Genomic DNA, 72,089 nt, shown 5'->3' on the forward strand with positions numbered 1-72,089 from the left:
AGTTAGGCTGCTTATTTGAGACCTTCCCTATTTTTTCTTGTAAGCATTTTTAGCTGCATATCTCCCCCTTAGCAGCACTTTTACTGTGTCTCATAAGCTTTGGTATGTTGTTTTCATTTTCATTGCCTCTAAGTATTTTCTAATTTCCCTTGTGACTTAGTCTTTGATTTATTGCATTACTGACTTTTTTTGTGTTTAGTTGATTTTTTGGTAGTGAAATGCTTAAATTCTTTTCTCATTTCCTTTGTGTATATTCTCTAGCTATTATTTTTGTGGTTATCATGGAGATTACATTTAACCTGCTACAGTTAAAACACTCTAATTTGAATTCATATCAGCTTAACTTCAATAAATTCTGCTCCTTTACAGCTTCATCCCCACCTCTTTCCATTGTGAATGTCACAAAATTCCATCTTTATACATTGTGCGCCTTAAAAATTACTAATAATTCTTTTAAATGCATTAGTCAAGTTTCTTAAAATATGTAGAAACAAGATTTGGTAGGTGAAAACCAAAGTTACAATAATACTAATTTTTAGATTAATAATTGTGGTTTTTTTTCTTTAAATGTATTAATCCCTTAAATCCTGCAGAAAACAAAAAGAGCAGTTACAGAGCATTCTTACAATAACACTAGCTTTTGTAAGCTGATGTATTTACCTTTACTGATAGTTTTAGTTTCTCCGTAAAGCTTCTAGTTACTTCCTAGTGTTCTTTCATTGCACCTTGCAAAACTTTCTTATCGTTCCCTACAGGGCAGGTCTTGTGGTGACAAACTCTCTCAGCTTTTGTTTTTCTGGGAATGACTTAATTTCCTCCTCACTTTTGAAGGACCATTTTGCTGGATATAAGATTCTTGTTTGACAGGTTTTTTTTTTTCTTTTAGTACTTTAAATATATCTGCTCACTGTCTTCTGGCCTCCAAAATTTCTGATGAGAAATCTGTTGACTTTCTTATTGAATATCTCTTATATGTAATTAAAATCTTCTTTTTTTGCTGCTTTCAAGATTCTCAGTTTGTCTTTGGCTGGAAAATTTGATGATAATGTGTCTCAGTGTGGATTTCTTTGAGTCTGTCTTACTCAGAGTTTAGTGAACTCCTCAGATGTTTATGTTCATGGCTTTCCAAAATTTAGGAAGTTTTCAGTTATTATATCTTCAAATATTCTCTCTGGCCCTTTTTCCTCCCCTCCTTCTGGGACTCTCACAGTGCATATGTTTGTCCATTTGATGTGGTTTCATGGGTCCTTAGGTGTTGTTCACTTTTTTCAATCTTTTTTCTTTCTATTTCTGAGACTCGATATTTTCCATTATTCTATATTTCAGTTGCTGATTCATCTTCCTGCTGAAATCTGATTTTGAATCATGCTAGTAAATTTTTCATTTCAGTTATTGTACTTCTCAAGTCCAGAATTTCTTTTTTTGTTTCCTTTTAGATTTTGATTTCCATTTTGCTCATAGAACATTTTCTTGACTTTCTCCATATCTTCTATTAGTTCTTTGAACATCTTTATGACTGCTGTTTTAATATCCTTGTCCAGGATACCTGCCATTAGGCTTTTCTCAGGGCCCCTTTTGAATGGGTCATACTTTTCTGTTTCTTTGTAGGCCTTGTGATTTTTTAATGAAAACTGGGGGTTTGAGTCTAATAATATGGTATCTCTGGAAATCAGAATATTCCCTGTCCTCAGAGTTTGCTTTATTGGTTTTTTTCCCCTGCTTCTTTTGATTGTTATAGCTGTCAGTATGGAAAGGCTCAGCCTGGAGTGTAAACTTAAGGTCTTCTCATATCTTTTCCAAACCTTTCCTTAGGCATGTGTGATCACTTTCTAATTTTTCCAATAAACACAGTTATTTTTGAATGTCCTAGTCTTTGATGGCTGGCTCTTAAATGGAAGAAAGGAGAAAAATGGAAAGAGGATAAGGACATTATCCTTTTAAGCCTTCTGGAATGCACTTCAACCAAATGGGGAGGGACTTGCCACAATGCAGGGAGGTGCAAAAAATGATGGCCACCCTCCTTTGTCTGCACCTCTGTGATAAGAAGCAGTAATCAAGATTCAGAGTATAGATCCCCAATTTGTGGAAGACAGGATTTTTTTTAACCTACCCTAGCTCCCACAGGTTAGTTGTGAGCTGCTTTAGGGACATGTACACAGCTACCTAGCATGGGCTTGAGGTGGGTGATGGGTAAAGGCTACTGAGCTAATTGCTGAAATTGTTTGAAATTAACAGCAATTAACCATCTAAATCTTCCCCTGGGCATTGCAAGCCTTCAGTAGACTCCAGAATTCCAACATAGTTACACAGGCCAGATTCATCTAGGTTGGGAGATGTATTTACTATTTTCCCAGGATCCTCTGAGGTTGAGAGAGTTTTGAGGTTCATTTTAGAAAAATCTAGATTGTCTTGAAGAGACTGTTGCTAGAAATGTAAATGATCAACTTGCTTCTGGTGAAGTCTCAGATGGAAATGAGAAACATATTATTGGAAATTGGAGGAGAGGTGATCTTTGGTATAAAATATCAGAGAACCTGACTTGGATGAATCATGTTCTGCTGCTTTGTGAAAATTAGAACTTGCAGGTGATGAACTTGGATATTAAGCTGAAGAGATTTTTAAGCAAAGTGTTGAAAGTTTGACCTGGTTTCTCCTTGCTGCTTATAGGAAAATGTGAGAGAAAAGGAATATACTGCAGAAGGAATTGTTAGCCAAAAATGAATGAGATTTTGAAGATCTGGAAAATCATCAGCCTATCCTTATTATAAAAAATGAGAATGCATGCTCTGGAGAGAACAGTCATATGACTGGACAACCACTGGCTAAAGAGATTATATGTGTGACTTGTAGATTCAGTCAACCATCTCAGTAGAAATTAGGTTTTAGCTCAAATATCACCTCCTCAGAGATGGCTTCCTGGACCACTAGGTATTTTTCACCTTATTTTACAGATAGGAAGAGAAAGATTCAGGAAATTAAACAATATGTCTAAGGCCGTGTTGCTGGAAAGTGCACTGGAACTCAGGATGAGAAGGCAGGGTTCTAGCCCCCTGGCTCCAGGCTTTCTCTACTTGGATACACTGAGTAGAAATAAAAGAATTAGTTTCACTCAATCTGAGAAAGGAAGGTTTACTTAAGCTTCTTCTCATCTTTCTCCCTCACTAGGGAAGGCTGCCCGACTCTGAGCCAAGCCAGTGGGATGCTGTTTGCATTCCTCCTCCATCCATCTTGGTTTGATTATGATGCGACGAGCAGTTGGCTCTTGAAAGATTACAACTCAGCTTGGGCAAGTGAGATGGAGAGCACAGTGGAGCATTCTGAGTGGCAGCCAGACATTAAAAGAAGAAGAAAGAAAAAAACCAAAACAGCCTCTGAAATGGAGGTGGCCAGCACCATTCTCACTTTGTCATGAAGGCAGACACAACCCCAAACTCCAAAAATGGCTTAGACACAACCTGTTGGGCCACCTGAAAATCATCTTTCTCCCCAGGACACTGGCTGGTTTCCTTGTGCTTCTAACAGTGAAGCAGAGCACTCTCTCAACAACCTTCCAATCACTCTGTCAAGCCTGGACCAATCACTACACCAGCACAGGCTTGAGACCACTCTTCTGTTCCTCCTCTTCCACCTTTTGATTCCCCCTCTTTTGTAAAATACCATCCAAATCCCACCTCCTCCAGAAAAATTTCCCAATGTTTTGGCCTGCCATTGGTGTTCTGATGCGATCTGTTTTCACACCCCATTTCCTGGTGTCATTGGCTTCACTATATGCCTGGTGGGCTTCTGCATTGCCCAGTGCTAGAAACTGGCAGATTGTAGCAGGTCTTGAAGACACAGAGGGACAGAAGACAAATAGGCAAATCTGTTGGGATTTTGGAGACAAGAATAAGAATGCACAAGTAAAAGAGCATTCTTCACTGGAAGGAAGATCTCTGGCTCTGGATAAAGGGCTCAAACTGGGGAGCCTGCCTACTTTGATGTCCTAGATCCTATGTCAGTTCAGAGCTTGTCAGAAGTAGGATAGCCACTGGAAGGTTTTATCCAGCACTTTCTCCCATCACGAGTCACTGGTCTAGAATCAGCAGCCAGAAATGATGGAATTGTTCAGTATCATGCATTCAGGGGCACTGATCTCTGCAATCACCTTTTGGCACAAGTTTTGGCTCATTTCTGGCCTTAGTGGATGGAAGAAAAATGAAAGTCCTTTCCAAACACTGGTGAGACAAATTTAGTCCCACTGTGAAAGCACCTCCCAAGTTGCTCTGGCTCGGCTGCCCTGCCTGACTGCCCTGGGGGATCACAAAGAGACATGGCCCCAGTGCTAAGACTACTGAGCACATCCAAGACAGAGGCTGCCATGAAAGAATTCACTCATTCATTTACTCATTCATTCATTCATTTCTTTTCATTTTTTTTTTAGCATCTTAATTTTATTTTATTTTTTTCAGTGTTCCAAGATTCATTGCTTATGCACTACACCCAGTAGTGTTCCATTCAATACATGCCCTTCTTAATACTTACCACCAGGCTCACCCATCCTACCCTCCCCATCCCTCCCAAACCCTCAGTTTGTTTCTCAGAGTCCACAGTCTCTCATGCTTCATCTGCCCCTCCAATTTCCCCCAATTCACTTTTCCTTTCCTCTCTTAATGTCCTCCATGTTATTCCTTATGCTTCACAAGTAAGTGAAACCTTATGATAATTGACTCTCACTGCTTGACTTATTTCACTCAGCATAATCTCCTCCAGTTCCATCCGTGTTGATACAAAAGTTGTATTGATCCTTTCTGATGGAGGCATAATATTCCATTGTATATATGGACCACATCTTCTTTATCCATTTGTCTGTTGAAGGGCATCTTGGCTCTTTCCATAGTTTGGCGACTGTGGCCATTGCTGCTATGAACATTGAAGTACATATGGCTCTTCTGTTCACTACATCTCTATCTTTGGGGTAAATACCCAGTAGCACAATTACAGGGTATAGGGTCACTCTGTTTTGAATTTCTTAAGGAATCTTCATTCTGTGGCTGCACCAACTTGCATTCCCACCAACAGTGTAAGAGGGTTCCCCTTTCTCCACATCCTCTCCAATGCTTGTTGTTTTCTGTCTTGTTAATTTTTGCCATTCTTACTGGTGTATTGTGGTATCTTGATGTGGTTTTGATTTGAGTTTCCCTGATGGCTAAAGATGATAACAATTTTTCATGTGTCTGTTAGCCATTTTTATGTGTTCTTTGGAAAAGTGTCTATTCATGTCTTCTGTCCATTTTTTGACATGATTATCTGTTCTTTGGGTGTTGAGTTTGAGTTCTTTATAGAACTTGGCTATCAGCTCTTGGTCTGTAGTGTAGCTTGTGAATATCATCTCCCATTCTGTGGGTTGCCTCTTTGTTTTGTTGACTGTTTCCTTTGCTGTGCAGAAGCTTTTGATCTTGATGAAGTCCCAAAAGTTCATTTTCGCTTTTATTTCCTTTGCCTTTGGAGATGTGTCTTGAAAGAAGTTGCTGTGGCCAATGTCGAAGAGGTTACTGCCTATGTTCCTCTAGGATTTTGATAGATTCCTGCTTCTCGTTGAGGTCTTTCATCCATTTTTTTCCCCCAATTTATTTATTTTCAGAAAAACAGTATTCATTATTTTTTCACCACACCCAGTGATCCATGCAAGCTGTGCCCTCTATAATACCCACCACCTGGTACCCCAACCTCCCACCCCCCCGCCACTTCAAACCCCTCAGATTGTTTTTCAGAGTCCATAGTCTCTCATGGTTCACCTCCCCTTCCAATTTACCCAAATTCCCTACTACTCTCTAACGCCCCTTGTCCTCCATGCTATTGGTTATGCTCCACAAATGAGTGAAACCATATGATAATTGACTCTCTCTGCTTGACTGATTTCACTCAGCATAATCTCTTCCAGTCCCGTCCATGTTGCTACAAAAGTTGGATATTCGTCCTTTCTGATGGAGGCATAATACTCCATAGTGTATATGGACCACATCTTCCTTATCCACTCATCCGTTGAAGGGCATCTTGGTTCTTTCCATAGTTCTTTCATCCATTTTGAGTTTATCTTTGTATATGGTGTGGGAGAATAGTTGAGTTTCATTCTTCTATACATAGCTGCCCACTCTTCCAGCACCATTTATTGAAGAGACTGTCATTTTTCCACTGGATGTTTTTTCCTGATTTGTTGAAGATTATTTGACCATAGAGTTGAAGGTCCATATCTGGACTCTCTATTCTGTTCCATTGGTCTATGTGTCTGTTTTTATGCCAGTACCATGCTGTCTTGGTGATCACAGCTTTGTATTAAAATTTGAAGTCAGGCAATGTGATGCTCCCAGCTTTCTTTTCTTTTTCAACATTTCCTTAACAATTTGGGGTCTTTTCTGGTTCCAAACAAATTTTAGGATTGTTTGCTCCAGCACTTTGAAAAATGCCAATGGAATTTTGATTGGGGTGGCATTAAAAGTGGAGATTGCTCTGGGAAGTATAGACATTTTAACAATGTTTATTCTTCTGATCCATGAGCATGCAATGCTTTTCCATCTCATTCTTTTTTAAGGGCCTGTTGGGCTTGACATTGATATGGGCCTAACCAAAAAAGATTTTCTTTATGCTTTTATGGGACTTACTGATGAGTGGAGGAGATAGACAGTGATGAAATGTGCACACTTATCAGTGTTTTATTGGGAACTGGAAAATCCTTGTGAAGAATAGGATAGAGTCCTCTAACTGCTCACTAACAAAATTTTGATCCATTCTGGGAGGAAAGAGAATGTTTGGAGGCTTTCCTTAGACAGTGAGGTTCAGGCTGACCATTGAAGTTAAGAGGGGCTGAGTGGGATAAGAGATAAGGGAAAGTATAGAGAAGAAGGATAAAGAATGTGCAAAGGCTCTGTGGCAGGAAAGAATTGGCTCTTTCCATAAACTGAAGGAAGACTGATGTGGCTGAAACAGAGAGAGAGGAGTGATGGTACAATGGAGTTTGACTCTGTAAGACTTGTCAATGGTGATTTCCTGGACCCTGGAATTACATCCTGGGTAGGCAGACTGTGGGCCTCCCATGTAACCACAATCTCCATCACGGCAAATTAATACCCAGTGGTGGTCATACTTGACTTACAACATTAGCCTCAGCCCTGGTAAAACACAGGAATCATTACAAGATGGAAGTCAAGATTGATTACAAGATGGAAATACCTTAGTATGCACCTCACCCACATTCTCATTGAGAGAATGAGCATAGAACAGATCTTTTCTCAGCAGAGATGGATCTGGATGGGACTCCTTGTTTCATGTATTTTGTTTCTTCGAAAGGATTTTAAGTTGAGGTCTGGAATTTTTGCATCCTCTACCAAAAGCATAGGAGCATGCTGGGTATCAGTAAGTACTTAGATGATACCCTCATAGAGAGGTATGGACCACCTCCATACCTAGTCCTCATCACTTCTTGTATAGACCTTGGTAGTATCTTCAGGCTGTGTGATGGGGGCCTGAATGCATCTAAGGATACAGAAGGCCCAGATCTAGAAGGTCATGAAGGCAGTTCCACTGTACCCACCCGGCATCTATCAGCTGCCTCCATGAACTTCTGCTGTTGCTCTCATTAAATTGCCCATGGTGTGTTTTCGTTTGGGGGCTGGTGTTTCTCTCCAGTAGGCTCAGGCACCCTCATCCACTCTGCACAGCATCTCAACTGTTTTAGGAACCCCAAAGCAGAGTGTTATTTTTGCCCTCCATTAGTTTCTGTTTTCTCTGTAATAGTTCTCATGTCAGTAACATGGAAATCACCATGGATTCTTCTTTTTCCCCCACTCAACTCCGTAACCACTCCAGCAACAAGTTCTGCCAGTTCTGCTGCCTAAATACATTGTGCATCTGACCCCTTCTCTCCATCCCCAAAGCCATAGGGTGGACTGCAGCAAGCCTCCTCCCGGGTTCCAGGCTGTAACCCCAGCTTGAATCCACTCTCAGCATGTGATATCATTCCCCTGCTTAAAATTTCTATAGCTCCTTATTTCATTTGGGATAATCTCTAAATTACTGTGGTTGCTCCAATTCCTATCCTTGACTCACCCCATCCTCCTTCCAAGCACAGTACACTTCAACCACGCTGGCCATTGGAAAACTTCCCTTGCCTTACCTTTTTCCTTCCTCCTTCCCTCCCTCTCTCCCTCCCACTCTTTCTTTCTCTCACTTTTCACTTAACATGAGTTCTACCCTCTTCATAGACTTTTAAGCACACCATATGATATTGATATATAAGAACAAGGTTTTATGGCAGATTTTTAGAACTTACCCATCTTGCATAAACTGAAACTTTATACTCATTCTTGTCTCATGATTTTCATCCATGCAATTTCCTCTTTCTGCAATTGTTTTCCCTCCACTCTTAACCTGGAGATCCTTACACAGCCTTTATATCTTGGCTTGTATGGCAATTCTTCAAGGAAACCTCTCACTGACCTCCACCCACCTGATCCCCTGGCTTGTCCTGCACAGCCCTGACCACAAGATGTGAGATGCATTCATTTTCACTTTTTACTTGCTGCTTCCCCCACTAGACTCTAAGCTGCTCCATGGAAGTCTGCTTTTTTCACCAATGTGTCTCCAGCACTGTGCTTTGCACATAGCAAACACTTAATACCTATTTGTTGAATAAATGAATAATTCTTTCGATCGATAACTCATGAATCCCATGCCTGATGTACTTGCACCCTCTGCCTCTGGTGGCTTTTTTCTTCACAGTCTTTTGGGCAGATGCACAGCCTCCCCCATAATTCCCACACTTACCTGTGTTCTTTTCCATGTCCCTGATGACCCATCTCTCTCTAGAAACAAGACAATTTATTTTTCTAATAAATGTTTCCCAAGAGGGTAGTGTGCAAAGTAAAACCATTGCTGAGGGGAAAGAACCCAGGCTGGGAGGATCAAGCCCTCACTTAGCAGCTTGACAACTCATTTTATCTCTCAGAGCCTTATTTTCCCTACTTATCAATAAAAATATTTTCATTTTTAATCACTACATTCATTCTTCTATTCACTTTTGAAAAAGCAAATGCATGCACATGGTTTAAAAAGGCACAAAAGTGTATACAGCATAAAAAGCAAATCTCCCAGAATAAGTAGCAGTAGCCTCCTATCAAGAGTGGGAGGCTGGTGGGTGGGGGCTGAGCTAGATCGGTGACTGCCATTAAGGAGGGCACTTGTTACAATGAGCACTGGATGCTGTATGTAAGTGATGAATCACTGAATTCTCCTGCTAAAACCAATACTGCACTGTATGTTACCTAACTAGAATTTAAATTAAAATAAGAATTAAAAAAAAGGCTTGATGGTTGGCAGAAAATTAAGGTCTTTGGAGTACTTTTATTTTTTATTTTTATTTTTTTTACTTTTTAAAAATTTATTTATTTATTTATTTGACAGAGAGACAGCGAGAGAGGGAACACAAGCAGGGGGTATGGGAGAGAAAGAAGCAGGGTCCCTGCTGAGCAGGGAGCCCTGTCCTATGCAGCCCTCGATCCCAGGACCCTGGGGTCATGACCTAATCCGAAGGCAGACGCTTAACGACTGAGCCACCCAGGTGCCCCTCTCAAGTACTTTTAAAATCTTCACAAGTAATATAAATTCCTTATAGGAAATACAGCCGTGTAATAATAGATCAAAACCACCTAGAGAACGCCACTGTTCAAATTTTCCTGCATATTTTCTAAGAATTTTTAGTATATTTTTATTTTTCAGAAACAGCTTCTAAAATATTTAATGAGCATATATAATATACCAAACCCCGCAGTAGCTGGTTTCATACACATGATCTCCTTTAATCCTCATTACATTCCGTTAACAGAGCTTGCTGCTGCCCCATCCTGTGTTATCACCGGAGTGAACCCCAGCCTGGGGACATTCGGTCATCTAAGGACAGCAAGGGGCTGTGCCAGAATCCACACAGCTGTGCTCCATTGCAGAACCACCGGGCCTCCCAAGCTGTCCTGAAGATTGTCCAGGGCTCCTTCTGGCCCCAGCTGAGGCCTTAAACTGCTCTGCCCTGAACTTGTGGCCAGGAGGTTGGAGGGAATCACCAGGGGAAATAACCCTCCCTTCCTTGTGTTCTGTGTGTGTGTTGGGTTGGGTTTGGGGAGCAAGGACCCCCCCTTATTCGGGGGTTCTGGTAGAGGCTACGCAGTGCTTTGGTGAGAGTTCTATTTTTAATCACTTTCTTGGGGGTCAGGACCTAGGCACTTAGCACAGAAGCCAAGCTCACACCCCAGGCTGTACATTAAGATTTAATGGGCCTTCCTTATTTACACCTAAATGAGGTTTTTAATGGTTTAATTAGCAAAATATATCAGTTTGCTTCTTTAAACCCTGCCTCTCTGAGGTATCACTTTTTAGCCAGTGTTTAATAAAAGATGAAAACCTTCATTTCTCCCAGATAAAGAGGACTGTGACTGCCTCCGCCTTATTAGGTCAGACTTGGGGGTGCCTTGGAAAAGTCAAAATCAAAAAGTCAGCCAATAACCATGTTTCCAACCTGGCCAATGACAGCATGGTTATCCAGGAGTTTTTGTTATCAGTTTTTCCACGCTCACTTGAATCCAGATCAAATGGCTAAAATGAAGGCCTTGTAGATGACACCACAGTTCATGAGGGGCTTTTTCTTTAATTTGGGAAATCCTGTAGAAATGCAGACAAAGGGTAAACGCAGAGAATATTAGCCTTGCCATTCAGAACTGCCTGTGCTCACCCTGCTCGGATGTACCATACAACAGTGCTCCAGGCAGTGGACAGGAAATAACTTCTTATTTTCTGGACATATCCAGAATATTGGGGAAATTTTACTTCTAGTGACTTTAGGCATTGCAATACCTAATTACAATACCTGTTACAATGTTGCAAAAAATTGCAACAACAGAAGTCTCAGACAAAAATTTTCCACAATTGTATTACCTGATCAAATCAGTTTTTTTCCTTGTTACATTACGACTCTTGTCCACGTGGTTACTTGATTTGTAAATATTTGCAGTGATATTGTAGATAATATTTTGTATCTTATATTTTTACTTATTATGATAAATTTTTCTAGTTTGTAATGAACATTTTCGTTTTCTTTCTTATACCTTCTCTTATCTCCTTCCCCTCCCCTCCTTCCCCTCCATAAGGGAGGTAATCATTGCTAACTGCCCAGTGTCTGTGCTTCCAGGTTTTTCTCCAAGCCTTTACAGATAATTACAGACATATATACTCTTACTTGGGCTTTTTCTTTTTTGGGTTTTTCCCCCAAGTGGGATTTTTACCATACAGATTTCTCTGCAGCTTGCTTTTCCCTCCACTTAATACATTTTAGACAATAGATATGGTTGTGACTTTAATGTTTAATTTTTTTGTCTTTTTTACATTTAAATTGTCAATCCATCTGGAGTTTCTTGTGGTAAATAGTGCCAGACAGAGGTCTCACTTTGTTTTTTTCCAGGCGTATAGTCCATCATGCTAATCATACCAGCAGCCTTTATTAATCAGAACATTCTAATCATTCCCTCAGCTGTCTAATCCTGCTTGGGTATTTCTAAACAAAGTGCTTCACTTAGACCAGAGGTGAGAGTGCTCCCTGGTTTGCAGGCTCATCAGCCTCTGGAGTCCCAAACCCTGCGAGAGCACCTGGTCTGGCACCTGGATCTTGCAGACGACCACACTGAAGCAGAGAGGCCAGGAGAGCAGAGAGGTCAAAGTGGTATCGTAAGAGGAACCCAGGGCTTGGGGTCGGCCAGATCCGAGCATAAATTCCAGTTCTGAGGATTCTTAGCTCTGGCACTTTGGGTAAATTACTTAAGCTCCTGGAGACCCAATTTTCTCACCTGAGAAATGAATATTCTAATACCTCCCTGGCATGAGGACTAGAGGAGACATGTACACAATGCCTGACACACAGACAGCTCTTAATAAATGACCATAATTTTTAGAGCAGCCGCAGGACATATACCAGCTATTTTGATTTTTAGTCTAGTTGTCTTTCCTTTGGACCATGTTCCCCAAAATGTCATACAAGTGATTTCAGGAGGCATAGAGATGAATATTTTTATTTTCATGCAATTTATTTAATGCAGTTGTTTGGCAGTGACCTTCTATTAATGGTGAGTGATACTGTCTTTTCATTTACTGGAGTATTATAAAGTTCATCTTCAAAAATAAGTGCATGGAGGTCAAAAGGTTGTTGATTTACAAAAATTATTAAGTGCATATAAACAGAGGTGGTACAGGAATACGGCAAATATTGTGCAGATGGCTTGTAAATGGCTGAGTATTTTGCATACAGCACTTCTCCATGCCTTCCTTTGTGATCAGGCAATGCCTTCTCCAGAGAGGGGGAATCCAGTCTCAGCTGTGTAGGTAAGCACATCAGCACCTCCTGTCTGGCTGCTTCTCCCTGGGGTCCGCCCTGCTCATCCTCACAAAATAGCAGACCTCCAGTGGCTTTTGTTCTCCTTGTTGAAAAGGAACAAAGAGCTCTCAGCTCCTCAGCCCTTGCTGTGCGTGTGTGTGTCTGTTCATGCGCACGCGCACGTGTGCAGAAGTGAATACCACAAATGTGTGTGTGTGTGTGTGTGTGTGTCCTGAGTAAGCCAGAAATTCCTTGAGGGCAGAGACCATCCCCTTGTCTATCTTTGTAGTGAGTTGGGTGCACAGTTGATTCTCAGTTTATACTTAGAGACCCATAAAGGGCTTTTTTCCTTTAAGCATCCTTTGGCTGTTTTGGGGAAAACTTAGTATTTTACAGACTTCTGTCAACATTTATAGAGTTTTTACAATGGGAATGATAGAAATGTGGCATGCATGGCTTTGTCCTCCCTCCCTCCATCACTACCCCACAGCCATGGCAGACATTGCAAGTTGATGACAGAAGCTTTTCTGACTGGGTCAGCCTCAGAACCTTTCCTAAAGCCTCCTTGAATTAGTGGAGCTGACATGTGAGATGAAACCTTTTGGCCATCCCTGACCTACAGTGTGCTAGGGCAGGATGTGGGGACCACAGCATAGTTTTTGGCTTTGCTTACATGTCTAGGACTCATAAGGGCCTTGAAGGACACCCGCTTCTCTCATGACACTGTTCGAGGGGCATATTCAGTCCAGGACAGGAGGGGGTCTTAGAGAGGCAGCAGAGAGGCAAAGCTACATGCCAGGCTGTTGGCTTTCTCCCCATTTCATCACTCTGTGGGAGTCCAAAAGTGCCTCTGTCTGAGTGTAGTCAACAGCAGGGGAAGAGGTGTGTCTGTCTTGCTGGCTGGGACACTGTCCCTACCCAGCACGGTGTAAGCACTGTGTCAGCAAAACCCACCAGACTGTTAATCTTGAGATAACAAATGGCAAATGATGAGGTGGGCGTCCAAGAACCCTTGAAACACCTCCGTGGCCGTTGTGATGTGGTTGACAATTTTTTGACTTTGGGGAGGAGCTAAGGCGGGCATCTGGGGTGGCAGTGGGTTGGGGAGGAATCTGCATTCATGGGGAGAAGCCCCACCTCTTTTCAATTATGTTTCGTTTGAGAGCCATTTACTCAGCATGAACAGTACCAAGTCTTGTCCTGGGCATTGTTGGGGGTGGACCCACATTCAATCATTCTGCAAAATTCTACTAAGCAGCTACTATGTACCAAATAGTGTGTTGGCCACTTGTGATACAGAGAGGGACAAAGGAGCCAAGGACCTACTCTATGGGACTTACATTCTCTTGGTAGAGAAATGCAGATGCATACTGTACCTGGCCAGAACGATGAGGTTGTATTTCAACAATAAACTGAAGATCTCAGTGACTTAACATGACAGAAATTTATTTCTTGGTCACTCAAGCTTACTGCAGGTCCAGGTGAGGTCTGGAGGACCGCTGTCCCAGCTGTGTTGGTTGCTCTGATACTGTGGCATCTCCATGTCAACACAAGCTCCCTGACGGTCACAGCAGAGGAAGAGAAATCACAGAGAACTGGGCTTGACCTCCTAATTGCTGTTACTTGGAAGTGACACGTGTCACTGTCACTTGCATTTCCTTGGCAAAAGTGAGTCACATACACACTCCTAACACCAGGAGCTGGGAAGTCTGATCCTTCCATGTTTCAGGATGATGGAGGACCAGAAACACTGGTGAGCAGCAGAGGTGAATACCACAAATGAGTATTTACAGGGTAAAGGAAAAGAACAGAATTCTGTAACAAAATACCACAAGCTGGGGTGACTCAGACAACACATATTCTTTTTCACAGTTCTCAAGGCTGGAAATCCAAGATCAAGGTGTTAGAAAGTTTGATTTCATCTAGGGTTTCTCTCATTGGTTAGCTTCTCACTGTGTCTTCACATGGTTTTGTTTTATTTTTTATTTTCATTTTTTTCTCTGCCCATGGTTCTCTGGTGTTTCTTTTCTTGTAAGGACACCAGTCAGGTTGAATCAGGGCCCACCCTAAAGGCCTCATTTGAACTTAATCAGTTTTTTTTTTCACTTAATATTGTATTTCTTTTTTGTTTCCAATTTATTTATTTTCAGAAAAACAGTATTCATTATTTTTTCACCACACCCAGTGCTCCATGCAAGCTGTGCCCTCTATAATACCCACCACCTGGTACCCCAACCTCCCACCCCCCCGCCACTTCAAACCCCTCAGATTGTTTTTCAGAGTCCATAGTCTCTCATGGTTCATCTCTCCTTCCAATTTACCCAAAAACACATACCCTCCCCAATGTCCATAACCCTACCCCCCTTCTCCCAACCCCCCTCCCCCCAGCAACCCACAGTTTGTTTCGTGAGATTAAGAGTCACTCATGGTTTGTCTCCCTCCCTATCCCATCTTGTTTCATGGATTCTTCTCCTAACCACTTAAGCCCCCATGTTGCATCACCACTTCCTCATATCAGGGAGATCATATTTAATCAGTTCTTTGAAGGCTCTGTCTTCAAATACAGTGGCAGTCACCCTCAAATACAAAATTTAGGAAACACAGTTCAGCACATAACATATTCTAACCAAGGGACTAAATTTTTTATTTTTTTAAATTTTTTGTTATTTTATTTTATTTTATTTTATTTTTTTCGAGGGACTGAATCTTGATAAGAAGCTTAGGAACATGAGGTATGATGGAGAGCTCGAGGGTGAGAAGGAGTTGGCAAAATGAAGAGTTGGGAAAGAGTATTCAGGGAAAAGGAATAGCAAGTGCAAAGGCCCTGTGACCTGCAGCTGATGCAAGGAGACCTCACAGACGAAAGCAGAAGATGATCCTAGCATAAAATTATTTAACTTTCTTGGTGCATGAAAATGGAGCAGAGAGAGTGGTGCTGAAGGTCAGGCAGTGAGGACGCTTGGTTGAGAAGGTGCTTAAGCTGGATCTCGAAGAAGGAAGCATCGTCTGGCGAGTCAGTTGAGGTGGAATCTTCCCAGGCAGAAGGACCGTCAACAAGAGAGAAATGGTCTGAAAAGTTTGAGTCCCCACAGCAGGCATGGGCTCCCTGGAGGGAAAATTACAACGGGAGAGGAAGGCAGACCAGGCTGCAGGTGTGAGCAGCCCCTGAATTTTGGTATGGATGGTGGGATGGCCACTGTTGGATACCACATGCTCTGACCTCCTTCCAGGAGCTGGGACACTTACCCAGCCCACAGGGGCAATGGAATGAGAGTCACATCGGGGAGGGAAAAGCTGAGGAGAGATTAATGGTAGTAGGCAGTGGGGGAAAGACAAGGAAGCCTTCTTTGACTTGTTGGTTTGGGCTGAGCAATGGGTATGAGTACAGGTCAACCAGTAGAGATGGGAGCTCCCTGTGGGTGTGCAGTGTGAGCACATGGGATTCTTGGAACATGGCCCCCTTGAATGCAGCACCTGTTAGAGAGAACTCTGCAAGGGGATCACGGTATTTGCCTGAGAGCCAGGCTCAGCGGAAAGCAAAATCAGACTTGGATCTGGGGTCCTGAGCCCCAAAGAGGAGTCAAAACAAAAGATTATCATACATTTCCTGCTTCTCTATTCTGCTCTGAGACAGGGCTAACTTGTAGCTAAACTCTGGTGTTTGTGAAATTTCCTTTTTCAAGGCTCCTTCCATCCAATGTACATCTCTCCTATTTTGAGGCCAGGACCAGCGCTAACATATACTGAAGATCTACTGTCATCCAGATATTATGTTAAATGTATCAAGGAGGGCACATATTGCATGGAACACTGAGTGTGGTGCATAAACAATGAATCTTGGGACACTGAAAAATTAAAATTCAGTTTAAAAATGTATTGCACGTATCAACCCATTTGCTGCTTGTGAAAACCCTAAGAAGGTAGGGATTCTAATTCTCTTTATATATATTTTACATGTGATGAACCTGAGGCACAGAGAGGTTAAGTTTCCTGCCCAAGAACACCCAGCTAGTGAATGTCAGGACCGAGATATGAGCCCACATGGTCTGGCTCTAGATTCTCTGGAGCTATTTTGGAGCTGTAGTCTACTGCTGGGGTTAAGGACGAGTCTGGCCTGGCAGTTCTTGGGGGTGCAAAGAAGCCCACACAATGCATTGTTGTGTCTCCTGCTGCTTCAGAGTCAGCAAAGGACTAGTCTTAACTGCTGTGCTGTGATACATTGAGCTCCCTTGCTGCAAAGGGTGCACTGCTTCTTTGCTCAGATGAAAATAAGATTCCGGTAGCAAGGCCAATGTGTGTGCGTGTGTGTTTCCCTACACCAGGAAATTCTCCAACACCAGCTGAGGCTCCTGTGATTCAATCCCATTCTACCTGGAGGTGGCCTCAGATCCCGCAGGCCAAGGGCCCAGTTCCACAAGACCTCCCTTCTCTCCAAATGCCAAGTCCAAGTCCAGGTTATCACCTGCTTCTGACCAACTGGCTATAAGTCAGAGGTGCCACACCCTCTCCTTGGGTTGGATTAATTTGCTCGAGTGGTTCCCAGAACTCAGAGGAACATTTTACTTACTAGATTACCAGTTTATTATAAAAGGGTATAACTCAGGAGCAGCCAGATGGAAGCGACCCACAGGGTAAAGTTTGCGGGAATTCCCCACCCTCTCCAGGCACAACCACTCTCCCTGAACATCCACGTGTTCGCCAGCCTGGAAGCTCTCCAAACCCCATCCATGTGGGGTTTTTATGGAAGCTACATTACACAGGCATGGTTCATTAAATCATTGACCACTGCTGAATGAACTCCATCTCCAGCCCCTCTTCCCTCAGTCCGCTCAGTGGGGCGGGACTAAAGGTTCCAACCTGCTAATCACGCGGTTGGTCCACTGGCAACAGGCCCCCAGTCTTCCATGCTTCCAAAAGTCACCTCATTAACATAAGGAAAGACACCTTTACTGCTCTCCATGCCTAGGAAATTCCAAGGGTTTTAGGAGCTCTGTGCCAGAAACTGGGACAGAAATATTTCTTACTATAAATCACAGTATACAAATGTGCTCCCTGGGAAAGGGCTTTCATTTTCCCTTCGTTATGGGCAGTTAATATTTAAGACCAAGATCTGCCCCCTGCTCCCGGGTTCCTGTTACACTGAGGCCAGCCCTGGGCAGCTTTCCCTGGGTCTGCACCTTGGCCTTGCTGGGGGGTGGAGGGTGCCCAGAGGTATGGTGCTGTGAAGGGCTTTGATGGGACGGTAACAGGGTGCCTCTACAGCCCAGTGTCCACGGAGGAATAGCACCCTGAACCCAGACCCTGAAGAACTTATGTAGAGAATAAAACTGCAAGTCAGCATGAAAGTTGGGTTCAGGGCACACAACAGACAGCTTTTAGTAGAGGGTATGAGGCCTGCATTTGACAAATATGCCTTGGGCGTCTGCTGCACGCCTCGGGGCACTGTACTATGCCCTGGGGGACGCAGCAGTTTCCAAGACAGCGATTGCGCTCCAGTACGGAAGACAGGGGGTTAATAATTGAATAAAAAGGAAGACAGGGGGTTAATAATTGAATAAAAACAGATTATGAGAAAGGGTTCGAAGGGAATGAAGCAGATGGAAGCCATGACCGGCTGCGTGGAAGGAGCTGCTTTAGAGATGGTGGTCAGAGGTGGCTTCTCTGGGGACAGATATGAGAAGACAGCTCTAGAATGTTCCAGGCAGAGCAAGGTCAATGTCTCTGAAGCCCAACCAGGCCAGGTGTGTGGTGTCAGGAGGCGTGGCAGGAGCAGGAGGGGCTGCGGATGGCAAGGGGAGGTGGGGTTCAGACCTCATGAGACGTGGGGTGACAGGGCTGGGCGGGTTCACTGGGAGCCACTGCAGGTCGGAGGAGCATGGTCAGTTCTGCGTGGTGATTATAAGGGGAGAGTGGAGGGGGTGGGGCAGTGAGGGTAGTGCTGCAATCACCCAGGGAGGCTTGCGATGATGAATGTCTATTGGGAGCTGGACTTTCATTTGCAATCCCCCTGATCAAGGGTGCATTGCAGCACCCTATGCCTCGGCTGCCTCCTGGAAATCGCGAACCAGGGCACTAGGCAGCGGCGAGTGGTCAGTGCTATGGCAGGGGCCAGGGGCACTGGGTAGAGTTGTGGAGCCTCCCAGGGGAGCTCCCAGGACTGGATGTTTCTACGAGGTCAGCAAGGTGGGGTGTCTGTTGGTATCTCTGTAGCTACAGGTGATACGCTGGGTTGAGATTAAGGAAAGGCATCTCTTCAGACAAGTGGCAGACCCCCACATGTGCTGCCATAGACACAGATTCCTGGACCCCTCTGCTGCACCGGGGGAGATGTTGGCATCAGCATGCCCAGCCAGTTGGCAAAGGGCCCCCTTCCAGTTCCTAACACTGGCCATTTCCCACCTGTGAGAAGTGGAAAAAACAGTTGGGTTGAGCAGCAGGAGACAGAGAGATGCTTGTTACCTGCTCTCTTGTAATACGGCTTTCAACCTTTTACTTAGTAAATTGAAGAGGGGGTGTACAGGGTGGAAATATTCTCAGTATTATTATTATCTTCTTATTATTGCACAATTAATATTTTTAAATGCTGTTTGCAACCATGCTAAGCCACTTTGCATAAACTATCTCCTAGTCTTACAACAACCTATAAGGTACATACTATCATGCCCCCTACCGCTATTTTAGCTGTGGAATCAGAGTCCAGGGTCATACCACTTGTCAGTATACAAACCAGTCTCCAACCTGAGGCAGACTGGCTGCAGGACTCACAGGCTTAGTCACCCAAGGGTTTTAGCCCAAGCAGGAGAGGGGCCTTGCTGGGGGTGGGCTGGGGGCCCTTTGGGCATGCTATCTGGAGACATTGCTGCAGCTGAATTGGCATGAGATTAGTGGAAAACAACAGAGGTTGAGATGATCCTGGAATGTGGAGAGCCATGGAAGATTCTATCAGAGAACAGCACAAAACAGTCAGGAGCCCAGGACTGTCAAGCCACAGCAGGTGCCGTGGGGTGCTGCTGGGGACATCAGTGGTCTGTGCCCGCTCAGCATGAGTCCTCCTTCTTCACCTTTCACGTAGGTACCTGACTCCTTTCCACTCTTATCCATTATGACTCTGTCCCCAGCTCAAGGGTGGGCACCACGAGGGTGACAGTCAGGACTTTTTTGGAACCACCAAGAAAGAAGTGTTTTTTATTTATTTATTTTTTTCAGTTGGGGTTCTAAGCTGGTAGGCTGTGAGCCTGAAGCTGTTGTTGGCTGCGTTGTCTAAGAATGGAGCCAGTTCTCTTTCCAAGATAGGGAAAGGCACAGGAAAAAAAAAAAAAAGCAAAGCTGAGAAACAGGGAGAGACAGATTCTGACAAGACTGAGCACTTCTGGGTGTTTGGGTTATGGTGAAATGGCACAATAATGTGACTTCTCCATCACGCCTACCCTTCCTCCTGGCCTCTCCAGTCAAGAGTTGTGTGTGTGTGTGTCTCTATATGTGTGTGTCTATGGATGTGTCCACATGTATCTCTGTGTGTTTATGTCTATGTATGTGTCTGCGTGTGTGTCTGTGTCCATGGGTGGATCTGTATGTGTGTGTGTGTCTGTTTCCATGTAGGCAATTCTGTGTGTGTGTTTTGTGTGTGTGTGTGTGTTTGTGTGTGTGTGTGCATATGTAAAAAGTGATGCAGATGGCGGTGGTGCCAGATGGGCTTGTGCTGCACCGGGAGGCTCTGGGCTCCCGGTTCTAGAGCTGTGGGAAGGCTCGAGTTATGGCAGAAGTGACAATGTTGGGTTATGCTCCTTTTTTTTTTTGACCCTTTCTCCCCCCCCTTTTTCATAGTGGTTAAGTCCAAGGCTCAGGGCCCCATCTGCTGTGTGGTCTCAATGAGCAGTAAAGGGATTCTTTACCTGGAACCATGGGACTGGTATAAACATCCCTGGGCCAACATCTCCACATACCCCTCAGTGTTTTTACTTCCTTTATGTCTTTTTAAGAAAAACAATTCTCAGCCTCCTTTAATGATCTAGATCAGTGGTTGCTAAGTGAGGGTCTCCTAGTGAAACTGAACCCAAAGTTATGTCTTGTTTGGTCTGAAGAATTATTAAAAATGAGTTTCCAACTTTGAAGAATCAGGGAATTCCATCTCCAAAAAATATTCCTATTTCTTGGCTCTCTTGGAAAAAAAAAAAAAGAAAGGGTCTGAGAAGACCAGACTTGTATCACCAAATGGCAATGGCTAGCTAGAGCTGAGGTGTGGGATGTGTGTTCTCTTGGTTTTACCATGGAACCCCGTGTCATCACTGGCTTTGTGAACTCACACCTGGAACTGGCCTGCATCTCTCAGTGATCTTCTGTCTGGTCCCTGGAGGTCTCTGATTTGGGGCCCTGGCTCTAGATAGAGGGAACCCCAAATATCAGAGCTGAAAAGTATCCCAGCTGTAACCATATTCATGCAGAGAATTGAAAATAGTGGTGGGGGACCCTGAGTTCCTGAGCACCTTCCCAGGGAATGATCAAAATCACTGTCATCAGTCAAGTGACTGTTACGGGCTCGGCATACCATCTATGCCATGTCAGTGAATTATTATGTCTCACTCTCTGTGTGTGGCAGGTATCATAGAGGAGAAGTTATACAACCTATACAAGGTCATAGGGAAGGCAGCAGAAATGGGATTTGGGTCTTGGTCTTTCTGATTCCATTTCTGTCAGATGGCAGGTTATTTGGGAGGCTTCTGCCTTAACACTTCTGTGGGTCTTGATCTCTCTGAAGCGTTTCTCCACTTTTCCTCCTTCTCTTCCTTTGACTGGGACAGGACCACACTCCTTTGCTCTGGAAATATCCCTGAGATGAGCCTAAATGCTTTTGCAACTCTTGGCAATTTTCAGGATTGTCCAGTCCAACTCCAGATTGAGGGTGGGCAAAGGAAAGTAGCTATGGCAACCACTGCCAGCAAGGACAGGTGCAATTTAACCTCAATTAATGGTCTCTCTACACACAATTATAATTTAGTGTGAGAAGTCAAAGTAGCAAAGAAGCTGTATTAAGATTCCTAGTGGGTTGACAGTAATTACCAACTAATCATTATGGGAATGAATGGGGTTGGTCATTAGGGAAGGGTTTTATTAATTTTTTTTAAATCTTTGGGAATTAAGATCAAGGTCTCATATCTATCAATAAAATCCCTGAGAGCCATAGATCCACAAGACATTGGAGCAGGGACCCTGGAGATTAGCTGATTCTAACCCCTGCCCAAAAGAGAGATCAATAAACCACCCCAGCAAGACTCAAAGATGGTCACTCATCTCTGCTCGCCCGCTCCCAGTGCTGGGAGGCACAGAACTTGAGTTGTAGATGAATCCATTATTTCTAGATAGCTCTTTGGTGTTAAGAGCATGGGCTCTGGAATCACACTCTCTGGATTGCAACCCTGGCTCCACCTCAGGCTTGAGCTTGTTCCCTAATTTCTTAGTGTTTTGGTTTCTCATCTGTTGAGTAGGAGTATTATGGTACTTATATGTCATGTTGTTGTAAGGACTCCAAAGGTAATATATGCAAAGCGACCGACCAGCGGGAGCGCCCAGTGAACGTTACATGTAAAATAATGTTTTTATTATTATTGCTGTCATTACTCTTAAGGTGAGCTCTGTCTCACTGTGTGATGCTTGGAATCACATAGGCATTTCTGTGAAAGTTGGCAATGATTCCTGGGGCCCTCACCTCCACGCCATCTTCTACCAGAGCAGCCTCAGTTTTATCTGTGTTATATTTTCGGCTTCTACGTTTCTTCAATTTCGAAGGAAGTTTCTGTAGCTAAATCCCTAACCTTGTTTGACTTGGTTTTATAGATGAGGACTCTGAAGAGCAGAGAGGGAAAGGCAAGGTGGGTTTGGCAATAACCATATAGGATGCCCCATTAAATTTGAATGTTAGAGACGCAAATAAGGTTTTGTGTTAGTATGTCCCAGATATTGCATGTGGGATATATTTATTTACCTGTAATTCCACTTCCATGGTTTATCTGGCAACCTTATGCCCAGGTCATATGACAAGGAGGTTCTAGAGATTGGGACCAGGACCAAGGTCTTTGGAGTCTCACTTTGCTCTTGTCATTGGATTGGGGGTTTCAAACACATGGTCTGTGGCTTCCGGTTCCTTCTTCCTGTGCCCGGGGCAGCCTGAGTTTAGGAATCCTGGAGTTCCTTCCTCCTGAGCCTTATCTCGGTCTTAGGACTGCTTGCAGGTAGTCACAACTATTTGGTCAAGCCTTCCAGGCGAGGTCCATTTGCTGTCCTGGCACCTGATGATGCTGTTAAGCCCTCAGGCCTCCCATAGCATTCATCAGTCTGCACCTCTCCAGTCTTGTCCCGTGGTTGTACATACGTCTGACCCTTTCCCCAGTGAGCCCTATCCCTGAGTCCCAGGACAGACATCTACAGAACTTTGACAAATGAGCCAGACCAGGTCCCAGTGGACTTATGGACGAGAAAGCATTTCTGACGCCCCCCCCCCCCCAAAGAGCAAAGCACATGAAACTGGGAAGAACCAGGTTCAGACCTGGGCTGGTCAAGGGGAGACCTTTCCCTGTTTGAGGTCAATTTGGGGGTCCTTATTCCAAAGGTACAAACACATCTGCCTGTGTGTCCAGGCAGGTATGCAGGTAAAGTAGGCCAGATGGTGGCCAAGACAAATAGCCAGCAAGTGCCCCCAGTCTTTCAGCCCCCCTGGGCATGTAAGCCTGGGATTGTTAGATCTTTCCATTTGTCTAAAGAAGCCCAGATACAGATTTTTTTTTTAAATCTCTTGTTTTGTAAATAATGATTTCATATTTTCCCAAGGAGCTCACACAGGCTAGCAAAACACTGCAGTGTTCAGCCATGGGGGGAAAAGGCAGGCCGTGACAATTTTTTAGCATTCCCATGGAGAATTCAGGGGCCATCCAGCTCTAAGTCATCCCAGGCTGGTCCACCTGGAGGCCTCACTCACCAATCCCTGTGCAGGGACAACGGGGTAAGGTGGCCCCCACTTCACTCAGAGAGACAAAACAGAGAGATTAATAAAGATTCCAGCCTTGCTGATCTATCATCTTCTGGCACCAAATTACACACGTATCCCATTATCATTACAGAGCTTTTGGGTTAATTGCAAATCAGGGAGTTAAGATTATTAATGTGAGAGGAAGCTTATGGGGGTGAGGGGAGGGCTCAGATCCAGCTGGCTTCTGTCCTGCCCTGGCTTCAGGGCCCTCTCGCCACCTGCTGACCTCCTACTCTCTCCCACATGGGTGATGTTCCTGTGCTCCCCCCTGTCGGCTTGTGCACGTGCCTCGGAACCATTTCCTGAGAACTCTTTGTAGCAGGAGCTTTAAAACCAAATGTGCTCATTACACCTGATGGCGTACAATCCATGCAGAGGAAATTAGTAATGATTAGGGCGTCATTAGAGGGAGATGTCTCTCTTCACCCAAAATATTGACGGCAAAAAATCCAGCCGTGCAGATAACAAATGGGTGAGACTCAGACACACAAAGCACCGTTGTGATGATCGATGTTGTCCCGAATATACCCTAGACATCTCCAAAACAGAACAGTTAGCAGCTGTTCCAGATCTTTTCGGCTGTTGCAAAAAGGTATTTGGATGCTCCGAGATATTCTTTCCGTCCAGTGTTTAAATGAATGCCTTAGGACATGACCGTGGAGTGGAATATGGGAGTGAAGTGGGTTTTTATCTCGCAGAGGTCACAACTGCTGGCCTAAGAGGCCTTCAGATACAATTCATTTAGGCTGCAAAATGCTTCTGGAAAAATAATCAGAATAGACTGCTTATTTATAAACATCCAGATTCCTAGCTTCTCTAGCAAAACTGGACTATGGAATAACACAGGGCCCGTATCTCTGCATGGCAGTAGTTGGAGTTGAGTGTTGGCTGATCCACTGAATGTATGTACCGCCAGTTTACCATAGTCTCCACCACTCCCTATTGCCCCAACGTTATGATGGAGCAGCTGGTCCCATTTGTCCTAACAGTTACAATATCACCACCTAGCCCTCTTCCCTCACTGAATGACGAACTCTGGGCATTTCAGTTTATAATCATATTTGTGTTTATCCTTTATCTTAAGACAATCAGATTCATGTTTCTTGAAAACAGATTGGATGGTGTTGCCCATTTCCTTCCCTCCATCACAAAGTGCCTGTAGGATGAAGGCCACACACCCATTCAAAACCCTCTGTGACCTTCCCACTTCACCTCTTACAGGGCTCCATGCACTTGGATCTCCACCTAGACAGGACTGCCTCCCCCATGAAGCCACACATGATCCCTTACCTGTTAGAGCTTTGCTGCTATAACTCCTCCAGCCTGGAAAGCTTTCATCCACCATCACTTCCGGGGAACTGTTACTCCATCCTTCCAGACCACCTCCCACTTTCCTTTCTCGTCCTTAAATCAGAATGGTTATCCAGAGTAACCTGCATGTCCCTCCTCACTGCTTCTCAATTATCCACAGGCCTAGTTGCAGGCCTCCCTCTCCCACTGTATCATGAGTATCCGGAGGGCAGTTTCTTCCCTCCCCATTGTTGCTATCTCCATAGATCCAGCTGGCTTTGTTCTTAGCAAGTACTTGAGAGAGCTCTATTGAATTGATTCCCTGGGCCCCAGATGAATTTCTTTTTCTTCACGCAGGGTGTGATCTCTAATTGAGTTACCAGACTTTGCTAATGTTCTAGAAGAGCATTAATTTGTGCCAAGCTCTTTAATTAGGCCTAGTGGTCCTATCCAGCGTCTGCCAGGCTTCAGAGGTTATGGTCTCTTCCTTCTTGTTCTAATCTGGCTATTTTCTTTCAGATGGCTTCTTTCCAAGGTCCCCATCCTGCTGAGGTATCTTCTATTTTCTCAGATCAATCGATTAATACAAGATGTGCTTACCAGCAATAGTTTATGAGAGGGGAACAGATTTCACCCAAATTGACCACTCAGAACATACTGAGCAACAGCTACGTTGGACATTGCAAGTGTTCAGGAAAGGACTCGTACACTGGTTTCTCCACACAGGAGAGTGAACATATGCTAAGTGTATAGCACGTAAAATTTCACAAACCACATACACCTGTGTAACAGTGCCCAATCGAGAATCAGAACATGACAGCACCCGGGAATCCCCTTGGGCTCCTTCCTCCTCTGTGAACCCTTCCCTAAGAGTAACCATAAGACTGATTTTTAATAGGATAGAATAGTCTTCCCTGTTTTGGTAACTTTATATAAATGGAATCATAAGGTATGCCGTGTTTTGTTTCTTTTACTCAATACTCTGCTTGTAAGATTCATCTAGTTTCTTCTATGTAATCCTATCTCATTACATTACACTACTATTCAACTATGTGAATATACCACCATTTATTTATTCATTCTGCTGATAATGGACATTTGTTTTGTCCCCCCAGTTTTTGACTGTTATGAACATTCTAGTCCATGTCCTATAGTAAACACACATATGCATTTCTGCTGTGTGTATTTCTAGGAGTGGAATTGCTGGGTCATGAATTAGCATATATTCAGCTTTGGTACATACTGCCAAAAAGTTTTCCAAAGTGGTTGTTACTCATTAATTTTTAAGATTTATTCCTTCTTTAATTAATTCACTCAGTAATGACTTAACACCTGCTTTGTGTAAGCCATTGTGCTAATTGCTGGAGAAAATATAAAGATGGATAAGAACTAGTCATGACATTCACCTATTTTAAAACTGTCAGAGGATATTCATTGCCCGTAGGAAAAAATCTAAATACATTAGCTTGGCACACAAAACACTCACTGATTCAGAGTCAAGTTATTTCATCAGGGTTGGTCAGGTCATGCGAAGGAAGGCAGAGAGATGGGTGAGGAGTATGGAGGAGTAAAGCTCACTTATCCCATCTCCATGGGGCAGTAATTGTGACTTTCACCTGATTACTGGCAAGAAGGAATTTGGACCTATGATGCCACAGCTAGTGTTTTAGGAGAAACTGGGTATCTGGGGTTGATATATAATTGTTAATTTTTAAAAGTTGAAAACTAAAAATATTAAAATGCTATGCTGGTCAAACAAAATACAGGTATAAGCAGGGTTTGGGTACAGATTACCAGTTTGCAAACAATGCACCAAACTTTGTTCTGGAACTTTTCCTCTACTCCTGATAAGCCCAAGCTCATGCCCCCTCCAAGCCCAGAACAAAAACGAGGCCTTCTTTTTTCACATCTCTGGGACTTGTATGTTTCATTCCGTTGCCCTAATAGGTCCTTTCCCTTCTTTAGCTGGTAATTGCCTCCTCTTTCTTGTGGCCCCATTCAAATGACAGCATCTGCCTGAAGCTCTCCTCTTTCATGTAAGCTTCCAAATGACCCTGTCACGTTCCCCTAGCCTAGCCATTTGTCTCACCACAATTCAGTGCTTGATCACCTGTCTGTTTTTCTCACTTACTCCTCCAGGCTGAGACCTGAGAGCTTACTTATCTCTGTATCTCCAACATCTGGTTCACAGGAGGGCCCCATAAATGTTTACTGAGTGAACCAAACATACATACTGTGCATCCATTCCCTTTTCCTCCAGCTCAGTCTCTGGCTTTGATGTGGGGATGCACCCTACCCCATTGTGGATGAAGAAACCAGGTCAGAGATAGCAAGAGCTTTGGTGGTAGCTTGAAGGAGAGCAGGAGATTTGATGCCACCCAACTGGAGGGGGATTCAGGAAATCTTCCAGTGTAGAGGATATGTGACTGGAGCATCTGGCTGCCATCTTGCTACCAGGTAAAGCCTGCTTTCTATTGGAGCCAACTCAGAGGACTGGAGACCTAAAAATGGGAGAGATTGGGTCCTGATTATATATATATATTTCAATTTATTTATTTTCAGAAAAACAGTATTCATTATTTTTTCACCACACCCAGTGCTCCATGCAATCCATGCCCTCTATAATACCCACCACCTGGTACCCCAACCTCCCACCCCCCCCGCCACTTCAAACCCCTCAGATTGTTTTTCAGAGTCTATAGTCTCTCGTGGTTCACCTCCCCTTCCAGTTTACCCCAACTCCCTTCTCCTCTCTAACACCCCTTGTCCTCCATGCTATTGGTTATGCTCCACAAATGAGTGAAACCATATGATAATTGACTCTCTCTGCTTGACTTATTTCACTCAGCATAATCTCTTCCAGTCCCGTCCATATTGCTACAAAAGTTGGGTATTCATCCTTTCTGATGGAGGCATAATACTCCATAGTGTATATGGACCACATCTTCCTTATCCATTCATCCATTGAAGGGCATCTTGGTTCTTTCCATAGTTTGGCGACTGTGGCCATTGCTGCTATAAACATTGGGGTACAGATGGCCCTTCTTTTCACGACATCTGTATCTTTGGGGTAAATACCCAGGAGTGCAATCGCAGGATCATAGGGAAGCTCTATTTTTAATTTCTTGAGGAGTCTCCACACTGTTCTCCAAAGAGGCTGCACCAACTTGCATTCCCACCAACAGTGTAAGAGGGTTCCCCTTTCTCCACATCCTCTCCAACACATGTTGTTTCCTGTTTTGTTAATTTTGGCCTTTCTAACTGGTGTAAGGGGATATCTCAATGTGGTTTTAATTTGAATCTCCCTGAGGGCTAATGATGATGAACATTTTTTCATGTGTCTGATAGCCATTTGTATGTCTTGATTGGAGAATGGTCTGGGGTCCTGATTATATTACTGGGGCACCTGAATCCATCCAGGCACTGCCCTGGCCTTTTCAGTTACATGAATCAGTAAACGTCTTTTTTGCTTAAAATTTGAGATGAGTTTCTGCCACTGACAAATAAGGTAATGGGTACAGAAGTCACTGAAATACAAAGTCGGGTGTACAAACTTCATCAAGTGTTTACATGAAAATAAGTGTTTATAGACTGAGGAGTTAGAAATCCCATTTACAAGGAAAATCACAATCATGTTGGATAGATGAAAAGTAGCCAGGAAAAGAATAGAAATGGTAAAGTAGAGAGTTGTGGAAATTTATGTTGTATATAGTGAGGACAAATGAGAGGGAAGGAGAGAGGCATGTAGGTGGCGTAGACTGGGAAGACTTCATGGGGAAAGTGGGATTTTAGTCATTTATTCACACACACACATATATATAGGTATATGCATGTGTGGGTATGTGAGGTATACATATGAGCATAGGATGTATCAAGCAATGTGCCACCATTGCACAATACAAAGTATTGCCTTCAAGGAACTGACATTTTAATGAGAGAGGCCAGATTAAAAAACAAATGCTCAGACACATAAAATAATTGCCAAGTTGTACTAAGTGTTAGGAGAGACATTGGAAAGACTTTGTATAAAGAGCTCAGAAAGACCTCTTTGAGGAAGTGGCATTTAAACTGATATGAGAATTGTGACAAGGGTCCAGCCACGTGAAAAGCTAGCCTAAGGGCATCCTTCTAGGCAGGGGAAATAAGAATGTGCTAAGACCTTGGAGTGGAGATGAACTTGATGTGCTCAAGGAAACCAATGGCCAGTAGGACTGATGCATGGTCAGCGAGGGGAGAAAATCCTATGTGCTGTGGTTGGAGAGTTAGGCAGAGGCTAGATCATGTGTAGGCTTGTTGGCTATTGTATATAGTTTGGATTTTATTCCATGAGAAATAGGAAGGCACTGAAGGGTCTTGAGCAGAGAAAAGACATGAGCTGATTTGAGTTCTTTGATCACTCTGGCTGTTGAGGGAAGAAGTCTGTATGGAGCAAGAGTAGGTGCCTGGAGTTCAGACAGGAAGCTCCTGGGTGCAACATGGCAGCCCCAAATCAAATGTTAGGAATGGAAAGAAATGCACACATGTGAAATCTTTTTAGAAATAGAATAAACATAACTTACTCATGGACTTAGGACTGAAGAAAGGAGCAGAAGTGAGGATGTCTCCCAGGCTATGGCTCCAGCATCTTGGTGGATAAAGGTGCCATTTCCTGAGATGGGAAAGACATGCTGAGAGGGTGAGGCAAGTGTGCTTGGCAGCACGACAACCATGAGTTCAGCTTGAGGATTTGGCATGGCCCTTGATAACAATAAAGGACTGAGGCAAGGACAAAAATGAAGATGCATGTGTTTAGGAGGGATGATGAGGAAGTGGTTGGCACATGGTGCATAATTTGGAGACGACTGGGCCAGAGCTCCAAATGGTTCTGATTATCCACGGGATTTAGCCATGTGACCTTTGCTCAAGTAAATGGCTTGATTTGTACCAGGGGAAATGTATTTGGGGAGATTTGATCAGCAATTCTTTCTATGCAGTTAAACATAGCAAGTCTAGAATGAACCATGGCATAATTTAATAATGCACAACATGCCACGGAGATGCAGTCCGGCTAACAGGAGTGATTAATAACCACATACTGCATCTGCGACTTGCTTTCAGTGATGGTATGGGGAAGGAGGAGACAGACATTCCCATGATGCGATGACAACAAGGTCTAGACTCTTGTACTTGATTCCATGTCAGGCAAGATTCATGGTGTACATAGCAAGATCCCAAAGTTACCACACACAAACACATACACACACATAATCTTGCAAGACCAGAAAACCTAAGTAAGCCAACTGTTCTCTTAGCTGGATATGGTAGATGACCAAGGATGGACCCATGAAGTCAGAGAACATAAATTGTATTCCAGTCTTAGCCAGTAAGTCTCCTCCACATGACCTTTGACAAGTTAATAGGTCCTATAAGCCTCATGAATCCACCCATTCTTTCCAAAAGTATTTATTGAGTGCCAACTACATTTTAGGAAATGCAACGGTAAAAGGATTTTGTGGTGATCATGACACTCTTGGTTTCTGCTCTCACGGAACTTACAAGTCTAGTTAACTAGTCAAGTGCCAATATTCCCATTTGTTGAATGAGCTCAATGGACTAGATGATCTTCCAAATCCCCCTTTGTTTGTAAACCTTCTGAAGTTAAAATCAGGCATTAAAAATTATAGACTATCCCTATTAATTAACTTTCTTAAAAGCATCTATTTAGAAAATTTTTTTCTGATCATGAAAGTAATGTTTTCTCCTTATAAAACTTCAAACATGACCAGAAATGTGTCAGGCAGTAAATGAAATTCTCCACTGCAAATCCCTGTGGTGACATAGGGAAAAATTGAAGTTGTTACTGTGTTCAAACTGTTCTAAGATCTATATTTTATTTACAGTTTAGCATTCTCAAAATCATAATGTGCCTGATATTGCTATTGGCAGACAGCAGTCATTATGCGGCTGTCAGTGTTTGTGCATGCCATCAAAGCTTGCAGCAGAGGTGACGGCAGCCTGGAATAAAATCCTCAAGATAATAATGGAGCATGGTTTTAATAAATTCTGTATCAACATCCTTCTGATGGCACAGAAGACAACACTCTCTGGAAAAACAGAGGTAATGAATGGTTCAGAGACGAAAAATAATGCAATGAGATTTGGACTCTAAATGTGAGAAAATTATTGTAATAATGCCCAATCAACTTGTGTCTCTTATATTTTCATTTTCTATGTATGTCCAAGAGTGATATTTGATTTTCATACCTAAATTTGTATAAAATGATGTTCTTATTAATTATAAAAGGGAAATTCTAGGTTACCAGAAAACTCTGTGGGGGTTTATCCCAGGAATGCAAGGCTGGTTTGATAGAATAAAAGGGAAAAATATGATCATTTCAATAGATGCAGAATAAGCATTTGAGAATTCAAAACCCATATCTGATAAAAAAATTCTCAATCAAAAATAACTTTTGTAACCTGATAAAGGACAGCTACAGAAATCCTATAGTTATTGTAATGATGAAATTACTTAATAATGAAACATTTGATGCATTTCCCCTAAGATTGTTAACAAGGTAAGATCGGCCTACAATTACCACTGCTGCTTAGTATAGCCATGGAGATGCTAGCTATTGAAACAGGCAAGAAAAAGAAATAAAATGTATAAAGATTCAATATAGGTGATCTCAAGGAATCCATAAAAACACTGCCAAACTAATAAATGAATTTAGAAAGTTTTCAGGGAACAAAGTTAACACACAAAAATAATCAAATGCGTATTTATATACTAGCAACAATTAGAAATGAAATTTTAAAAATAAATTCCATTTAAAGTAGAAATAAATTTAACAAAGATACGCAAGACCTCCTCACTGAAATCTAGAAAACATTGCTGAGAAATTAAAGGAGACCCAAAGAAATGATGAAATATACCATATTCAAGGATGATGAGACTCAATACCCTTAAGATGTCAATTATCCTCAAATCATCCTGAAGATTCAATGCAATTGCAAACAAAATCCCAGCAGGCTTTTTAACTTTTTTGTTAGAAACTGACAAGCTGATTTTGAAATTTATATGGAAAGGCAAAAACCTGTAATATCTAAAATAGTCTTGAAAAAGAACAGACCCAGAGGACTTCTGCTCCCTGGTTTTAAGACTTACTATGAAGTGGGGCACCTGGGTGGCTAGATCAGTTAAACATCTGATTCCTGATCTCAGCTCAGGTTTCAATCTCATGGTCATGAGTTCAAGCCCCTTGCTGGGCTCCATGCTGGGCTCCATGCCCGCCTAGTTAGAAGGAAAAAAAGAAAAAACTTACTATAAAGCTAGGGTAGTAAAGACAGCATGATATTGGCATAGTCGTTGAAACACAGATCAATGAAATGGGATAGAGGACCCACACTTAGGCAACCATTTCATTTTCAACAAAGGCAGGAAAGCAATGGAATGGAGAGATGAAAGTTGTTTCAATTAATTATACTGGAATAACTCCATATTCTTATTAAAACTGCAATTCTTACCTCATACCATGCACAACAATTAATCCAAGATGTGTCTTAGATGTAAAAGCAAGAGCCAAAACCATAAAGTGTTTGGAAAAGTAAGCACAGAGTTTATAAACAGATCACAAAAGCAATTTTGATAAAAGAAACAAGATCTTTCGAGTTTATCAAAATCAAAACTAGTGCTCATCGAAAGGTAAACTGAAGTGTATGAATAGGAAAGGCACAGGCAAGAAAATGTGGTCATAACATATATCTGAGAAAGGACTGGTATTCAGGATGTATAAATAACTCATTACTCAATAATAAAAAGACAAACAACCTAATTAAAAATGAACAAAAGATTGGAACAGACACTTCACAAAAGAAGATCTATGAATGGCTAATAAACACAGGAAAAATGGGCAACATCATTAGTCATCAGGGAAATGCAAATCAAAACCAAAATGAGGTAGCACTTCACATTGATCAGAATAGCTAAAATTAAAAAGACCAACAATGTCAAATATTGGTAAGGTTGTGGGGCAACTTGACCCTTCGTATATTGTCAGTGGGAATATAAAATGATATAATTAGTTTTTGAAAAGTGTTGGCAGTTTCTCATATAACTAAACATGCATGCTGTGACCTAGTGATCTCACTTCTAAGTGCTGTCCCACAATAAATAAAAATATGTGCCCACAAAAAGATTTGTTCAAAAGTGTTCATAGTAGCTTTATTTATAATAGCCATAACTGGATACAGCCCAGGTGTCCATCAACAGGAGACTATAGAAACATACTAGAATATTCACTAAATGCTATATTACTCAGCGAGGAACAGGAACACATTACCAACACATGCAGTGACATGGAGGAATCTCAAATACATTATTTTGAGTATAAGAATCCTTACATAAAAGTGTGTACTAGGGTGAGCTCATAAAAGTGAGCACTAAGGGGGCGCCTGGGTGGCTCAGTGGGTTAAGCCGCTACCTTCGGCTCAGGTCATGATCTCAGGGTCCTGGGATCGAGTCCCGCATCGGGCTCTCTGCTCAGCAGGGAGCCTGCTTCCCTCTCTCTCTCTGCCCGCCTCTCCATCTACTTGTGATTTCTCTCTGTCAAATAAATAAATAAAATCTTTAAAAAAAAAAAAGTGAGCACTAAGGTGCCTGGATGGCTCAGTGGGCTAAGCCTCTGCCTTCGGCCCAGGTCATGATCTCAGGGTCTTGGCATCGAGCCCTGCATTGGGTTCTCTGCTCAGTGGGGAGCCTGCTCCCCTGCCCCTCACCTACTTGTGATCTCTGTTAGTCAAATAAATAAATAAAATATTTTTTAAAAAGTGTGCACACTATATAAATATTCATAGGAAATTCTAGAGCAGACAAACCCAATCTACAATGGGGGCAAAATCAGAACAGTGCCTGCCTCTTAGGGCATGGAGGTAAGAATTTACTGGGAAGAGTCAAAGGGGGTGGTTTCTGGTGGTGATGGCAAGGTGTTGGGGTACACAGATGAACACATTTGTTAAAACTCATGCAATGCACTTCAGATCTGTGCATCTCATTCGTACATAAATTTTACAATCAAAACAGAAACTGTAAACAAACATTGAATTCCAGTTAATGAAATCCATGCTGGACTATTTAGAGGGAAATATATGATGTCTTCAGTTTACTTTGACATATCCCCCAGATAAGATAGATTAATGGATGGATGGATGGATGGATATGTGATAAAGCAAGCTTAGTAAAATGTTAATGATAGACTCTAGATACCTGGGTTCACTGTAAAATTCCTTTAGCCTTACTGTACGTTTGACTATTTTTATAATAAAATATCGGCCGTGAAAGAACACTTTTGAAAAAGAAAAAATTTCAGAGCAGTCTTTCCCTTTCAGGTGACCTTGCTGTCTCTGAGGCTCCCAGGAATGTGGGAACATAACCTATATGTGAATGAGTGCTTTGCAGACCCTCTGGGTTTACCCAGGTTGGTCACTAAACTCTGCAGAACGGGATGCAAACATCCTTGATCAATGCCTGCCCCACCCCCACCCTGCCCCTCATTCCTCTGTCTCATCCCTAGAACAGCTTTGATGACCACATAAAATAACCAAACAGCAGACACAGAGGGCACTTTACAGAACTGGCTTAAAAACTCCCCTATTACATATTTACTCCAAACCCGTCAGAAAGGAGAAGGCTGCAGGTCTGTAATGAGGGCTGTTTGAAAGTCAAGTGTTCAGCAAATTTGGCCTGCAGGCACCCAGGGAGTTCCAACCTCAGAATTACCAAGTATAGTAACACACGCACTTCTGCCTGTGGTACCCAACCCCAGCACATGGCCCTGGGCGCACCCGCAGGCTGGGTAGCTGCAGTCTTCCTCTGGAGCCCACATATCCTGAATCACGGGGCTTGTTGGGTTGATCCCACCACAGAGGAGTGGGTACAGGGATAAACAAATGCAAGGAGAAACAAAGCGGTTCTGAGGTGCTAGCTACTCCGGTGTGTTTCCATTGAGGGGAAATGGTACTGGCTCCAAGCCCACGAGAGCTACTGTCTGCTTCTGGCTGGAATCAGGGTGGTAAGACAGCTCTGAGAGGGAAGTGGGAGTCGTGGGTTGCATACACGCTTCTCTCTCTCTCTCTCTCTCTAAGATTTTATTATTTGCTTGAGAGAAAGAGAGAGAAATTGAGCAAGGGTACGGGCAGAGGCGGAAGCAGACTCCAAGGTGAGCAGGCAGCCTGACGCTGGACTTGATCCCAGGACTCCAGGACCACGGCCAGAGCCAAAGGCAGACACTTAACTGACTGAGCCACCCAGTTGCCCCTGTATACACCCTCCTCCCTTTTGGGGCAATTTCCTGCCCCTCTCTTGACCCCAGACCTCATTTCTGCAAAGTGAGGGTGTTTAGGTTCATTTGATGGTGTCCTGCTTTGGGAACCCTAAGGCTCTGGGGTCTAGTTAAAGTCCTCCTTCAAACTTAAGAGACATCATGAGTTCAGGCAGCCTGTGCAGCTTGTAAATGCACTTGTGTCTACTCAGTGTGGTCCTAGTGGTCCTCACCTGCATGTCCAAGGTTCTGACTGGCAATTATAGATATCCTTCCTTTTTAAAAGAATTTCAAGATGTACTTCTTTCATTTAAAAAATACCATTAACGCCTTACAAAAATAGGACACAATGCCGAACACCTGCAATGTGCCAGATTCTTTACTAAGCACTTTGAATATATTTTTTCATTTAATTAAACAACCTTCATTTCTGGACATTACTCCCATTTCATAGATGTACAAGTCGAGGTTTGGGGAGGTCAATGCTTTGCATGAGGCCCTCCAGCTGGTAAGGAACTGAGCTGTACTTCCTTCCAGGGCCGCATTCTTTCTGTTCTGCTACATGGCCTCCAGCTCCACAAAATCAACCCACCACCATAACGCAACTATTGTTAGCATCTTGATAAATATGTTATCACACATTTTTGGTTAAAGGCATACATACCGTGCACATCTTCCCTACATTCAAATGTGAGGGTGAGATGCTATTTAGAACAAATGTCAGGTTAATGGGAAAAGAGTAAAGAAAGGTGTGGTGTGTTCTCCTGGTTGGAGAAACGGCTAGCTGAATCAGCTGAACCCCACAGCCTTTGTTGGCCCAGACTGGCTACCGTGTAGATCTACACATGCAGGCTGATAAGGTCTGTCTTTAAACAATAGTTGACCTTAATACTTCTCCAAGGACCACTATTTTATTTCTGGATTATGTTCAGTGGCTCTTTAAATTGCCAAACTGCTTCTCTTCACGTTGCGCCGAGTCGAAGTTAAAGAAGAAAAAACAAAACACCATTCCTCTCTGTGTGTCCTTAAATGCCGCGGAGCTCTATGCAGGATTTTATGGCCATTATAAACCCTCCACCTCAGGCTTGCAACAGCGGCAGAGCTTCCGCACGGTTACACAAACACAGCCGCCATAATAAAGCACATCTTATTTGATATTATATTGTATCAGAAGCATTAAATACACATTAAAGGGGTGCTTTAAGGCCCTTTGCAGTAAGTGGCAGATGTTATGAATAATAACCCGCAAAATCCTTCTGAATTCTAAAAAGGTGTGTTCCATAAAGCTTTCCTATAAATCTTTAATAGAGCTGAAACACATTGCAGTGATTAGAGGAAATCTCTAATCGTATTAAGCTATTAGAGAGAACGGGAGCAGGATTGGTAGCCTCAAAAATAAAATAAAGCAAGAAAATCACACAGCATGGATATGAAGGATTTCCTAGTTATACCTTTTGACGGCGCTTTGCTCGAGTGAGCCAGGCAAGTCTGTGTAACACACACAAATACACACTCAGTGTGAAACCCAAACTGCCATAATTCACTGAAATTTATGTAAATGAATATGCATTCCTTTATATGAAAAATCGGCAACATCTGCGCTCCATTTAAACAACCTGATTTAATGGAGTCACCAAGAGATAAAGAGCAGGGTGGGGGTTGGGGGCTGGGGAATGACCTCATCCACCCTCTCCTTGGAGTATCTGGAAAAACAAATAAAATAAAATATAGGTTACAGGCAAACTAAACAGCGTTGAAAATATTGTCCCAGAGGACTCTGGCTTCCCAGGAAGCAGAGGTGTTTAAGGAGAGAGACAAGAACCAGCTGCAATAAACTCTGGTTCAATAAAACTTAATTAACCCCTTGGGGCCTCTGCGATGCGGCTTGTCAGCCAAGAGAGAGCATGGGATCCCATGGCCTGCCAGCAATGGGTTAATCTGGCCTTGCCAGATGAGGGAATGCCAGACCTAAAGACACAAGTGACCCTATGGAGATGCACAGAGATGTGCACACACACACACACACGCACAAACGCACACACTCATCTGTGCACCAAACTTGGCCATGCAGGGTTTTCTCCTAACATTGGGAGAGTTAATTAGCTGGGAGCCCAGAGGCTGAGAGTTATGCCATTTGAGGGCCAGAAGGCACTTCTGCATCTCATCCAGAACCCGATACACGGTAAGAGGTCTCACAGCTTCCACTTGAACAGTCTCAGTGCCAGGGAGCTCGCTGTCTCTCATGGTAACCGATCCCATCCCCAATCAATCCAACTGATAGAAGCAATTCTTCCTTAGACCTGTCTCCTGTGACTATCCACCGATAGATCTGTTTCTGCTGCAAGTTCTTGCGCTTTTTTTTCCCCCCCTGGGAAAATTGAGGATGAACCAGACCAAATCCAAGAAAAATGCCAAATGCTTATTTTTTGCTTACTGGATGTCTCTCTGGTTATTTAGACAAAAACATCTATTTCTAAGTAGATATTAGGGGTTGACTAGAAGTTAGGGAGTTTTCAATTTCATGAGAAAGAGAACATGCATATGTCTAAACACGTGCAATATTAGGTGGAAAGTGCTGATGGATTCAGGAGCTAAGGACTGGGGGAAGCCAAAGATCAGCAATCAGGAGGGCTTCATGGCAGAGGTGGCATTTGATTTCAGTTCATTGTCTCCAAAGAGGTGGTCTATGTAACTCAGGAGAGACGGTTGCTGGTTTTAGGTGGTACATGGTTTCATAGTCTCCACAATTCTCTTTCAATTCCTCTTCTTATGCCAAGGAAAAAGTGCTAGCATATCTTATCATATCAGACTTCAGGAGCAAAGCCCTTGGCAGGAAACTTCTGGCTCAAATCTAGCAAGGAGTTTTGTTTTTCTCATATTGATTTAAAAAAAATAAGTGGTACTAGTTTTCTACTTATGAAAGTGTTCTGTAACTTCTTTCAAAATAAATACTTAAGTTTTAAGATGGTGAATTAATTTGAAGAAAAATTAAAAAAAAATAAATATTATAGGTATTACCCAGGAAATCACGAGTATAGCATGCACAGCACTGGACCTCGGAGAAGGTGATGGTGAACCGGTGCCTCTCTGCTCTGCTAACATGACTGCTTCAAAGCAGTGCTGCCTTTGGACGCGGCTGCAGAGTCAGATTTCTGTCTCCAGGCCTCTCCTTTCTCAGCCTGCCCCATGGACTGTGTGGGAATCTGCAGCTCCCAGAGCCCAGCAGATCAAAGGTTTACAGTCAAGTTGCCAGGGGGTGTCCGGCCCCAGGCAATAAAAGTGAGCTAATATTATCCTGCAGCACGCAGGTTCTCCTGAGCACAGCGTATCTGCAGGCCACAGCTCACCTGGGCAGATCTGGAAGAGGGGGTGGGGCAGGCCTGACTCACTCACCCCTCCCTGGCTCAGCCCTCCCTGCACCCCCCCCAACCAAACTAGCAGCTGCTCCAGCGGGGCCTGCTTCTTGGCCAGAGCAACAAAAGGAAAGGCTATGGGTTACTCAGTATTATTTCTGTCCCTACCACTGACTCACCCTGCAGTTTGAGACCAGCCACTTGCCTTCTCTGTGCTCAATCTGCCATCTGTGGGAGGCTGGTTATTAAGGCAGTAATTAGCTTGGACACAGTGATCAGTTCATTGGAGAAAGAGCCCATTCAGCTTCTTGTGGAGCTTGGAAATGGGGAGACTCCCAGAATGGCCAGAAAGAAGCATTTTCAGACTGTGATTCTCCAGTGAAATCTCCAGCCCAGTCTCTTCATTCTCTGTGGCTGCCCGACCTCTGCATACTGAGTGGCAGCTTGACCGTTCTTCTAGAGCCTGGGAGAACTTGACTTCCTTTTGTTCTGTTTCTCAACTTTTTGGCACAGGAGTCTAAGTCGATTTTTCTTTTGCTTCATGCTTGGCCTCCTAAGTCTCTTTAAATCCCCTCCCCACCCCTTTTTAGAAACTGTCAGGATCCTCCTGAGCCCAGGGACCACTGCCCTGAAGGGTCCACTTTCATCAAGAGAATGGGCTGTGTTGGGGAGGGTGGAAGGGGTCCACAAGTGGCCCACCAGCTACAAACTTTTACCATGGACCCTCATCTGGTCCAACAAATAGATGTGCTCACAGACTTCTGCTCCCTCTTGGTGACTTCTTACATCCAGTGTGTCTCCTTGGGAACTCTGCAGCTCCATCTTCATAATAAAGAAAAGCGGTTTTGCTGTGGTAATGAGCAGAAGAATGTAAGTTATCTGAGAGCACTTTAATCCATCTGCCTTCTCCATCCACCTAATCCATCCACCTTTACAGGGCATCTCCCTGTGTAAGGAGCTGCTTATCCTTTATGCCTACAGATGTTCCTTTTCCAGATAACCGTCTCTAAGTAGTTGGGTGATCTTGGACAAGTCACTTGTTGCATTGCAGACTTAGGTTCCTCACCTGTAAATGAGCTGCTTAAATTAGCATAGCCCACTGGGTGTGTGTTAAAATAACCTTAGAGGTTTTGCATTTTCCTTCAGTTCGTTGTTGACTTATCCCACGGTTCTGAAACAGGAGTCATCATCACATGTTTTTAGGGAAGTAAATAAGGGCTTGTTTCCAGGGGTTCTTAATGATGAGAGACTGACTATCTCTGAAGGGGTTAGGTACCCCTCTACCCAATTTATCCAGACCAAAAGGAGGATCTCAGTCAGGTGAGAGGAGCTGGCAAATAATTTCCATTAAGTCATTCTCAAGAGTCAAAGCATCCCCAGAACTTCCTCTAACTGCCCTATCATGGATGGGGCTGCCATTTCTGAATTCCTCCGAAGAGCAACTCCATGGAGACAAGAGACCTAATGGAGTGACTCTTCCCTGACTCTCTTGAGACACCCTAGGTGGCCGACATGGCCACCATGACTGTGTGTACCCTGCAGTGCCTAGAAAATCACAATGGGTTCAACGGAGGATGTGTGGGTAAGTACAGTGGTGTTGAAGGAAGAGCAAAGAGCATTGGCCGGAGCATAGGAAATCTTGGCTCTAATACCTTCTTGCTATTTGTTCTGGGCCAGTTGTTAATGTCTCTAGCTTTCACATTCTTGTTCTGTAAAATGGTAGCGTTAGTAATGCCAGCCTCAGTGGTTTCTCTTGGGGATAAATTGCAATGATATGCAAGTGCTTAGTAAATTGTAAGGTGGTATGCACATGTAAGGGATTTTGTTCTTTGTAAGAGTGGGAGGGACAATACCAGCTGGGGTCCCTCCAGCCCCTGAGCCTCCTGAATGGATCAGTCTCAGTCAGTAACATTCCAACACATGGAAAACAGTGTGAGCTGGAGAGCTAATAACCAGATCAAAAACGACAGGCTTGAGGAGGGAGGCCAGCCTGGGAAATGTGTTATGAGCTGATCAGAAAGGAGAAAAGAAATAAAGTCATTAGCTTAATTAAGGGGCAGGAGGGAATGATGAAACACATCTCCAGCAAAACCAAATTAAGCATTTAGAAGATATTAAAAATGCATTTGAACTCCACTGGTGCTGCAATTCTAATAACATTTTCTAGGGCTGTAGTCAGTTATCAGTTCAGTCTGAGATCAAGAAAGGTACCATTTCTCTCTGTCTCAGGTGCCTGCCACCCCCAAACTTCCTAACTGAATCTTCTGACTTCTCATCCCTGCTCTAGTCTTCGAGCCACTCCTTCCCCAAGCATCCCATTGGGTCAGCACATTATAGGCACAGACTTTTAACTCTTAGCACATCTAGTTGACATTTCTGTATTCTCAGGATCTTGATTTCTTTTACGTTTTGTGTTCCCATTTTGAAAAGAACATAAAAGATTTAACAGGGTCATAGTCTAGATCATTAGGATAATTTCTTTATGTGATTCTTGTCACATAAGTCAGTGCCCAGGTTTGAATATATGATCATATTAATATGAAGAAATAGTAGTAGTACCGCTAGTGATAATAGGAATAGTAGTGATAGCTAGCATTTACTGAACATTTACTATGTGCTAAGCACTGCTCTAAGCATATAGTGTAACATATAATATTCACTTTTACTGAATTCTTTTAGTACTTTCATTACTGTGGATGAGGATATTGAGTCATTGTTATTTTCATTTGTGTCCCCTTATTATCTACATAAAATAACAGGACGTGAAATTGTCATAGGCTAATGAGGATGGAATTGAGACATCCTTAATATATATCATGCATTTGATTTTGTAGAAATTTAAATGGAGAAAAATGATGGCAAAGAGGGTAAAAGGACCTGACAAGCTCAAAAAACACTGGTGCCACACAAAGTCTCATATTTGTATAATCCATCATTAAAACCTCTTTGTTGTAATCCCCAAAGATATTCTGAATACATCCACCTCTGTTCATCTCCTTTGGACCAGTCCGGTCTTGATATGGTAATTCAGAGAAAGGCAGATGCTTGTGGGATCCCTGGTGTGCTCCAGGGCCCTGAAGGTCTGCCCTGGCCTGAAGGTCTGCACTGGATTTGGAAGCATTCTCAGGGGAATTCAAGACACAGGAAGTCACATGAAGAGGGAGTAGAAAGTGAGGGTAACAGGCTTAGGGAAAAGGAGAGGTGTGAGGCCTTACAACCCTCTCCGACCAGAGGAAGAACCCAAAGTTTCTTTAAAAGGCAGATGGTTAGGCTTCAGGCACAAATGGCTCCTGAAATTCAGGTGATATCTTGCTTTTCCTCTGCCCTGAAGTTCTGCCCTTGTGTATCTACTTTTCACAAGATGGCCCTGGCAACACCAGGCTGCTGTCCTCCTAGCTCAGCAACTAGTGTACAGGCTGTTTCTCTTTGCTAGTAATTCCCACAGAACCCTCAGTCTTACCTCAGTTTGCTGACTCAAGTCAGCTCCATTTAGGAGCTGATCCCAGGGGCCAGGGGCATGACATCTTCTTGATTGTCAGGACTGAGTCATGAGTGCCTTTGAAACTGGAAGAGGAGATCTACATGAACCGATGGACCAAGCATGAGGAAGAGGTTGTTCTTTCAAAAGAAAATTGAGGTAGCACCACCAGGAAAGGGGGGATTTATCCCAGAAAGGCAAATGAAGTATTCCTATCTCGAGAGCCAGTAAAGATGCATTAAATGGTTTGATGTGTTTTAAACTCTTGGAAGGCCGAGAGAGTAAGTGTAGTTGGGTTCTGAAGACCCAGGGAAATGCTGAGCATAACCCCAGGGTAGAGGAGAATTTATGATAAAAACACCCTCCTGGCAGAGCAGGCTGTCTGTCCCAGACTCAGCAAATGAAGCCCAACTTAATTGCTTGTAGTCTTGGATGAACTTCTAACTCTTTAGCCCTAGGAGAGGAAAAAATTGCATAGACAACTAGCTTTCTTTCCTTGGCATGCTGAGCCTCTAAGAACGTTATTTAACCTCGATCAGCAGTGATTCCCAGCTGTAAAAATAGGATGACAATCCGTGCCCATTCAGGGCTGCAGGCTGAGGTGGAGGTAGCAGAGTCTATAGCAAAGCATTTCCAGGTGGTGGGTTGGATGGCAGTTCAGAAATATGGCACCGAGATTTTGATATCTGAAGGGTTTAGAGAAAACCCTTCCCTCAGCTCTCAAAATACATGGTGATGCTCTCTCCTGGTGTCGATGAGAAAATGAAATTTCCTGAAGACATGTTTTCTCTTTTGTCATTTATGCTTCCTGTGAGTGTACCCAAACCATGATGGCAGTGGCAGGCTCTGAGAGCTGTCTGAACTTGGCAGCAATGTCCTAGAGCAGAGGGGTTAAGTGTAGTGGTTTTGAAGAAAGGTTTTCCTATGCTAGGATTGGGTGGTGGAGAAGTGAATATATGGCTGTTCTTGGGGCTCAGCATCTGTAGGAGAGGAAGACATGGAGAGATATAGGAAGGGGAAGAGAGAGAGAATAAATAAGAATGAATAATTATAAATAATTGCTCTAGAGTAGGAGTTGGCAAACTAAGGTCCATGGACCAAATCTGGCCCACCGCCTGCCTGTTTTTGTATGGCTCATAAACTAAGAATGAGTTTTATATTTTTAAATGGTTGAAAGAAAGTCAAAAGAAGAATAATGTTTTGTGACAGGCAAAAATATATGAAATTCAAATCCCAGGGTTCATAAATAAAGTTTTATTGGCACATAGCCATACTCATTCATCTGCTTAAGGCTGTGGCTGTTTTTGTGTTTCAACAGCAGCACTGGATAGCTAGAATAGAGACTGCATGGCTAAAAAAAACAAAACAAAACAAAAAAAAACTATAATATTTTTACCAAAAGAATTCGTGGACCCTTGCTCTAGAGGGACATATACTGGCCCAAAGGGGGAACGCTTCAATGAAATATGGCACTTGATCTGGGTCTTGAAGATGCGTAGGATTCTAATAGGAAGATATAAAATGGGGGACTACAGTTTAGAGCCTTGTATCCCCATTTTACAGATGAGGACAAAGAGGTTGAAAGGTGGGGCTGGAATTTGAAGAAAAGTCTGACTTATGTCATAGCTCAGCTCTTTCTGGCTTCCCCTTTCCTGCCTTTAGAAAGCCGAGAATGACTGAGTACAAACTGTAAAGAGGCCTGAACACCTTCCTAAGGAGTATAACCTAATTCTGTACCTTGTGGGTGGCCATCTAAAGCTTGTGAGTTGGGAAATCACATGACTCAAGTACGATAATAAAATAAATAAAAATAAAATGATTGTCAGCAGAAGGGAAATGAAGATGAGAAGAGCAGGTAGGAGACCAAGCCTGGAGTCTGGATCAGAGGGAATGAGGGCTTGCTCAAGCGTACAGGCTGTAGGGAAGGTGGGAGACCTTGAGGAGAGATAGCAGTAACAAATCTAAGGGGAATACCTTGATGCAGGAGGTGAAAAAGAGATGGCTTCCAGGTTTTGAGTCTGGAAAGCTGGAGTTAGTAGAGAAAGACAAGGGTGGTTGTGGAAAATGGTGAGTTCCACTCTGTCTATGGTGTTTGGAATGACCACAGGAGATCCAAGGGAAAGGTCTAACTGACTGTGCCCAACCCCAAACTAGGCTGCTTTAACCCTGGACAGCATTGTGGTAGACAAGCAGAAAGAAATCTCAGAAAGGGGAAAGGGGAAGAGTGTACATGTGTGGAGAGAAGAAGGACAAGAGTTAGGACAGAAAACAGCTCCATGAAAGATCCAGAGCAACTTACATTAAAACATCATACTTGTTAATTAGTGAGTGGGCCAGATGAGGTAGCGGTGAAGCTAAGATCTCATGTCTCATTTAAAAAAGGCAGCATTTCTTAGTTTGAGGGATATGTATGCAGCATTGTCAGATTTGACTTTCAAACAAAGTGGAATATTGAATATTTTTGCAATATTTTGATTTTTAAATGTTGGCAAGAAATTCAGCTAAAAGAAAAGCACTGGAGAAGTCAGTCAAACTTATCTAAGGGCTGGATCCAGCCTGCAGGCTACTGGTTTGCATTCTCTCACCTAAGAAGGCCCATACAATTTGAAATCTTCTTGGCATCCTGTCTCTAATCCCTCCTGAATCACTCCCTTGAAGGTCTTCCAATGTGGGGTGAAGCCCCTCTTCTGAGGACTTTCTATCATGTCTCCAACACTGCAGTGTTTGTGCCAGTGACTGCCTACGACGGATCACAAACGTCTTGTGTGTTCTATATTCAAGTCATAATAAACGGAGGTGAGACGAAACAGAAACTGCAAAGACCAATCCACAAAAGACATCTAAGGAATGACTTTGTCTGTGATATGATAGAATAAAGGAGAAAATCCTTTGGGGACTGTGGTTATTGTCCCAGACCTTAGGAGGAGCTCAGACCACACCAGAGGCAGAGATGTCTGGCTGTGCTGAGAAGGGAGCAATCCTGAGAGGACATCTGAGGGCTAGCCCCAGGGTCCCCACGTAGCTTTTGCACAGCAGGTTTGAGGATGAGCGAATGTGGACTTTCTCCAGGAAGTCTGCATTACTTCTTTCCCCAGGGGTCCTGCATCTAGAAAGATGAGTTCTGCCCGAGGAATGCATATGGCAGGTGCTCCTTCCATCTTCAACCTCTCTGGGTAGTCAACCAGATCCTGGAAAAAGGCAATTCATTGTTAGGAACTCATCAAATACTTTCTTCTGCCCAGAAGAACATAGTTACATGCAATTTAGCAAGCCTTCAGGGAATGCCTATCATATACCCAGACTTGTGCTAAGAAGGGCTGGACACATGAGGTAAGGAGTAGGTATAGACCTTTTTTTTCTCCTCAAAGGGAAGTAGAGACAGGTGAACAGAGACAAAATGAGACAAATCTGGATTGCGGAGGTTAAGAACATTTTCTATTGGAGGGTCTTAAAAAAAATGGGGTTGGGAGATGGTCTTCATGACCAATCCCAGCCTTCTAAAAATGACATTGCTATTTGCCTTGATGGATTTTGCACTTAACTGGGACTTATTGCTTCTTCCTTCTCTCCTCTTTCTCCCTGTTGGAATGAGAGTGTGTCCACCTTATGCCTGTCCCACCATTGTATTTTGGAAACATACAATTTGATTGATTTCACAGGTTCACATCTGGAGGGGAATTTGCCTCAGAATGAATCATACCTTGAACCTCACCCACACCTGATTTAGAGGATATTTAGGTGAGACTTTGGACTTTAGATTTTTTTTTTTTAATGTATTTGACAGACAAAGATCACAAGTAGGCAGAGAGAGAGAGAAGGAAGCAGGCTCCCTGCTGAGCAGAGAGCCTGATGCGGGACTCGATCCCAGGACCCTGAGACCATGACCTGAGCCGAAGGTAGCAGCTTAACCCACTGAGCCACCCAGGCGCCCGGACTTTAGATTTTTAAACTGATGCTGGAATGAGTTAGGATTTGGGGGGTGGGGGTTGTTAGGATGCAATGAACATATTTTGCATGTGAGAAGGACATGAATTTGGGGGGGAAGTCAGGGACAGATGCTGTGGTCTGAATATTTGTGTCCCTCCAAAATTTGTATGTTAAAATCCCAGCCCTCAAGGCAACGGTATTAGGAGGTAGAACTTTGGAGAAGTAATTAAGGATGGAGCCCTCTTGCATGGGATTAGTACTCTTATAAAAATGATAACACAGAGATCCCTAGACACTTCTACCATGTGAAGACACAGAAAGATGTTTGTGGCTTGGAAGAGGGCCCTCACCAGACATACCAGGCCTAGATCATAAACTTCCAGCCTCCAGGATGGTGAGAGCTAAATTTCCTTTGTTTATGAGATACTCAGTTTGTGGTATTTTGTTATAGCAGGCAGAACAGACTAAGACAGACCTCATAGGAGACATCTGTAGGGCTCCTTCCCAATATTCCTCAAACATGTCCTGACAGACAGGCCTGAGCCATGCATGCCTTCTTCTGGTATTTTCAAATAGTCCCTTAAATGAATAAATAAAGGACCAAATCATTGGCTACTTGAGTAGCAGGGTATAGAATCATAAGACCTAAAAGACCCAGAAGAATGATATAATTGAGAGTCAAGTGGATAGTTGGATTTGAACATCAATGTTGAAAAAGGTAAGAGGTAATAGGTAATAGGATAGAAATGAGCAAGCAAAGAGATTAGAAGAGAGAAATCCAGCTCAGAGAGAGAGCAGGAGAGCTGAGTAATAAATGCTTTCTCTCTCTCTCCATGGGACTTTACCCAAAGATAGCGTCGAAGCTCTTGGGGCAATAAATTAGCTTAGACTGGTAGCATTATGAAATTAATCTGCATATATACCCATCACTGTAATGTCGAAGATATGGCTGGGACTGGGAAAAGTTAATTCTCAGAATAAGACCGTGTCTTTATCACAGTACAAATCAATTCTATTTTTTAAATGATTCTATCACCACAGGTTTAGGTATCCTTCAAAACCACACCACAGTATTTCAACCCAATTGGCTGGTAAATCTGAACCTGGAGTTAATACCAGTGGGTAGTGTGCTTGTCTTGACTTGCAAGAGATTGTGTACAAATCTTTTCAGCTTTGTGTTCAGCAATGTCATACTGGTAGCTTGAATTGCCATGGTAGAAGTGTTTATCCACAGAAATAGGTGAATGCTACAAATAAGAAGTAAGTATTCCTCCCCCTGTACCGCCCCCCCAATACCTGCTATTGAACATTTTCAGCATAACACATAAATTGGTGTCAGAGGGCACTGTGGCCTTTCTGTCTAGGCAATGGCTCTGACAGTGACCAAGCTGTTGTTTGTACCAGAGCCTTTCAGTATTTAAAAAATTGTTCTGTTGGTTACATCTTAACCAGTTAAATGAGAGATGGGGTTGGTAGGAAGACTGGAGGATCCACTTGAAGGACTCAAAGTCAGATTGGAAGGAGTTATTTTTAGTAGCAGTGATTCTTTTAAGGTATGTGATTGAGTCTAACTTTTCCATTTATTTTCTTATTTTCTCCACTCTGATATGTGCAATTGATCATGCAACAAAACTCCAGTTACATCTGGTTCTAAGTTTTGGCAGGAATAGTTTGGAGATTGAGAATGCCAAATAACTCACATTAAGATTTAAAAGCAATTGGACATCTCACAATATCTTAGGCTAGATGGAATATATAATGGGTACTCTATGTTCATCCACATCCCCTCTACAAGGCCAACATATCCAACCCCCAGTTGCTGTAAATGCCAGCTGCACTGGCATGCAGCTGCAACCCTCACTGGAAGTTGCCCTTGGGAATGGGAAACTGCCTTATCCTTGTGGGGTGGGGGAAAGGGGGCAGCTCTAACAACCGATGACTGGTTGATGCCTAATGTCAGCATTTTGTCTCAATTTGGAATAGCTCTGAAGAACCAGAATTCCTGGTTCCAGAATTCCTGTTAGGATTGACTAAGTCCTTACCTGAAGCCTCATTTCACTCTGTTCAATCCAACCTTCCTCACGGTCCTATATGTGATTCTCCCAAGGGTACTCTCCAATCAATTTAAGGTGCACAACTCCCTATCTTACCTTCTTTTCCAGGGGACCACATCCTAATGTCATCAGGCTCAAATACTCACCTGATACATAGGTCCCCTCCATTGCCCTTAAACAGAGAGGTCAGCCTGTGTCTCCATCCAGAGAAGGGGACTTAGCATTGCTCACTGCAACACCACATTCCGTCGTCTTGTTGAGGAGCTCTGCTGTTATAAAGCCCGTCTTTAGTTCAAGTTGAAATCCACTTCCCTCTTCAGAAAGGGGCACATTTTCCAGGTACACAGTGTATGTTCTGAATTCTTCTAGTTCAAGTTGCTTTGGTCTTCTGAGAGGAGTGTGACATGTAGTCCCCACCCCTGAGGACCTTCCTGGGAAAGAGAAGGTATGCTGCCAAATGGGTACCACTGGAATTCAGACAAAGGAAGGAGCCCTGAGGTTGGTGATGTGGTGGCTTCTTGAGAGAGGTATCTCTTGGAGCACGGCTCACAAAGATGTGCAAAATCTGCATGGGGACTTGGAAAACTCCTTTTCAGGGGAGATGCTGGGACTGCTCATCTACTGAAATGTACTTCTGCCATTTTCTATTTTCATTTTGACCTATTTTCCTTTTCTCTTCTGCTAACACCTTAGATTCTCCTTTGGAGTCTCTGCCTTCAAGTCCATATGGTTGAAATGAGGTGGCCACACTCTCAGCTTCAAGGATCAGCTTGTGACTCAGGTCTGGATGGTCAGCTTTTCCTTTTTTCTTTTTTTTTCTTTTGACCACAGGGATGGACATGTGAGATAGTTACTCTCATGATACTCACTCCTAGGACTTTTATTACAATTGCTAGACCAAAAAAAAAAAAAAAAAGCTCTAATTTTGTTCATTTGCTAGGCTATATAAGAATAATCCATGACCTTTTATGGGCCAAACAGAGAAGAAGGCAGAGTGTATAGGGGTTTTCCAGAGAGATGGAACCAACAGGTTATATAGATATAGATATAGACATAGACACAGATATATAAGAGGGGATTTATTGTAGGAATTGTCTCACATGGTTATAGAGGTTGAGAAGTCCTACAATCTGTTGTCTGGAAGTTGGAGAACCAGAAAAGTCAGTGGTACAATTCAATCCAAGTTCAAAGCCTTGTGAATCAAAAGGCTGATTGTGTAAGTCCTGGTCTGAATATGAAATCCCAAGAACCAGGAACACTGAAGTCTGAGGACAGGAGAAATGGATGTCTCTGTTCAAGCAGAGAGTGAATTTGCCCTTCCTCTGCCTTTTTGTTCTATTTGGGCTCTCAAGGAGTGAATGATTCCCTCTCACATTGGGAAGGGCCATCTGCTTTACTCAGTTTACCAATTCGAATGCTAAACTCTTCTGGGAACACCCGCAGAGACATACCCCCAAATGGTGTTTATCACCTATCTGAGCATCCCTTAGTCCAGTCAACTGGACTCATAAAATTAACCATCACACACAATTTAGCTCAGCGTGAGAGTTACAGAGAGGGAGGGAAGGAGAGAAGAAGGAAAGAGGGGAGGATGTGGAGGAGGAAGGGAGAGAAGTATTTCAATTTGACATTATCTGAACCCTGCCTAGTCCTTACAATTGCGTGAACTTGAAACAAAAATTCTCTTTAGGTTTGAGCCTATTTGAATTAGGTCATTTATCACTTGCCACAAAAGGAGACTTAACTAATATAGTCATGAATCCAGTACGTTAACTCTACTCTGATGTCAAGGTCCTGAGCTTACTACAGATACGGGTCATGTGCCAGCAAACCTGACAGCTGCAGAAGTCTCCCTGGAGAAACTGAGCCTACCATTTCACCAGGAGGAGTTTATATGGGCAGTTCCTGTGGAGGGTGAGAAAAATCAAGGCCATCCCACCTCAGGTTTAGCCTTAGCATAAGTACAGCCATCTCAGACCCCTGTGCCCAAGGGCTGAACTTTCCCCTACTTTGCTTTAGTTCCAGGAAGCCTCACCCTACTTTAGTTCTAAAGACCCCCACCCTACTTTAGTTCTAAAGACCCCCATCCTACTTTAGTTCCAGGAAGCCCCACCCTGCTTTGGTTCCGGAGACCATTACCCTGCTTTAGTAACAGGAACCCATAAATACCCTTGCCTTAACTAAGCTTGGGGTCCAAGTCCTTACTCCACTGCATCAAGTATACTTGGGCCCAAGTTTAAGCATGTCACCTCGGGGTCCATGTTCCTACTCCACTGTGTCAGGTATACTTGGGCCCAAGCTTAAGTTTGTCAAATAAACCCTCATGTGATTGCATCAGTGCTTGGCTCCTTGGTGGTCTCTCAGACGTGAAAACCCGGGCATAACATTCCCTAATTCCTCCCATTTGTGAAAGCTCAAACGAATTTGTTCACTTGGTACCTCAAGTTTTAGGATCCTGTTGGTTTTTCTTCAGCGATTGGCCCTGTCCGTACGCTCCTCTGCGGATGAACAGATGAACTGGTTTTAGAACAAGCTCCTCTTCAGCCTTGTCTTCAGTGAATTCAGATGTCCAAGTAACTCAAACAACTTCATTTCTGAGGTAGGTTTGAAAATGGCCTGTTCAAAAGTGATTGTTAATTTGCAAACTACCTTAAAATCCAGAGAAATACCACACTGGATTGACCCCACAATTGTGTCTGTGATGTGGGCATTAAGGGATGTTGGGGGCAGGGTTAATCTCCTCTACCCATCCATCCCCCCACCTCAGGATTTCAAAGACTTTGATCATTTCTTTCTCACCTTTACATTTCCAGAACAAAGGGGTCCATTTTGATCTATCCTTGGATGGCACTCCTGCCCTTGCCTCCTTGATCATTTTCGATGTCCTCCTCCTCACTTCCTCCAGTTTCTTCATGTCTTTTAAAGGTGTGCCCAGAACTGCACACAATATTTCCAGAGATCAGAGAATCAGGCTTTTATCTTTACCCATTGATGTTAAAAAATTTGATCATGATAAAATGAATCATTCTAAGGAATTTGTATTGGAATCTAAGCCCAAAGTCATTCATTTCTTCCTTCACTTACTCACTGAGTTACTCAGTAAGAAATTAGGACAATCCTACTGTCTGCCCAGGTTTGTGGTAGGCCTTTTGGGATGCTAGACAGGATGAGAAATCACATTCTTCCCTCCAGGAGTGCATAATAGAGCTGATAATGCAAGACCAACTTGTAAGAAGCCACCCACACTAGTGTCTTCTGCTAAAATTTTACACAAAACAGTGAAGTGCTTTTCTACCCATTATCTCCTTTGATTTTCATACCAATTTCATTTTCATGAGGGTTTGAGAGTCCGGGAAGTGGAGATACTCAGAATTCACATGCAAATCATCAGGTTCCAAGTTCAGGAGCCTTTCCCCTGGACAATGAATGACTCCCCTAACCAATCAGCTGAGGAAGGTCTTAATTCTGCAGTTCTGACGTACAACAGTAAAGAACCAAACTCGGAAGCATATTAAAGCCTGAGATAAATGTGGGAATAAAAAAACTTCCATAATATGAGTACCTATAGAGAGTAGACTTTTTTTAAATTTATTTTATTTTTTTTCCAATTTATTTATTTTCAGAAAAACAGTATTCATTATTTTTTCACCACACCCAGTGCTCCATGCAAGCCGTGCCCTCTATAATACCCACCACCCGGTACCCCAACCTCCCACCCCCCCCGCCACTTGAAACCATAAGTGACTCCCCTTCCAATTTACCCAAAAACACATACCCTCCCCAATGTCCATAACCCTACCCCCCTTCTCCCAACCCCCCTCCCCCGAGCAACCCACAGTTTGTTTCGTGAGATTAAGAGTCACTTATGGTTTGTCTCCCTCCCTATCCCATCTTGTTTCATGGATTCTTCTCCTACCCACTTAAGCCCCCATGTTGCATCACCACTTCCTCATATCAGGGAGATTATATGATAGTTGTCTTTCTCCGCTTGACTTATTTCACTAAGCATGATACGCTCTAGTTCCATCCATGTTGTCGCAAATGGCAAGGTTTTGCTTCTTTTGATGGCTGCATAGTATTCCATTGTGTATATATACCACATCTTCTTGATCCATTCATCTGTTGATGGACATCTAGGTTCTTTCCATAGTTTGGCTATTGTGGACATTGCTGCTATAAACATTGAGAGTAGACTTTTGAAATAAAACTCTCCCAGCTTAAGGTTTTTCTGGACTCTTATTAAGGGATCTAGAATGATCTGAGCCTCCTTTCTGTATCAATTCCATTCTAAGATACTCCTTTTTCGATTGCATTGCTTGCCATGAGTCACTTCCCCCTCCAAGTACAAAATCTTGATTTCAGTTGACAAATCTCCCCTTTCCCACTCTCAGTTCAAATTTGAATGACTCTGGGCTCTTGGCCCAGGAGGAGACATATGGGTGGGCCCTGGCCACTCAACCCACAATTCTCTCTATGTTTCTGGAATTGGTCCAGAGATGGGTCCATGATTTATGGGCCCATCTGTGACAATAGGGCCAGCCCTGTGATTTCTGGAAAATTTGGGAAAAGCAAGTTCTCTTGCTGGTGGGAGGGAAGCATGAGGCTGCTAGTATAGCACCTATGGGACAAGAGACAGTCTGAGAATGGTCACACAGATGAAAGCAGAGTGGAAAGGTGAGCGAGGGCACTGGAGAAATTTGCTGAGCATTCCTATTCAGCTCTGAACATTTAGTTACAGGATTCAGTGATAGCCTTCCTTCGAATAACCTAACTTGAGTTGTGTTTCTTTAATTTGCAACCAAAAAGAATTTTGACTAATATCGCCATCCATATACAAATTACCTCCTGGTGCACGAGTCTCTTTCTCCCTTTTCCTCTGTATTTCCTAGCTTTGATTTCTTCCAACCATGACCCAAGCATTCATTAACTAGACTTAGAGTTTCATGAGGTTTCCACATCTGCTTTATTCACCACTTAAAACCAGCAGAGTTGAGTGGTAGAATAAATGCCATACTGGCAGTGTGAATGATGCCATATTTCTTCCACATTGGCTGAAAAGACGAAAAATTCATTCTAACCTAAAATGGTATTGCTCGTACCTTATTACAAAGCATAGTCAAATTCACCAAGGTAGTAAGGTTTGTAAATTGCTTATCTTTTTATGACCTATGCTAGATTCAATGTTATCCTGATTAGCATCACTGTCACTAAAATTCCAAGATGTCTTCTTGAATAGGAATAAAAGGTATATGGGAAATTACAAGTAATTGAATGACCCAGAGCTTTTCAAACTATGTAATTGCCTGCAGTGAGTGCCATAACTGAACTCTATTTTATATTTGTTGAAATTATAAGTTATTTTAGTGATTTAGAGGGAGATTTCAGGGGCACTTGGGTGGCTCAGTTGGTTAAGCAACTGCCTTCAGCTCAGGTCATGATTCTGGAGTCCCAGGATCTGGAGTCCCTGAAGTCTCACATCAGGTTCCCTGCTCGGTGGGCAGTCTGCTACTCCCTCTGACCTCTCCTCTCTCATGGTCTCTCTCTCTCTCTCAAATAAATAAATAAAATCTTAGATGGAGACTTCATTAATATAGTCATATAAACTAGAGAATGTTGTATATTATTATCTATCCTTTGGATCATGGAGTGAAAATCTAGGCAATTGAGGTCTAATGTAGGACCCTTTGTTTCTGTCCTTTAACCTGGCTTCTGAATTACTTCAAAATTCTAGCCCACAACTTCTTTTCCTGGCTACCATCTCCTATAATAGCCAAGGCATATTTATTCCCTGTCTAGCAAATACATCATGCCTAGTCTCATCACTTTTCACGCTAATCACTAGACCAAAAACTATTTATTCTCATATATTCCAATCTTGCCCATCCTTCGATATCTACACAAACCTCACCTTTGACATGAAGCCAAGAAATATTCCTCTAACCTAAATGATATTCCCTTCTGCTTTAATAAATTGCTTAAATTAAAAAAAATTGGAAACCAAAAATTAATTCTTTTTTGGTGAATAGTTCCAGGACTTTTAAGACATGTGCAGGTTTAAGTAACTACAACTACAATCATGACACAGAACAGTATCAGCAAGTCAAAAACATCCCCTTGTGCTGGCCCTACGTAGTCAAAGCCTCTCTTCCCCCAAAGGTCTGGAAACCACTGAACCGCTCTGTGTCCCTATAATTTTCCTTTTACAGAATGCCATATAAATGGAGTCACATAACATGAAAGCTTTGAGATTGGCTTTTTTTTTTTTCACTCAGCATGATGCCTTTGATAGTTATCCATGTTACTGGGTATATCAATAGTTCATTTCTTTTGACTGACGAGTAGTAATCCATTGTATGAAGGTATGATCACTTATTTATTCACCTGCTAAATGATGATAATGGATATTTGGGTTTTTCTGGATTTTAGCTTTTATAAATGAAACTGCTGTAGCATTTGTGTGAAAGTAGACATATGTTTTCACTTTTTTTCAGGTAAATATATAAGAGTGGAATGTCTGGATTGGAGTAAACATATGTTTAACTTTACAAGAAACTGCTATCTAGAGTGGCTTTACTCGGACCATTGTGCATCTTCACCAGCAATGTCCAAGCTCCAGTTGCCCTGTAGTGTAATCAGCACTGATATCATGAGCTTACTTTACAATGTTAAGTTTCTTTTCATGTACTTTTTTTTTGTCTTCCATGGGTCTTCTTAGATGAAGTATTTCTTCAAATCTCTTGTCCATTTTTATAGAGTTATTTTCCTTATTGTTGAATTTTAGAAGATCGTTATACATTCTGGTTATAAGTCCTTTGTTGAATATGTGACTTGCAAATATTTTCTCCCAATCTGTAGCTTAAGTTTTTATTCTCTTAACAATGTCTTTGTGAAACAGTAGTTTTTGATTTAATGAAGTCTAATTTATCATTTTTTCCCTCTAAGAATCATACGTTTGGTGCCATTGATAAGAACATTTTACTTAACACAAGGTCATAGATATTTCTTTATTTTTCTAAAAGTTTTATAGTTTTATACCTAGATTTATGAGCTAATTTTATAAAAGGTGTGAGATATGGATCAAGTTTTTTTTTTTGCATAGAAATGTCCAATTATTCTATCACTATTTGTTGAAAAACCTCTAACCAGACTGAAAAAGCAAATAAAGAGAAGACCCTAATTATCAATAACAAGAATGAAAAGGGAATGTCATCACAAGTGCCACAGACATTGAATGGATATTTATGCAGATAAATTTGATATTTTAGTTAAAATGGACCAATCCCTCTAAAGATACAAACCAGCAAAATAGACCCAAGAAAGAACAGTTAACTGTCCTCTGCATTCCAAAGAATTTAAAATTAGAAAAATAATGTTAAATTTATCCAGATAATTACCATTTCAGTTGGTCTTCTTTCACTCCCAAAAGTTCCAAGTTTTCTTCTATTATCATTTCCCTTCTACTTTAAGAACATTCTCTCACACTTATTTTCATGCAGTTTTGCCGGTCATGAATTCTCTTTGTTTTTCTTTACCTGAGAATATTTTTATTTCATCTTCATTCCTGAAAGGTATTTGCTGTTTGCAGCATTTTTGGATTGACGGGGAGAGTGTTTTTTGTTTGTTTTACTGTCAGCACTTTAAAAATGTCCCATTACTTTCAAGCTTTCCTAATTGGTGATGAGAAATTAACAGTCAGTTGAATTGCTGTTTCCTGTATGTATTGCTTCCTTTTCCTCTGGCTGCTCTCAAGAGATTTTTCATTGTTTTTGGTCTTCATCAGTTTGATTATAGTATGTCTTTGTGTGTATTTCTTTGTTTTTTTCTACTGGTAATTCACTGAGATGTTTTTGAAGACATGGTTTTTATCTTTCATCATATTGGGAAATTTTTACATGTTATTTCTTTAATTTTTTTTTTCTGTAACACTCATTCTCCTCTACAAATGTTAAACTTTTTGGTATGGTCCCTGGGTTCCTGAGCCTTTATTCTCTCTCTCTCTCTCTCTTTTTTTAAGTTTATTTCCCTCTCTCTCCCACTTTTTTCAGATTGGATATTTTATCTTCAAGTTTACTGGCTCTTTCTTCTGCAATTTACATTTTCCTGTTGATTCCATCAACTGAAATTTTTTTTTGTTACTGTACTGATTGTATCCGATTGTTTTTCACAGCTTCTATTTCCCTGCTGAGACTTTCTCTAGTTCCCTTATTTCAAGAGTGTTTGCCCTTATTTCTTGGAGCACTTTTGTAAGTAGTTGCTTTGAAGTCTTTGATAATTTCAACATCTTGTTATCTTGGTTGGGGTCTGTTGATTCTCTTTCCCCTTGCAAATTGTTGGGATACATTTCGTATGTCAAATAATTTGGGTTGTATCCTAGACATATTGGATATTATGTAAATGACTGTGGATCTTTTTTTTTTTTAAAAGATTTTATTTATGTATTTGATAGACAGAGATCACAAGTAGGCAGAGAGACAGAAGGATGCAGGCTCCCCGCCGAGCAAAGAACCTGATATAGGGCTCGATCCCAGAACTCTGGGAGTCATGACCTGAGCCGAAGGCAGCAGCTTTAACCCACTGAGCCACCCAGGTGCCCCTGACTGTGGATCTTTAATACAATAGAAATTTTCATTTGTTTGTTTTAACAAAGTAATCAATTCAGTTACATTTAGGCCACACCAACATTAATGGGCCATTGTTTCTAATGCCATTTCAGCTTCAAGGGTTTTGCAGTGCTGTTCAGATTTGGTCTATATGTGTGCCACTATGGGTAAATGATCAGACCTATGGTTTAGTTCTGGAAGCTTCAAGTATCAAGTGCATGCATGCTCAGCTTGTTGGTGAGCCCAGAAGTTCATACATAATGTTGCAACATATCTTTCTCAAACTACCTCGTCTCTTCAATCTCTCTGACACTCTGGCTCCCAGAATCTCCTCTTCTTGGCCCTCTGGCTAGAAGGCTGGAGTTTTATAGTCTCTTTAATTTGCTGCACAGTCTCCACAGCTAGATCTGAACTTCTGTAGTCAGATGGCAAGTTGATAGAGAGAGACCTAACTAGAGGGTATTATGCTAAATTTAATCAGCCAGTCAGAGAAAGAAAAACACCATATGATTTCACTCATATTGGAATTTAAGAAACAAAATGGATGAACATAGAGGAAGGAAAGGAAAAATAAAATAAGATAAAAGCAGGGAGGGAGGCAAACCATAAAAGACTCTTTAACTGTAGGAAAACCAGGGTTGATAGAAGGGAGGTGGTTGGGGGGTTGGGGTAACTGGGGACTGGGCATTAAGGAGGGGACTTGAGGTAATGAGCACTGGGTGTTGTATGCAACTCATGAATCACCAAATTCTACTCCTGACACTAATAATATGTTAACTAAACTGAATTTAAATAAAAATTTTAAAGAAAAAGGGTTAGACAAAAAGCAAGAGGGATCTCCTATATCTTGTTCAGATACCAATTTCTCTGGTCAGAAGTCTTCCCATTTCTCAGAATTTCAGGTACTGGATGGGAGCTACCCAACCACTCTGGGATTAAATTTTGGAATTGGGGATTACCTGGGGACTGGGATAAAAGAAAATGAAAAAATACAAAATAAAAAATAGGGGGATTTTCTGTACTGTCTCTGTTCTGTAGGTACCCTCCTTCCCATTCTTTGGAGCAGAAACAAATGGCTTCCTTTGAATGTTCTTTCTGTCTCTAACTAGTATGAAGTTTCAAGATTTGGGCTAAGTTTGAGTCTAGGTCTCCAGAATCAGAAGAAAAAAAATACCTTTAAGTTTTTGGAGTCATTAGGTAACTCCTCCATTCATTCTACAATGGACGAGACAGAGGACCTTGCTTTGTTCCTTTTACCTAAAACCAGAACCTCTGTGCCTCAGTTTTTTGTCTATCCAAATTAGACATTAATATCCAGAAATGACTGCCCTTGTGTCAAACTCTGTGTAACTTCCTCAGTTCCTAAACTATGTGCTGCAAACCAGGAAATGAATATAATATGCATTATATAATTTTATCTTTACAGCAACACTTAAGATGTAGGTATTCTCACTCTCACTTCACAGACGAAGAAACAAGGTCCAAAAAAGAGTTAAATAACTCATGTGAGTCACATGGATGGACTAGGATTCTCAGATATGTAGACATTTTTATTGTGTCATGGATATAAACCTTGTAATTGTGTTCAAAATTTGACGTTATTATTACTTCTTATTATAAAAGAGAAACAGGCCTAGAAAAGCAATGCATGTGTTGGGATTCAAACTACAGAATTGAAAGTGAAGTTCCTTCTTCACTACTCCATGGAAAATTTGTGAGGCTAGATATGTAAAGAGGGCTCAAAAAATATTGCCAAACAGGGATTTTCTAAAAGAAACATGTTTCAACACAAAATATATTTAACATAATGGAAAAACTGGGTTAATGTCTTAGATCCCCACAATAATGCTTATTAACTGAGACTCTGTGCCTCCATCTCTTTACAGATGCCTCTCTGCCTTCTCCTTGTTTCATTGATTACAACACACCAGTTTTTTGATTTTCTAAGTGTTTTCAGCCAGAACCACTGAATTTCCATCTGACTGTTGTCCTATATTCTCCACCTTCCCCATGCAAAGGCAAATTAAAAAGCCATGAAGGTTTCTTCTGTGTACAGTAGTTTCCTGCTTCCCCAGGCATAGATAACAAGTCTGTAAACCTGGAGCCATGTGGCTGCTCTCATCAGAATGGAAGAGATGATCACATCTAGAATTTACACAAGACTCCATTCAATGAGGCTGACTCTCCCCCCATAAGGGAGCCCATTCACCATGGCCTTTCAGTGCTTGAGGTGGAATAAAGATGTTACTATAATGATAGTCTATGAAATGAGAGTAAATATAGTGGCCTTGCATCAGAGAGTTTTCTATAGCAAAGAAGATTATAATAAAGACAGAAGATGCATCGTGACCCCCATCTTGCCACATTTCCATAACAACGCAGCTTTGTGGCTCCAGTGGGGCAAGGAATCAGGAGAGACATTTACAGATGTGTTATTTATTGGCAGATATTTCAGTGTCAAAGAAGGTGGAAGGGCTTCTCTCAGGTGTATTTCTCTAGGTAGTTGATGAAAATATAAATTTACCAAACTGATCAGCCTTTGGAAACCTTTTTACTAGTTGATTCTCAAACTCTTTAACTAGTGATTTTTTTAAAGGTATGAATTTATTTAAATGGGGGAGAGCCAGCGAGCAGGAGAGCGTATCAACAAAACAAAACACACTTCACTGAAATTAAACTCTTTGGAAGAGTTCCATGGTATCTCAGAAATATTCTGCCCTCTCCTCTGAGCTGTTTCTTTTATCTCTTTCTTTTGGAGATCTTAATTTAGTGAATATAGAGGATATTCAGAGGTACATAGCTAATTTAGGACCCACCCTGAAGACACCCCTCATGTACACATGTCACTACTGCAAGAGAAAAACTATAGAATTTTGCAAAGCAGGTTTGAAAATAATCAGCCCCAAAGGCTGGAAGTAGGCTGGATTTTTATCATTTGGACAGATGGTATGGTCAGAAAGACTCTCCCCTAATAGCTTGAGATCGTAGATTCCAGGGTGTCCTAGAATAGGAATTCCTAGAATAGGAAATGGGCTCTACATCCAGTATCCACCAAGGGTCAAGCCCACATTCTTCCCAAGACCTTGAATTGGAAGCACTTAAGGCTACCTGGAGGTTTTGAAGTTAATGTCCTGGAGATTGTTTACCTAGCACCTGGCTGAGGATTCTTTAAAAAAGAGAGAAAAAAAAAATGCTCAGGCAACAATTACAAAAACAACTTTACCCCACTGTGTTTTATAGATTCTAGTTGCAAGCAGTGAGCTCACAGATGGCAGAAAGTGAAGTCACCAACTGAGGGGAAGAGCCTGCCTGGTGCCAGAAAACCACATGGTCATGGAAAAACAAAACAAAACAAAACAAAAAAAAAACCTAAAAAATAAAAAACCCCAACCCACATGAAGCCAGGTGTCCCAGACTCTAAGAACAGAAGTCAAGGTAGGAATAGGTTCAATTGTTAACTTCCTTGCAGGGCAAGGCCTCAAAGAGGGGGGCAGAATGTCAGTGGCCCCAGATAGTGGCATGAGGACTTCCTCGATTGTTCATAAGTTTCACTTCTGTTTTGTAATTTCCCCCAACACCAGTTTGCTTCACACATATTTTTACTAGTGATCTGGATAAACATCAAACAAAAACATTTTTAAAAGAAGATCAAAAGCTATGGAAATGTGGAGTATTGCTCTCCTTTCCTTCCCTGGTTGGTTTGTGTGTTTGTTTTTGACGATATTACTACTGGATTACTTTGCATGGGATTCGCTTGTTAGAAAACATGACTTGGTTATGTAAATTGTAAAATTAACCAACATTCTCATTTTGTCAAATATTTTATTTTTGGGGTGCCCGGGTGGCTCAGTGGGTTAAAGCCTCTGCCTTTGGCCCAGGTCATGATCTCAGGGTCCTGGGATGGAGCCCCACATCTGGCTCTCTGCTCAGCAGGGGGCCTGCTTCCCCCTCTTTCTCTGCCTGCCTCTCTGCCTGCTTGTGATCTCTGTCTGTCAAATAAATAAATAAATTTTTTTAAAAAATGAAAAACAAAACAATATTTTTCCCCTCATAATATGTAATTAGTTATTGAACATATGTGTAAAGGCGTTTGGTTGTATACTATGAAGATGAAGAAGATACAATTTTTATCCTCAAAGCATTTAGCGTGTATTAAGATAAAAGAACAATGAAAACGAATAAGCGGAACAAAAGGCAGAATGTAATAAATGCCATGTTTCAGTAAGTGACGTGTGTGTTTAACCAACGCGATTTTTAAGTACAACGTCTGATAGGGAGTAGAGCCTCCTTTGCGTGACGAATGAATAAGTAAGTTAATGAACTAGGGAGTCATTTGGATGAGATTCTATGGAAGTTAGGAGGGGGTAGGTATTTTCTGGAGTTGAAGTCAGGGAGAATAACACGGAGGAATTGCCTTTTGAGCCTTGATTGTGGAGATTGGAGTATTTGGAGATAAAAGGAAGGGCTTTTCAGGACAAGAGAACAACATGAGCACATGCTCAGCTGTGGGATAATGAGAGATATGCTTGGCAGTGTGCAAGCCCTCCAGTTCTGCTGAGCAACCATCACAATATACACCGAAATACACTGGAACAAAAATAAAACTAAACAAACCAGGCACTTGCTGCCCTGGCTGGATTAACAAAATGTGGGACACAGCCCCACTGAGAAGCGGTTTGTCGCTTGAAGCAGGCCAAGTCCTGGAAGCATCAGAGCCAGCTGAAATGACATTAAAAGGTGGACAAGTGATCTAAATTCTCTGGACCTTGGTTTCCTCATCCATAGAATGGTGTGGCTACTCCCTCTATTGCATGGTTGTTTTGAGGATTATGTGAAGCTAGGTCTATAAATTAGATGGCATCTGACAGACATGGCACATGTATATTATTTTTTGTTAATAGTAACAATAAAAGTAATAGTGGATATTATTTAGCCAGGTGTGGCTAAACATTGCAATGTGCCATTCATTTGAATTCTACTGAGTTTATATAATTATAGATAATAAGACATCTAAATAACTTGCCCATTAAATTCACTCTATTTTGTGATTTACCTCATGCATGGATCTGTTCAGCTGCATCTGGCTGGAAATGTTGAACAGTGTCATCACGAGAGATTTAGTACATCTTATGTAGATGAACATAAAACCAAATGTTTTCGAAGGAAGCAAGCTAAAGGAGAAATAGGGAAACGGCATAATGTGTGGGTGAAGGGGGGCAAATGTTTTGGAGCCAAATCTAAATTAAAATCCTTGTTCAGTCACTTACTATCTCTGCGACCTTGGGTAAATTACCTAATGTCTCAGAGCTTTGACGTCCTCGTTGTCAAAGGGGATGATGATGATGATGATGATGATGATGATGGCAGCAGCAATAACAGCAACTAACAGCAGAACCGCAACAGTAGTAATGACATTTACTTTATGCTGTCACTGTTGAAAGCACACCACTTGGGACATAGTATTAGTATATATTGTTATCTTATTTCCCTTTATTATTTCTCCTTAAGAGTTCCAACACCAGGTGACCAGGACTTGTGGCAGCGATGAATTTCTATGCATGGTGATGGAGGAGAGCATATTTATTTGCTATTGGAAAACTTGAACCCTGACCCTAACTCTGCCACCAGCTCCCTGGATGACCTTTATTACTCAACTGCCATTTCTTTATTTCTTAAATGCAGAAGTTTGATTGGGTAAGTGCCATCTTCAAGGTCTTTCATTTTAAGGTTCTCTGCACCTCGTATCTGAATTTGCCAGCAAACTGAGTCTCTCTGTACTCTGCAAGAGATGATTGGAGAGAGCAACCAAAACCAACATACGATCTCACATGTTCTCTTAAATAATCAAAAAGCCACACAAAATAGTAAAAAAAATTAATTAATTAATTAAAAAAATAAAGCCAAACTTCTTAGCGCAGGCTGTTGTAGAGGAAACCATGCTTCTCTCTTTAACTCAGATTTGTTTTTTTCAAAAAAGGTTAAATTGTGAAATTCAGCAGGAAATGTTCAGTCTCCAGATTTTTGGCAACGTGAATAGAGACCATTTAGATTGTTTACTGAGGTTCTTGAGTTAGTAATGAAACTAGGTGTGTTGGGCAGACGTAGACTAACTTTTTAGATAGCTGCTAGCTCTCAGGATTGAAAGATATCCCAAACCACGAAAAAAGTTCCTAGATGTTACTGACAGAGAAAATTTTGAGAATTTTTCTTTATAATGGCCCCATGGAATTGGGGGTAAGTGTTTTCAAGCTACTCCAGGCACCTGAGATGCACAGCATTTGTTTTTCAGAGCCAAATGGCAGAGGCATATTCTGTCTGGTCTTCTTGGTGCGTTTTGGAGTGCAGCCTGGGCCCTACAGTGTGCCGCACACCTAAGCCACTTTGATCCTCAAACCAAGATCTATGGAAAACTGGGGCTTTACACAGGCAAAGAGTACCAGAGAGAGGCACTTTCTAAGCACGACCCTGGATAGCGCACAGCTCACACAAACTGCCCTCCAGGTAATCTCTCACTCTTAAAGGCTGTCTAGGGTCCAGACTGTGGTGAAGCAAACAAGATGGCTAAGGTATACTCCAAGAGTGAGTGCTTCCCTAAATTTTATGCCCTAGGTGCCTTGCTTGCCCCAACCCAGTTTTACCCCTGTGGCCGTCTATAGTTCATATGTTCATTCAGTGAAACTTTATTGAGTTCCAAGTAAGTGCCTGTCACTGTGCTACATACTGGCAAAACTAATAAAACAGTCCTTCTCCTCATGGGGTTTTGTTCCTGCAGAGAACTGCAAGTCGATATGACTGGAATCATTTGCAGAGGTGGAAGAGTTTCAAGAAATAATTTAGGGAAGTGAACAGGAAATTGAGGAGGTATGTGTTTGTGGACCACACTCAGGAGGATAAAGCATTTGGAAGCTCCATGACTATGGAGACACGTTTGTGTTATTAGCGCTGTGACAATGGTACCCAGCAAGAGAATAGGCAGGGGCTCAATGTTTGTGTGCTGTGTGTGATAGTGAGCCTTTGGCTTTTAAGAGGAATAGCAAAATTTTCCATTTTCCATTTTATAAATATCACTCTGATAGCATTATGGAGGGCAGAATAGGGAGAAGAGTGTCTAAATGCAGAAAACCGGTTATAGGATGATTGCTGTGATTAAAGTGAGAGATGATAAAAGCCATTATCAAACCCAAAATAGATATGAGCAACAAGGTATGAGAAAAGGAAGGATAGAGAATTGAAAGGGGTTTTGTAGGAGATGTAGATTTTGTGGAAAAGATGATTCACTTTGGGATACCTTTGAGTTTGAAGTGACTGTGAAACATCAAAATGAAGGTAGGTAGGGGGCAATGGTTCTGGAAGTGAGCCAGAAGTCTGGGCTGGTGAATATAGATTTGTTTCCAGAAACAGTTCTGGGCTTTATGGAATTATTTACTTCCTCTCATGAGAAAACTAGCAGGAGCTTGAGGTGTAGAGAGGGGAAAATAGGAGAAACAGCAAAACTAGAACATTTGAATTCTAAGGCCCCATGTCAATTACATCTTGATGGACCTGTCTTCTCCCTCATACAATGAAGATATTTGTTCAGGTTGTCTCTTTGTTCCTTCCTAATTTTATGTTCACTGACTAATCTAATTCAGGGTTTAAAAGTCTAATGTCTACAGAGGCAAGGTAACATTTTCTAATTAGAGAAGCTGGGCAGGTGGAGACCATGATAATTTGGGGAGTATATGGTTAACCTTATCTCCATATAGAGCCCAGAGTTCCTACAGAGAAGAGATAGAGTGTATATTCACTCTTTATCTCTAGATAACTTGCCACATGAAAATTTAGACATTTAGTATATGCTTTTAAGGAGATGAAAATGCCATGTTTCACTCTCTTGACCCAGTTCTTATTTCAGCTATAGGGATAGATTCATGTGAACTCCTAGTCATCTTGGGATTGACAATATGCCATCTTTGTGCCTCAAGATCTTTCCTAAATTTGTGGAATGCACTATTTTACTTGAAAGTGTGGTCTAAAAATGTGAGCAAGTCAATGATTCATGGACCATCCCTAAATCAATGGGGAATGGGAGCTTGTGTAAATGTTTCAGACTCTCATCTTTCTGGTGGATAGTTCTAGGAAGCATTCTGTGCATTTTCCAGAGGTTAGAGAGGAATTAAACTTTCATTACTGTTAGCAGAAATCTTGATAATGCACCCTGGTATTATAAAATGTAGAACATCTCCATGGGAGTTTTAAAGTCATCTCCTATGACTGGAGACAGAATGTGCAGCTTCAACAATTCTATACTAAAGTCAGAATCATGTTAGGAAAGGAGTGGGACCCAGAATCATGGACTTGAAACATTTTGGTAGATGTATCTATAAAACTTGAGCTCCTAGGTTTCCCTGAACACTACTGAGAAATAGATTGCCACTCTTTTTCTCTTGTTAGAGGAGAACAGTCTTCTCTCTCCAGGAGAGCTTTACTGGGTGGATGTTTCCAAAAGCTTGCCTCCTCTCATTGTTTCTATACAAATAAACAGAACAATAACAGGCCTTAATACAGGTAAAGTAAATTAAAATCCCCTTCCAGAGAATAAAAAGCTTACTCACTGAAGCAGTGTAGGATCAGGCGGGAGCCTGGGAAACATGTGAGAGGTAAGATCAACATGGAATTGGATCAGGTGGAACAGAATGCAAAACTGTGTGAGTGTGAACTCATTGATGTAGGTAGGTGTTTAAGGACACATGGAGCTATTCCTATGAAGCTTCTGGAATGGATCCTTGAAGTTTGAGCATGATGATAAGTTACAATAAATGAGCTGGGTATGGCAAAGTATTGTGAAGTGAATAATAAGGCCAAAAGGAAGTCAAAATGTTGGAATGGAGTACCACTGAGTACCCTGTATCTGACTATTTCCCTGGTAGGGCTCAGAAGACATGCCTTTCACTGGGCAATTAGGAATACATGATTGGTAGATGACTGAAAAGCTCAATGGTGGCTGACTGCTGTAGGACAGAATTAATTGTAGGAGACACTGCCGTGGAACTGGGCTCCATAATTTCAGAAGCCAGCTGATAGCACTTTACATCAGAGGAAAGGTGGTCGTAATGACCACAGTTGGCAGCAGAGCTGGGATGATAACCAGAGTTTTTTGACTCAGAAGGTTCTGTCATAATGGCCATTAGATGATGCCATTCATAGAAGCAAGCTAGGTGGGAAGCTGATGATAGTTACTGCTTGACCTATATAATAAGAAATAACTGAGAATTGATGAGCAAGGGTTGACATCAGCCACAGCAGTAAATGATTACAATTCCTCATTCAATGTCTACACATGATTGAGTTTTTAGATTCAGGGCCTTTTGCTTGAAGGGAGACTGGCTCCTCTTGAAGAAAAACTCTGAAATGCCATGACAGTGACATTTTATTTGTTTATTCAATAAATATTCTCTTAATACTTCCCTAAATGATTGATATAGCAATCTATGAGAGTAAATGTAAAAAAAAAAGGTAAAAAAAAAAGAAAGAAAAGAAAAGAGAAGTACTCAGAATTTACTAGGGTTATTGCATACAGAGTTATAGATTACAATTACGTGAGGGGAACCAAAATATCATAGTGGCCCCTTGATTAGAGTTAGGGCTTAGGAGGACAGATAATAAATGAAATCTTGACCCATGTCCATCTTATAATAGATGGAGCCATGGTAGACCTGGAGTATATAAGTAGGATGGATATACTTAAGTGTGAACCCTCACATTGATCCCTGACATATGCAGTAAGAACCATTAAAGTAGAAAAGGCCAAGCAGAAACCTCTAAATCATTCCATATTCCAGCTAAGATTTATATCAGAAGAAATATCAGGAACTATAGTTATAACTAGTGCTTCTGATATGTCCAAGGGGTGGACTGTAGCAGGTGCTTTTTGGTACCTTGTCACATCTCTGTGTTTCACTTCGGATATCAGCTGCAACTGTGGTGGGCAATTCACTTACTTACCAAGGACAGCATTTTGTTTCAAACTTGTGCTATATATCCTTCTCTTTTAAATCTTGAGTCTTCTTAATCATAGGAGTCAAGTAAGCCAATAAGCAAACCTGGGTTGGCTTAAAAGAGTATGCAGAAGAGAAAGGAAGTTAATGTTTCCAGTGGAGATGGGCACTGGTGCATAAATGTCACAGCCTCTCATCCTTTAGGCCATTGATTGTGGAGAACATTCAGCTTGCATCCCAGAAATTCCAGTGTAGTCAAGCCTCTGTTGCTTCCAGCAGTAATTACCCTTTTGCCAGCTTTTCCTCTTTGTCTGTTTCAGCTTCCTGCTCCTTTAATATTGATTTCTGGGATCAACTTCCAAAGAAACTACTTATCCACAACTCCTTGTCTCAATGCTTGCTTTCCAGAAAAACCAAACTAAGAACTTGGAAATCTGGATTTCTATGAGAAACTCCTGATTTCTAAATGGTAACCACTAATTAAGAAAAAATACTGTTTGGGGCCAATCATAACACATCTGTGATCATTCTTGCTACCAGGAACCACCAGTTTGTAATGTTTGTTCCTCATTGAATTAAAGAGAATTTAGACCATCATATTAGGCATGACTTAGTATCTATGCATAGAAGAATGTACCATTCAATTTTTGTCTGACCTCAATACATATACAATAAAATGCAAATTACTATGTAATTACATATTACACAGACTGGAACCCAAGTGTTCCCTGAGCTTGGAGGTAAACATATGGTACTGGGTCTGGGAACCTTGTTCCCTGAGAGTTTGGGTCTAGCCCCAGAGATCAAACCATTGAACTGTTTGTCAGCATCAGGCAGTGGCTACTTGACAAAGTAAAAAAACACACAGCTGGTGCCTGAGTCTTCAATGCTTATGTCCCCTGGGAGAATCCTGCTTGGTCATGTGTATCTAAGCATACAACCTTGGTTACCCAGGAAACGAAGGCCAAGTGGGTCTGGATGTTTTTTCTATGGCCCTTATGTTTAGTAGATGAGATTTTGCTAGAGCAGTTCAGCTGTGAGCATCTTAGAGATGAGGGACTCATGTAGATTCCTTCACAAATGCATGTGACAACTGCAATCAGGGACAATTTGCGGTGACAAACACTGCTGAACACTGGAGCAAATTGCTATTATTCTGAAGGTCTTCGCCTTGGTATACAAAATGAAGATAGACGTTCATTCATTTGAAGATTAATTAAGTGCCTACTATGTGACAGGAAGTGTGTTAGGATCTGGGGATAAAATGGTAGATGAAATACACAAAGTCCCTAATCTTATGACTTTACATTCTGTTGAGAGTGATGGACATTAATTAATATAACAAATCGATAAGACAAGTTCAGTTGCTAATAAGGGCTATGAAGAAAATAAAACATGAAAATGTAGAAGGTGGCTGGCATGTGTTTGTAAGATGGGAAGAAGCCACTTTATAGGGAGAAGACAGGGAAAACCTCTCTGAGGTGGCATTAGATCAAGAAGATGTCAGTGTCATGAGGGTTTGCACACATGAACATCTGCAGCAAGAACATTCCAGGCAGAGGGAATGTGTGAGACCTTAAGGCAGAACTGAGGGTTCTCCAGAGAGTCAGGAGGTCTCTGCTGATTTCAACAGATCTACCTTATACCTGAGGCCAGGAAAGGCTTTGGAAACAAAAAGGAACTAGAATGTTAGAAGTGTGGTGGAAAGAGCCCTGGGTCAGATACTCTGCTGTCTCTTCTCTCTGTTAGCTAAGTGGCCTTGGCCATGTCACTGTCCACTTTGAACCTCATTTTCTTCATTTAGACATGAGTCAATTAGACCATCTCAGTGGTTCCCTTTGCCTTTTTGTTTTTTTAAGCTTTTGAACCTTTTGCTCAAAGGAAATACCTCAAACAATTAGGATATGGATTACAGTTATGGAACCCTTGCTGAAGTGATGCTTAAGGAACCCTCTGCCACCAGCCCTGGAAACCTAGGGTCCCAAGGGTTCAGGCCACTTTGCCGTACTCTCAGACCCAAGAGTGGCACTGCATGTTTCTTCAGTGCCTTGATGTCAAACCACTATCCCTGAGCCTTGCCCCTGCACCAGATCCCAGGGTTAAATTTGCTGGGAGTTTTCCATCTTTATGTATGCAGAACCTCTGGAGATTGTAAAGACTGCAAAGTTGAAGTAAAAGGCCTCCTCTCAGCATTGAAGCACCACACAACCCAGGTCCAATAAAGAATTCAGAGAGGTTATGTTTCTTCTAAGGCTAGATTTGTGCAGGTTCCAGAACCCAGACAGATGGGCAGGATTTCTTTCCTCTCCTTGATGAAACTGTGGAACATGAAAAGTGTGGCAGCCGCTCTTCCTGAGCCACATGGTGGGCACACGGTGACTGGTGTAGGTTCTGTGCCCAATCTATGTGAGAGCCCAGGATGACAGAGGTGATGCTCAGACTTCTTCAGGGTGCAGGCCTGACATCCTCCTGCATTCTCCACTTTCTGTTCTCTGACTTTGCCAGTGTTGGCCCAAGGAAAACACTGCCACAGGCTTCCCATAAGCAGGTAAGTGGGGCCTGTGCTTCTGTTGCATCAGCAACTTTCCCTTGCACAACATTCTGGAGAAACCTCCTCATCTCCACCCTAGGACCCACAGACAGGGGGATGATGAGGAGCTCATTAAATGTTTAAGCATGAAATATAGTGTAACTCTAGTTTGAATTAGTTTCTCTGAGCATTTGGGGATGGTTGGGGGAATCTGATTATGTAAATAATGCGTAAATTCCTCATGCAAAAGATAAACTTTCATCAGCTCGATAACTCAGGTTGAGCTTTGGGCTTGGGATGTAAAGAAAACACTGATTTCTTTAACCCAGTTGGTTTATTAATGTTTTTAAACTGTAATCGAGTGAGGCAGAGTGATGTGGGTAGGATAAGAAGAGCACTGTTCAAGGTGTCCAGAGCTCTTGATTCTGATCCTGGCCTCGCCTTGTGTGATCTTGGAATAGCCTTTTACTTTTCCTGGCCTTGGTTTACTTATCTGATTCAAATGGGTCACAAGATCTTGGTTTTCCTACTTCATCAGGATATGATGAAGACAGAATGAGACAATGGATGCAGAGCAAATGCTTCTTCAGGTGTGATATCACTGTGCCAACTGTTTGTCACCAATCTGCAGTGAGATAATTGCAGAAAGTAAGAGTAAACATTTACAAATTTTTTTAAAGATTTTCTTTATTTATTTGACAGACAGAAATCACAAGTAGGCAGAGAGGCAGGCAGAGAGAGAGAAGGGGGAAGCAGGCTCCCCACTGAACAGAGAGCCCGATGTGGGGCTCGATCCCAGGACCCTGAGATCATGACCCGAGCCGAAGGCAGAGGCCTTAACCCACTGAGCCACCCAGGCACCCCAACATTTACAAATTTTTATCGCAATTTGACATTACAGTGACAGACAAATGTGTGATCATGGGCCTAGCTTCATTTAAGAGGTTAAAAAGCGGTTTGAGTGTTGTCAAGTTCACATGATAAGTTATACTTGGCATGAGCTTCATACTAGTATTAGTCCATGATGAGTTAGATATAAAACCAACAGAATAACAACAACAAAGCTGGCTCTTCATCACAAACTTTTTTTTTTCAATTTACTTATTTTCAGAAAAACATTTTTCATTATTTTTTCACCACACCCAGTGCTCCATGCAAGCCGTGCCCTCTATAATACATCACAAACGTTTTGAGAAACAAGGATGCCTGTTCTTACTTTCAGAAGTCCCCAAACCGTAGGACAATTTGTAACTGAATGAGGGGTGGTGTGAAGAAGCGGATAACAGGGTAGAAACGCAATGAGGCAGTCATTGAGCTGGCTGTTCTGCTCATTTGCTATGTGACCTTGGATAGGTCACTCTTCTCTCCAAGCTCCTGATGTTATATATAATCTCTACCTGGTGTTTTCTCCTTTTGACAAAGGTGCTGGTATAAAATCAAGAAGACCAAAATTGCTGTTAATAAAAGGGATCAGAATTGGTTTATGAACTAGGCATGGGCTTGGGAGGTGTAACTGATTGCAAAAATGGCCCCAATCTTTAATCCCTCCCTGCAACCATTTGCTTGACAAAATGATTTTATCTTTCTCCATCAGGTGGTGGAATCTACTTCTTCTTTTGAAAATGGGATAGCCTTGTGACTGGCTTTGGTAAATATAATACAGTGTGGCAGAAGACAAGGTGCACCAGTTCTGAGTCAAGGCCCTGAGAAGCTTCCATTCACTCTGGGATCCCTGCCCAGCTACCATATGACAAGTGATGAGCTGCCTACTTGAGGCCACCCTAGATCAGCCAATCCCCCAACAACTTGGCAGCCAACTACAGATTCATGAGTGAGGCCACCTGGGACCAGAAAAATCAGCAAGCTTAGACTAGTCCAAATTGTTGACCTGTTTTAAAAAAATATGTTAAATAAATGCTTATTGTTCTAAGTAACTAAGATTTGGGGTCATTTGTTATGCAGTAGAAACTAATTGATTCAGGAGTAAAATGGCAAAATAAGATTGAGCCAGTTTGACCAGAGCATCTTTTTGTTTTGTTTTGTTTGTTTGTTTGTTTGTTTTTAAAGATTTTATTTATTTATTTGACAGAGAGAGATCACAAGTAGACGGAGAGGCAGGCAGAGAGAGAGAGAGAGAGAGGGAAGCAGGCTCCCTGCCGAGCACAGAGCCCGATGCGGGACTCGATCCCAGGACCCTGAGATCACGACCTGAGCCGAAGGCAGCGGCTTAACCCACTGAGCCACCCAGACGCCCTGTTTGTTTGTTTTTTGGGAGAAAAAGAGAACATGATCATGGAGGGGGAATGGGAGAGAGAGAGAGAGTCTTAAGAAGACACCATGTCCAAAGCAGAGCCTGAAGTGAAGCCAGAAGAGGACTCTGATGTGAGACTCATTGTGAGGCTCAAACTCACAACCCTGAGATCATCATCTGAACTGAAATCAACAGTAAGATGTTTAACCGACTGAGCTACCCAGGTGCCCCAGACTAGAGCATCTTTCTGGCTTTCCTTCCCTCTTGCATTCAGGCTCAAATGTTGAGTCTGCTTCCCTAATCCCATTCAGTGAATTATGTTATTTCAAACTGTACCTCCACCAATGGCTCTTTGACATGCTGGATTATGGACCTGCTTGAAAATAGGGTGAAAGCTCAGGTCTCATGTTTCAAAAACAAAAAAAATGTACATCTCAACGCTTGTGTATACTCTGTATGCAATTTTAAGACTCTAGGGTCCCACTGTGAATCCCTCTGACCAGGCTTAGAGTTCCCTGTATAAACCAGTCATTCTCCCCATCTTCTTTCAAAATGTTCTCTCATTCTCCACTATAAAGGCTTCCCCATCCTCTCTCTTAGCTACTAAATGTCTTACTAACCTTATCAGTTAATTCACACAAGACAACAATAATGCATTAAAAATGTAGAGTCCTTGGAAATGACCTCCAAAATATTCTCATATATAGCATCTCAGTTAATCCTTTTACAAGCCCTGTGAAATATAAAGGCAGGACCTGCTATCCCTACTTATCAGTGAAGAGACTGAGCCTCAGTCGAAGGGTGTGATTGCTCAAGATAACTCAGTTAATAAAGGGCAGCATCTGGATCCCTAGAGCCATTCTATGTTACTTTGCTTTCTAGAGACATGGCAGGCTAATAGCAAAACCAGATGGAGAATGCTTACCCTG

General features: G+C 42.1%; 1 long non-coding RNA gene across 1 annotated transcript; it reads left to right on the top strand.

Moving 5' to 3' along the window:
- Window positions 1–30,668: 30,668 nt before the first annotated feature.
- LOC122913797 lies at window positions 30,669–46,810 on the top strand. The gene is made up of 3 exons (XR_006385747.1): window positions 30,669–30,792; window positions 45,481–45,559; window positions 46,790–46,810. It is a non-coding gene; the product is annotated as an uncharacterized LOC122913797 (long non-coding RNA).
- The last annotated feature ends 25,279 nt before the right edge of the window (window positions 46,811–72,089 follow it).

Source organism: Neovison vison, chromosome 7, assembly GCF_020171115.1.
Source record: "Neovison vison isolate M4711 chromosome 7, ASM_NN_V1, whole genome shotgun sequence".
NCBI lineage: Eukaryota > Metazoa > Chordata > Mammalia > Carnivora > Mustelidae > Neogale > Neogale vison.